Source organism: Lynx rufus, unplaced genomic scaffold (assembly GCF_022079265.1).
Source record: "Lynx rufus isolate CCGP_SWC_20201006 ecotype Redwood Valley unplaced genomic scaffold, mLynRuf1.p SCAF_53, whole genome shotgun sequence".
Lineage (NCBI taxonomy): Eukaryota > Metazoa > Chordata > Mammalia > Carnivora > Felidae > Lynx > Lynx rufus.
The window spans coordinates 688,560-751,234 of record NW_025814871.1 but is presented as its reverse complement, the minus strand read 5'-3'; the positions used below and the strand labels follow the sequence as shown (position 1 = coordinate 751,234).

The following is a 62,675-nucleotide window of genomic DNA, read 5'->3' as shown; positions in this document are numbered from 1 at the left end:
TGGGCTCCCCTATGGCCTGGGCCCTTCTGTAACCCCCCTGGCCCGGCCGCGCTTCTCTGCACACAGGTCATGTCACAGAGGGGTACATTCATGAGTCCTCTAGGTCAGAGGGCCCCCGCCCATGGTGGGACCAGCTCTCTGGTCTCAGTAGACTGTCCTTTGACCCCCATAATGCCCCCAGCACCATGGCCTGTGAAGGTTCCCCCAAAACACAGAGAGAGCCACTGCAGGGAGTGATGTCCTCCCCCAACGCGGTCTGTCTGTCCTCCCACATACTTGCTCTGCCCTTGAATCCTGCTCTGTCCTGTGGGTGCCACGAGGAAGGTTCAGAAACGGCTTCCCCAGCGTGGGTCTGCCTGTGGCCCCGCTGCCTGGGGGTGGGGAGGCGGGGCCACTGGTCACGTCCGTGGGGCCCCCCCACCCTGCCATCCAGACCAGGGTCTGGGCACAGCGGGAGATTCCTCTGCAACCTGCCGGCTCCCCTGGGCCACGTTTGTCCCCACGGGGGCTCAGTTGGGGACAGGGGACCCTCCAGGACACAGTGTCTGCAGCCCCTGGGGCCACTCCATTCGAGAGGCGATATCGGCCCTCGATGCCGACCCTGGGACGGTGCCCACGCAGGAGACCCGCGTCCCGCTCCCCCAGCCAAGGGCCACAGGTGGAGCAGAGACTTGAACGTTCCACGGGTGCATGATGGCCGTGTCCCCACCCGCCCGCCCCCTGCCTGGGTGACCAGGGCCACCTGGGGGGCCCGCAATGTGGGCGGGGAAGCAGACCTTGTGTGTTCAGCCTGATGGACAAAATGAACACGAGTTCCTCAAGAAGTTAAACACACAACAGCCATGTGACCCGGAGGTTCCACGTCTGGGCCTGTCCCCAAGAGAACGGGAACCAGGGACTTGAAGAGATACTGGCACCACCGAGGTCACGGAGGCACGAGTCACAACAGCGAAAGGGGAGCAGCCCAGGGTCCCTCCGTGGATGAAGGACAAACACAATGTGTCCATCCCCACGCTGGAATGTGACCCAGCCCCAGGAAGGAAGGACGTCCTCCCACCTGCCACCGCGTGGAGGGACCCGGAGGTCACTGTGCGCAGTGACAGGAGCCAGACACAGAAGGACACGTCCTGCGTGACCCCCCTCACGGGGGTCCCCAGAGGAGTCCCGTCACAGAGACAGAGTAGATGGTGGGAGCCGGGTGGGGGAGGGGGCAGGGAGTCCGTTGCTTCATGGAGACAGTCTCAGTCTGGGGAGATGGAAAGTTCTGGAGGCGGGTGGGGGGGCGGGTGCAGGACAGCGTGAGTGTGCTTGATGCCACTGAGCTGTGTGCTGGGAAAGGGTTAGAGTGATACATTTTGTGTTGTGTGCATTTTGCCAAGATCTTTAAAAAGCTAAAGGAAAAGTGTTCAGTCTCTTGAAAGCACACGGAGGCCCTTGGGACCCACCCAGAGGAGCCCACAACTTGCCAGCTTAAAATAACTAGAAATACCGGACGGCGAGCCGCGTCCTCCGAGACTCTGGGTGGCGCGGGTGTGGGCGGGACGTCCTGCGTCTGTGACTCCCTGTGTTTCATTCTTCATCCACGGCCGACCCCTCAGGAGGCGGGGAGGGAATTCGGTCCCCGGCCGGGTCTCCTGAGTCTCGGTGGGACCCCAAAGCGGGAGGGTCTGTCTGGGAGGCGACCTCACCGCTGGCGTCCCTGGCGGCCCCTCATTCTCTCGTGCGAGGGGACAGACGTTCTCCCACGTGTGTTATGATCCCGGAAGGGGGGGCCCTTAGGCTGGAACACAAACCACGTTTCCAACTAAAACGTGCTCCTCCCTCCAGCCGGCTTCTGAGCTGCCTCGGGGTGGGGGGGAGTCGGGAGCCGCTCTTACATAATCCACTCCAGTTTGCGCGCGCGGTGCGGACGCGGATCCCCCAGGTTTGCTCTGCAACAACCGTCCCAGCAGGTGGTGGCTCAGACTCCAGCTGCTCCCAGCGCTGGCGATTCCGGGGGGGGGGGGGGGGGGGGGGGGGAGAGGGGGGAGTGGGGGAGTGGCAGGGGGCGGGCTCATCCATGGGGGGAGGACGGGGGGGGGCTCAACAGGGAAGGGGGGGCAGGGGGCGGGCTCCAGCAGCTGTGGCGGGGGGGGGGGAGGGGCAGGGGGCGGGCTCATCCATGGGGGAGGACGGGGGGGGGGCTCAACAGGGAAGGGGGGGCAGGGGGCGGGCTCATCCATGGGGGGAGGACGGGGGGGGCTCAACAGGGAAGGGGGGGCAGGGGGCGGGCTCATCCATGGGGGAGGACGGGGGGGGCTCAACAGGGAAGGGGGGCAGGGGGCGGGCTCCAGCAGCTGTGGCGGGGGGGGGGAGGGGGGGAGGGGCAGGGGGCGGGCTCATCCATGGGGGAGGACGGGGGGGGCTCAACAGGGAAGGGGGGGCAGGGGGGGGGCTCAACAGGGAAGGGGGGGCAGGGGGCGGGCTCATCCATGGGGGGAGGACGGGGGGGGGGCTCAACAGGGAAGGGGGGGCAGGGGGCGGGCTCATCCATGGGGGGAGGACGGGGGGGGGGCTCAACAGGGAAGGGGGGGCAGGGGGCGGGCTCCAGCAGCTGTGGCGGGGGGGGAGGGGGGGAGGGGCAGGGGGCGGGCTCATCCATGGGGGGAGGACGGGGGGGGGGCTCAACAGGGAAGGGGGGCAGGGGGCGGGCTCAGCCAGGAGGTAGGGGGGCAGGGGAACGGGCTCATCCAGGAGTGGGGGCAGGGGGCGGGCTCATCCAGGAGGTGGGGGGGCAGCGGGGCGGACTCCTGCAGCCGTGACCAGCCCGGTGTGGGGGGTGGGGTGCAGGGGCCCCTCGCTCACGCAAGTGAAGCCAGGGCTCTGTTGGCGGGGGTGGCCGCCCGGCTGCGCTAAAATTCGGGACGCTCGGCTAAATTTGCATTTCGGGCCAACGGCGAATGGCATACTTGAAGTGTGCCCCGTGCCGTATTGGGGACATACTTGTGCTTCGGAAAATCGCTCATCGTTTACCCGAAGTTAAAACTTACTGGATGCCCTGTCCTTTTGTTTGCTAACTCTGGCCACCTCCTGGTTCCCCCGCGAGCCCTCGGAGAGGGCACCCCGGGTGCAGGCGCTTCAAACGCCCCTGCCCCGAGGCGGCACAGGGGACTGCGGAGCCGCCAGGCCCCAGCCGCGGGGCACGTGGGGCCGCCACGTCGTCCAGCCCCTGGGCGCGAAGGCACCCGCGGTTTGCGCGAGCAGGAGAAAAGGGGCGGAGCTCCCTGCTCGCCCAGGACCCGAGAAAGCACTGTCGCCAGAGCGGAGGGCACCCGCGTCTTGAAGACGGGCCTGGGGCCGCACGCACGAGTGAGCACAGCAGGGAGCGGGGGCAGGAGGGACGAACGGGGCTCATCGGGAAATTTCACCGCCGACCCTCAGGATGCGTCAGTGCAAAACGTAAAAGCTAGACACTGGTTATCGAGTTGACTGTGTCAGTTGGTAACGAATTAGCACACACTTAGCCGCTTACAACAACGCCCATTTCTCAGGGTCTGCGGGGGTCGGAAGTCCAGCACCGGGTGTCGGGGCCTCGGCTCAGGGCCCCACGGGGCTGCCTGCGCAGACAAAGGCTCCACTGGGGAAGGACCCGCTTCCCAGCTCCTTTGTTGCTGGAACTATCTCCTTACTCTGGTAGGGCCGAGGTCCCGGTCTTCTTGCTGGCCACCCCACGCACGTGCTTGTCCCAAGGCCCCTTCACAGACAGTTCACAACCTGACTGGTTGCTTCACTCTGGCCTTTCTAGGGCTCTCCTGATTAGGTCAGGCCCACCTGGCAGGATCTCCCTTTCGATGAACTCAAAAGTCAATTGATTCGGGGACCTTAATTACATGTGAAAAAGCCGCCCACTTTTACCAAATCCCACCCACACTCACGGAGTTACACAGGGTGTGTCACGGGGGGGCAGGGGTCTTGGGCCACCTCAGAATTCTGGTCATCCTGAGAAGACCTAAGGTGGGGTTTAGGGCGTGGGCTCTGTTGGCAGAGATTGGGCTCCAACCTCACCCCCTGCTGCTACTCACTGGGCTGCCATAAGTTAACCAGGCATTTTGTCTGTCCAAACCTCAGTTTCCCTGTCAGAAAAGGGGGGTAACTCTTCGCTCACAGGATTTATGGGCAGATGAAATGAAGTGAGCAGGAATGCCTCACCCCTGGGGTCCCACACTGGTGGCCGGAGGGCTGGATTGAGAACACAGGCTTCTCTTACGCGGCCATCAGTGTTTTACAATTTTAAGAGTCTTTCGGGGCGCCTGGGTGGCTCAGTTCAGCGTCCGACTTCAGCTCAGGTCATGATCTCATGGTTCGTGGGTTCGAGCCCCCGCGTCGGGCTCTGTGCAGACAGCTCGGAGCCCGGAGCCTGCTTCGGATTCTGTGTCTCCCGCTCTCTCTGCCCCTCCCCCCGCTTACGTTCTCTCTCTCCCTCTCTCAAAAATAATTAAAATCATTTAAAAAAACAAGAATTTCAAAGAATTTGCCAAATTTAAACATCAGGGCATTTTCACTAAAATCTGGTGTTCTCACGTGCCTGGAGAATTCCCTGTTCTCCCGCCAGGGTGGACTGGGTTTTTTTTTTTTTTTTTTTTTTAATTTTTTTTTTCAACGTTTATTTATTTTTGGGACAGAGAGAGACAGAGCATGAACGGGGGAGGGGCAGAGAGAGAGGGAGACACAGACTCGGAAACAGGCTCCAGGCTCCGAGCCATCAGCCCAGAGCCCGACGCGGGGCTCGAACTCCCGGACCGCGAGATCGTGACCTGGCTGAAGTCGGACGCTTAACCGACTGCGCCACCCAGGCGCCCCGGTGGACTGGGTTTTATGGAGCCACACCTGCCTCGGTCCCCGCGGCTCGCGGGGGGCACGCTGAAGGCCGCGGGGGCGTCACACCCCCTGAGCCTGTGCCCGGGCCGAGTCTCTCCAGCAGGACTCAATTCACAGTGAAAAGCAGGCCTCCCGTCTGAGGGTGTCCGCTCCCCACTCTGCGAAGGCGGCTGCTGTCACGGGTTAAACAGGGCCCCCCAAATTCGCGTCCCCCCCGAACCGCGGAACGTGACCTTCCACGGAAGCAGGGCGTTCGCGGAGCGACTGGCTGCGCTAAGCGAGGTCACGCTGAGCGGGCGGCCACCCGGGTCTCCGCTCCCTCGGCGTGCCGGTCTGCGACGTGGGCGGGTCCGGGGGGTTTGCGGCGCCTGCCACACGTCCCGCCGTGGAGCTGGCGTGGCCCGTGGCCGGGCGCGTGGCCGGTGGGTGCCGCTCCCCGGCGTCTCTCTGCTGCCTGGAGCGCTGCTGTGTGTGTCTCGGGGCCACCATGCGCGGGGCATCAGGACCTGTCCCCGTAGCCCTGGAGGCCGGACGCCATCACCGGGCTGGGGGCGCCAGCCCTCCCTGTACCGCCAGTCAGCGCCCGCCTGGGTCCTCCAGGAAAACGTGCCCACCTCAAGGCCCCCGGTCACGTCCGCAAAGACATGTCTTCTTTTTTTTTTTTTAATTTTTTTTTTAACGTTTATTTATTTTTGAGACAGAGAGAGAGAGACAGAGCATGAACGGGGGAGGGTCAGAGAGAGAGAGGGAGACACAGAATTGGAAGCAGGCTCCAGGCTCTGAGCGGTCAGCCCAGAGCCTGAGGCGGGGCTCGAACTCACGGACCTCGAGATCATGACCTGAGCCGAAGTTGGACAGTTAACCGACCGAGCCACCCAGGCGCCCCAAGACATGTCTTCTAAATAAAGTAACATTTGCAGTTTCCTGCGATTGGGATCTGGTATCGTTGGGGGCCGATCTCTGGCCCGTGACACTTGTGCGTGTGGAAAGGCCCCCAGACCACGCTGTGTGAGAACCCTCTCCACCCACACCACCACGGGAACGCTCTTCCAACACTCACGAGATGGGCCTTCCAAGTGATGGGAAAGCCCTGAGTCTCTAGAGCCTAAAATGTCGGTGGGCCCTACAATCGGTGACACTGCGGCTTTGGTGAAGGCCCACAGCTCATTTAATCCCACCTACACCTCCTGAGGCCACGAGAGATCAGAGGTCAAATAACTCCCAGAGGTCACACGACGGCCCAGCAGTGGCTGGGGTTGGTACTGAAACTGGTTTTGGCAGAGGCCCTGGGGGCTTTGGGTCACAAGAGAAAATGAAGCCAACTCAGGTCACAGGCTTTGACGAAACAAGAATTTAGCGGGTTGTATAACTGGAAAGTCAAAGTAGCACCGGCTTCAGGCTCAGCTGGTTCCAGGACCCAAACTGCGACTTCAGTTTCCCTTCACTGTTGAGAGCCCGCAGGTTCAAGTCCCAGCTCTGCCAGGAAACCTTCAGTGATCCTGCGCGCCCTCATGGGGGGGGGGGAGTGGTACATCTTGAGGGTTACCAGGCACCTGGCATACCGTCAATGCTGGAAAAATGTTGGCTCTTCACTCCTGTCGCTATTGACAAAGTAAATAAATGAATCCTCACCAGACAACCAGGGACTTAACGACCAGTTATCCTGGGTTGAGGCTGAGAGCAAATGCACACTGCCACCAGGGGGCGGCACAACATAAACATTGCTGCACCAGCTCTCCCCTCTCCCCAGGGAAACCCGCCTACTGCCTCCTTCAGGTTCCCGCTGCTCTAACTGGCAGGCATTTTCAGAGCCCCTTTAGGGCCCAGGTAGGGGTCAGGGTGGTCCCGGTCCCACAAAATGCCCCTAGGCTGGTGGAGATATCAAAGAGGGGAGTGGTGGTGGACAGAGACTTACCAAGCCATATTAGAGAAAAACATGCCCTTTATACATGTTTCTCTGTATTTGAAATCCCCTCAATTAATTTTTTCTAGAACACTGAAGTAGTTGGAAAAAATATCGCAAAATTGAAAAGTCGGTGTATTAAAACACACCGTCGTTTTAGTTACACACACACACACACAGCCACACACACGCACGCACACGCATTCTTTTGTCTAAATTTAAACGACAAAGAGAATGTATCATTCTGTCCCCAGTCCTGACTCTGCGAACTGTATTTCCTGCATTGGTTTCCTGCTGGGGATTTGCTGAGCTCTCCCTGGAGAGTTCATGTGGCAAAGAGCCTCTGGCAACATCGGAGAATTCTAGGGGCTCACTGCACGGAGTTCCGTGGGGTTAAGAGGGAGGCAGAGTGGAGCAGGGCCAGGGGGGCCCCCAGCCAGCCCCCCCCCCGCCACTGGACCCCCACGGCCCCACTGGACCGCACACGGGTCCGGGACCAGCCCCCTCCCCTGAGCCCCGCTCACGGTCTGTTTTCCCGCGGCCTCCAGAGGGCGCCGGTGAGCACCGGCTCGAGCAGGTGCCAGCTCTGCCCGCGGCCCTCGGGGGCTCCGCGGTGCCTCCCCCCGGGACCCTGCAGGCCCGCTCCCTCTCTCCCCATCGCTCGTTCGGTTCCACTCCACACGGGCCTCCTCGCTGCTCCTGCCGGACGCCCGGTGCACTCGAGGCTCAGGCCCTTTGTACCCGCGGTGCCCTCCCTCTAGTACACTTCCCCAAATGCCCCTTCAACTTGATCCCGCACCCCCTTCGAGGCTCCGCCCAACTCCCCCCTTATCACGTAGTAGCTGCTCAGTAACTTCTGGCTGAGTAAGTGCGACAGGCTCTCAGGTCACAGACCAAGACCCGCAGCCCCAGAGAGAGGCCACCTGCAGGACCCAGGCCACGCAGCTGCGCGGAGTGCCAGCAGGGGGAGGGGCCGGGGGAGGGGCCGCTGGGTTCAGGTCTCAGGCTGCCGCCAGGGGTGAGACCCTCAGGATCGGGCCTGCCTCTGCACTGACCTAACGCGAGGTCACCCAATGGAGCACCAGCCCAGGCCCGCACACAGTAGGTGCTAAATAAGTGTTTACTGGATGACGCAATGGAGGTGGAGAAGGGGTGGAGGGTGGGGGGTGCTGCAGTCTGCCTGACTTCTGTCCCTCCCTCCTGTCTGGGGTGGGGGAGCCATCGCGCTGTGACACGGTGACACTGACGACACTGACGATGCCTCTCCACCGAGGCTCCCCCCTGCTTTCTGGAGCGGCCACAATGACAATGGAGAGCATGGCCAGCCCCTGAGAAGGGCCCGCCTGGCCCCGTGCGTGACCGCGGGCAGCGTCCACCCTCGCACTCTGACAGCCGCTGGCAGCCACCTTCATTGTCCCACTTTTAAACATCGTGGCAAAATTCACATAACATAAAACTGACCGCTGGGCTTCTTAAAGTGTACGATTCAGGGGTTTCTCGTACATTCACAAGGTTGTGCAACCATCACCTCTATCAACTTCCAGAACATTCTGACTCCAAAAAGAAATCCGCCCCCATTAGCAGTCACCCCCCTCCTCAGCCCCAGGTAACCTGTATTTACTTGCTGTCTCTACGAATTTGCTTATTTTAGGGACCTCAGATAAATGGGATCACTCACATGTGGCCTCTCGTGTCTGGTTCCCTCCCTGAGCGTCGTGTGTTCAGGGTCCGTCCGCGGGGCGGTGGGTGTGGGCGTCTTGTTCCTGCTGGCGGCCGAGGGACGTGCGCGTGCGCGGTGGACACGGTCATCTGTTGACGTGCGCGTGCGCAGCGGGCCCGTCGTGTGTCCTTCCTTAACCTGATGGACGTTAGCATTATTCCCACGTTCTGGCTGCCGTGAACGCTATGTCCAGTGTTTACCGGGATGTGTGTGCACTTTCCTGGGGGTGGACACTCAGGAGTGGAGTCACTGGGTCATATGATGAGTCCGTGTTGAGCTTTTTGAGGACCCGCTGACCGTTGTCCACAGCAGCCCCCCATCTCACCTCCGTCCAGCTGTGGATGAGGGTCTGTCTCCCCACCGGGAGCTCTTTGCAGGAGGAAGGACCCGGCTGGGAGCGGAGTGGCTCGGGGGTGTCCTTGAGCTCCACAGGCTGACCAGGGGTCCTGGGGACTTTTCTCCCATACTTAGGTTCCTCGTTGGGACCACATAATCAGCCTGCAGGCCAAGTCCCCCGTGGACGAGGAATGCGTCACCAAGATGACGGAGGGGATCCTGAGGTCCCAGGTCTGGACTCAGCTGCGTGGCTCCTGGCTCCCGTGAGCTGCGGTCCCTCGTCTGTGAAGTGGGGACAACGGGAAATAGTCTGGAGTTTCCTCAAAAGTTATGAGTTGTCACGTGACCCACCACTTCCACTCGGAGGCCCCGAAGCATTGAACACATACCTTGAGACAAACCCTTGTGCGCCTGTGTTTGCTGCAGCAGGTGTCCAGGAGAACCCGGGCGTCCATCAGTACGGACCATCAAGTATGTGCTCATTGTCATTTGGGTGTCTGTCTTCAGGAACTTCCAGTTCAAATTTTTGGCCCGTTTTCTTAAATTAGGTTGTTTGAGTTTTGTCATTGATTTGTGAGCGTTCTTTACATATTCTAGACCGGAGTCCTTTTTTGGGTTACGTGTGCTGCAAGTATTTTCTCCCAGTCTGTGCTTTGCCTTCTGACTCCCCTAATGGTTTCTTTGAACAAACCAAGTCGTTTCAAATAAAATACTACACGTTTAATTAGAAATAAATTTTACAGGCCAGAAGGTTAACATGAATCGTTGAGGAGACAGTCCGCCAAAGTTGCTCCCGGTTTTCCACGGGAAGGCAGGGGGAATGAGCCTGGCTTCACTCACAGATAAAGTGATGAATGTTGCCCGAAGCACCCTGACGTGTTCAGGGTCACCTGGTGCGGCAGCCCCAGCTCTGCGCTCCTGACCCTGGTTTGGGGAGATGTCTGCCAGGGATGTTTCTGGAAGACGCATCCCTTGGCCCTCGTTAGGGTATTTCTGAGCAGATCTGCAGGGTTGGCAATATGCAGCTCTTCATTTGAAGTTACAAAACCTCATTTCCTGCCGAGGCGGATGGAAAAGACTGGGGACGGGGAGGTCTCTGTTTATGTCTTGTCCACTCCGGCTGGTCAGTCATTTGTGTGACCACATGGTGTGGAATGCGAGCTTGGCCACCCACAGGGCTCTCAGAGGACGTGTGTCCCCTGCCCAGGGCCCCCGGGTCCACCTCCGGGTCTTCTCAGATTTTCCCACGGGGACAGCGGGTGCTGGCAGGGGCCGGGCGAGCACAGCGGGCAATCACGGCCCAGGCTTTCTGGGCACAAATATTTGGAGCCTCAGAACCCTACTTGTAGGTACAAACCCCAAAGAACTAGAAATAGGTGTCAACACAAAAATGGGTGTAAATGGGTGTTCACAGCAGGGAAGGGGCTGGAAGCAAACTGTCCATCAGCGGACAGACGTGTCCACCGCGCATGCGCACGTTGGCAGGAACAGCAGCGAGGCGCCCACCCCCGCCACCCTGGGGACGGACCCTGAACACATGACACTCAGGGAGGGAACCAGACATGAGAGGCCACACGGGGTGTGAGTCCACGTGTGTGAAACGTCCAGATCATCCACGGAAGGGAAGGGGGCTCGTGGTGCTGGGGGAGGGGAGAGGGGGTGATGGGGACGGGGTCTCCTTTGGAGATGGAATGTTCTGGAACTAGAGACAGGACGGCTGCACAGCCTTGTGGATGCCACTTTAAAATGGTTAATTCTTTTTTTTTTTTAATTTTTTTTTTTTTAATTTTTTTCTTTTCAACGTTTATTTATTTTTGGGACAGAGAGAGACAGAGCATGAATGGGGGAGGGGCAGAGAGAGAGGGAGACACAGAATCGGAAACAGGCTCCAGGCTCCGAGCCATCAGCCCAGAGCCTGACGCGGGGCTCGAACTCACGAACCGCGAGATCGTGACCTGGCTGAAGTCGGACGCTTAACCGACTGCGCCACCCAGGCGCCCCTAAAATGGTTAATTCTATGTTACGTGGATTTTACCTCAATTAAAAGATAGGTTTAACATTTGCTGCTTCTCTCTGCAGACGCAGAGGCCCACGGACGGGCCTGGTCTCCGTCCGACGTGTCCCTGGGCGCACAGAGCTGCTGCTCTCCCCTTCGTTTCTTTCCTCTTTGTCTGTTCTTGGGCCCTGTCTTGAATCGGTGTGGCTGAGCCCCGGGCAGTTTTCCATGTGCGTGTGTCCCTGGGATACCGTGACCACAGCCGACAGACTGTGAAATGTGTCTTAGAATAAAAGCACTCACAGTGTGCAGAAAGGTGCCAGACGCAGAGTGGCCCGCCGGCCCAGGGTCCTCTGTCCAGAACCAGCATCTGACTTGACACAGAACCTTCCAGAGAAGATGGTATATCACGAGCTCGGGCCCCCGCCCCAGAGCCCTGCTCCGACCAGGCCACCGCCTGCCCTTCCCCGCGGACATCTGCACATGAGCCCTCGCATGACCACCTGCGTATGGTGGCAGGCGATGCCCTGACCCGGGTTGGCGGATGGGGGAAACCGAGGCTCAGGAGCTCACAGAGCCAGCTGGCTGCCGGGTCCCAGGCCGCCTTATTAGGGTGAAACCAAGGCCTTGGTTGTTTTGTTTTTAGGGACAGAAGGTATGTGTACGTTCTGTAAGAACCTTAAAGTAGGAGTCAGCAAACAGAATGTGTGGCTGGAGCTTGTCTGGGGTTCCTGACCCCCGCCTGGGCTCTCCGAGGGGCGGTGCCGGCCGCGGGACACGCCCCAGGGCTTCAAGGGACAAGCAGGGGCTGGCAGGGCCGCGTCCAGGGTCACCCAACAGCCATGGTCGGGCAGCAGAGGCCTGGGTGCCCCTGGTTCCAGAAACACCCCTTGGCAGCCTGCCCCTGGCCCGGGGACCCCAACAACCGTGTGGCTGTCACCTAGAGTCTGGGGGAAGGTGGGGACCCCAATCTGCCTGTACTCCTTTCCCCTAGATGAGGCCTCTTGTCCCTCTGCTGCCCAGGGGAAGAAGGGAAAGGGCGGTCTCTCCGGGCCTCAGTTTACCTCCCTGTAAAATGCGCCTGAGCAGTGGTCCCTGACTCAGGGAGCAAGAGGGAACTTGGGGAGGGAGGGGCCCGTGCGGCTGGAGAAACGGAGTCCCCACGGGCTCCCACCGACAGAGGCCAGAGTGTCGGGCCCAAGAGAACGGCCTCTCTGGTTATTACCACTACTTTGTCAGGGGACAGCCTGCGCTTTTACAAACCTTTTAAGGAGGCCGAGAGCATACATCTCGCGACTGAGGAGGTAGCCGGTGGGACACAGGCCCCCCATCCCTGGCCCCGTGAGGGTGGGGGTCTGAGGTCAGCCACACCTTCCCAGGAATGAAGACGCCCCCCCCCCCCCGCGTTGGGGGCCGAGACTGCAGGGCACCCCCCTGGAAGAAAGGGTGGGGTGGTGGGGGTCACAGACGCGAAGGCAGCCGGAAGCCCCCGCATTTGCCCCGAGGGCGGTAGCGGCCATCCCAGCCCCTCAAAGGGTCGTGAGCCAGGCGTGGCTGGCCGCTGGGCAGCAAGGTGGTCCTGACCACACTCGGGGACTGCAGATGCCACAGGAGGCAGCCGGCGTGGGGCGGCCTTGTCCCGGGCCCGGGGACCCCCCCCCCCCCCGCCGGCCCTGCAGCCCATCCTCTCACGCCAGCCCCATTTATAACGGGAACCGTGAACCGTGGAAAATTCTCCCGGCTCCACCGAGCTGCGCTCATCAATAAGTCACGGGCAGGACACGTCAGTCCCCCCCCCCCCCCCCCGGGAGCAGCCGAGAGGCAGCCGCGCCACGAGGGGCCTCGCTGGGCTGTTAACCGGTCGGCCCCTTCCTCGGAAGGTCAAACGTGGACTCCCCGTGGGACCCATCAACGTCCCCCCCTCCCGGCTGAAAGCGAATCAGAGCCCCGAACACCAAGCTCCGCACAAACCTGCACACGCGGGCTTGCGGTACGCAGGAGGTGGCCACACCCAGGCGCCCCCTGTGCACGCTCACGCCCCTCCGGCGTGTCCGCCGCGCACGCGCACGCCCACAGAAGAATGTGCCCACCGCGCACGCGCACGTCCACAGACGTCCGTGTCCCCCGCGCACGCGCACATCCCTCGGCCGCGCGCAGGAGCGAGGCGCCCGCCCCCGCCGCCCCGCGGATGGACCCTGAACGCGCGACGCTCACGGAGACAACCGGACACGAGAGGCCACGCGAGGGTGTGAGTCCACGTGTGTGAAACGTCCGGAGCAGGCTCATCCACGGACAGGAAGGGGGCTCGTGGCGGCCGGGGGAGGCGCTGGGACGCGTTGCTTTTTGGGCGACACGATGCTCTGAAAGTTATCAATAGTGATGGATGCCCAGCAATGAATGGGACCCTCTCTCAGCGACCGCCACGTGTGCCAGGCTGTGCGTTAGATCCTCAGAACCTTCTCACCTCGTAACTGGAAGTTTGTGCTTTGATGAATCTCCCTGTCCCCCTCGAGTCCCTGGAGGCCACACTTGCCGTCTCCGCTCCTGTGAGCTTGAGGTGGCAGTAAGATCTTACGGTGCTCGTGTTTTCGGTCCGGCTGGGCCCCTCAGCACAAGGCCCTCCGTGCCCCGCCACTCGTCACAAATGGCCCGATCGCCTTTTCTGAGGCTGGATGGGACTCCGTCGGGCGTACAGACAAGATGTGAGGTGCAGATACGTCTTCACGCGCTCATCCGCCGCGGGGCACGGGCCGCTGGTGTCTGGGCCGCTATGAGAAGCCCCCCGTGAGCGCGGAAGAGCAGAGATGCTTTCGCGCCAGAGCTTCCACTCCCTCTGGGAAAGTACCTAGTGGTGCATTTGCTGGACCCAAGGGTAGTATTTGTGCTCTCAGGACCCTCCACACTGTTCTCCAGAGCGGCTGCACTGGTTTGCACTCCCACCAGCAGTGCAAAAGGGTTCCCGTTTCTCGACGTCCTCGCCAACACGTGTTTCCTGAGCTGTGGATTTCAGCCGCTCCGAACTGCGGGAGGTGGGGACTCACTGTGGTTCTGACGTGCGTTTCCCTGATGCTGAGCGACGCTGAGCATCTTTTCGTGTGTCTGGTAGCCTTCCGGATGGCTTCTTCGGAGAAACAGCTGTTCAGATCCTCTGCTCGTTTTGTCATCGGTGTCACATCGGTGTTACAAGGACCCACGCCCTGCTTCTCAGTATCCTTGTTTAAAAAAAAAAAAAATAGGCTTTTTAAAAAATCAGTTTGAGGGTTACAAAAAACTGAGCAGGACCTGCATAGAGTTCCCTCCGTCTCCCTCACCGTGGTGTCTTTTCATCATTAGCAATGTGCATTGGTCTGGTACGTTAGTCACACGGGTGAGCCAGCTCTGAACATTACGAACCACGGTCCACAGTGGACACGAGGTCACTCCTGGTGCGGCACACCCCGTGGGTTCGGACGAATGTCACGGACACCTGCCCACCACCACGGTGTCGTCCGGAGTAGACCCACGGCCCCGAAATTCCTGTGCTCCCCCCATTCACCCTCCCCCACCCCGGCAGCCGTGCCTCCGTGGTCCTGCCTTGTCCAGAACATCCTGGACTTGGAACCACCCCGTGTGTCGCCTCCTCAGCCTGGCTTCTGTCACCGAGTGCTGTGCGTCTGAGGCTCCTCTGTGGCTCTGCGTGGCTCGATGGCTTGTTCTTAGTGCCGGATGGACCACAGTCTATCTGTCACCTGTTGAAGGAAGGGCAGCACACTTGCTCCCAAGTTTGGCCAATTATGAATGAAGCTGCTGTAAACACCGTGGGCTGTGTGTGGACATCATTTGCCTCCGCAGAGCTCAGGCCACTGTCTGTGAGACCATCACAGGAATCCACGGGACCAAGGCGGGTTGCCAGTGCCCGGACGGACCCTGAAGGTGGCTGGAAACCAGGATCAGCAGATGATGCTTCATATCCCCCACCTCTGGGAGGAGTGACCGACTGGGACTGCCTGAGCCTCAGTTTCCCGAGTTGCGATGAGGCCTGGAGGGGAGGGTAAAAGGCTGCCTGGGCTCCTGCAGGCTGGGGGGGGGAGGGGGGAGGGAATCCCTGCTCTGCCCTCCCCCTCCCCCCACTCCCCATGCCCCCACTTCAGGAAGAAAACGCTGGAAAGAAGCCACCAGGTGCAACTACAGACGAGCAAGCAGTCATGGCCCCTGGCGCCTCGCCTTGCCTCGCGGGGACACGAACCTCACGCTCAAGAAAGTGGTGCGGCAAACACTCGGGGCAGGTTTTACCAGCCCACGGAGTCCAAGGCGGCAGCGCAGCGTGGGGCTGCCCAAACTTGTCCAGCTTCCCAGCCCTCTCCGTGCACCCGGCTCTCGGATGATGAAAACGCACCACGTGGTCCGCGGTGCCTGGCGACAGCCTGAGTCCACCAGGCACCAAGGCCAGGGTCCGACCCCAGGATCCGCGCCGCGTCCACGCAGCGATGGGAAGACGGTAAAACGGGCCGGCCGCCGTGGAAGACAGCCAGGCAGAGACTCGCTGCCCGTGTGTGCACGTCGCAAACTGCACACGCGAGTGTGCCCACGATGCCCGCTCACAACTGTTCCCAGCAGCCAAAGATGCCCGCCCACTTGTGGAGGGACACACACGACGTGTCCACGGTGCACGCGCACGTCCACAGACCAACGCGTCCCCCGTGCATGCGCACATCACTGAGCCGCGAGCAGGAGTGACGGACCCGAACACACGACGCTCAGGGAGGGACCCGGACACGAGAGGCCACACGGGGTGTGAGTCCGCGTGTGTGAAACGTCCAGAACAGGCTCATCCACGGACGGGAAGGGGGCTCGTGGGGGCGGGGGGAGATGATGGCTGATGAGACGGGGGCTTCTTTTGGGGTGATGGAATGTGCTGGAACTAGATAGGGGTGATGGTGGCACAATATAACCAATGTACCAAATGCCCCTGAATTGTTCACTTAAAACTGGATAATTCTACATTATGTGAACTTACCCTCAATTTAGGAAAACAGGAATTCTGCTCCGAGCAACTCTCCATCCCTCCCACCCCAGGCGCTGGTGGCTCACTGGCCGGAACCCCTGCATGCAGCTCTGTGCTGGGCGGGCTGCCGCCGCGGGACCCCCAGCACCTACTTCGCGCCTGAGCCTGGCCCCGCATCTCCAGTTTCCCGAGAACAATCTCATCGCAAAAACCGTCCGGCTCACACGGGGGCCTGAGATGTTACCTCGTTTCTCCCCACTTTTCCTTCCAGAAGGAGGCCTGGTCGCACAGGGGGGCTCTGGGGCCTTCCCCGCCCCACACCAGCGCCCCTGAGGTCGCGGGCTCCCAGCTGACCTGACCTCTGAGCTCTGCAAGGCGTGCCCCCGGTGCCCCTAGCATAGACACCCTGTCAGGGTCCGGGCAGTGAAGCAGCCCGCTGTCCCCCCCCACCCCGAGGAGGTCACTCACTGCACACTGGGACACAGACACGGGGCTGCGGGCTCGGTGGAATCCCGCCAGGAACCCGAGGGCCTGCGTGGAGATCAAGATGGGGTGGCACACGTCAGGCAGGGACGCCAGCAGCCGAGGCCTAAGTCTGATTAAATCCCCTTAAAGGGGAGGATTCGCACAAACGTCAGACTCTCCAGACTGACCTCTGAACAAAACAGACTTTCTGCCGCTCGAACCCAGTAAGCAGCCTGTGCCCAAGCTGACCCAGCTCGACCTGACCCAGGCCTCCCGGCCTCGTGTGCCCGTGCATGAGAAGCCAAGTTCAACGCGTCGTGAAATGTCACTGAGTTCCGATCCCGAACCCGTCTCGCGATGACACTGACCTTGCTTTATGACAGAATAAAGCTGACTTCGTGGAAAGACAGGCCTGGCGTGTGCACCTCACAGCGAGCTGGGATTCCTCGCCAGGGAGGCCGGCCGCTGTCCACCGGCGTCCACGGTTGCGCCCCCTCCCCTGGACCCAGGCTCGGCGTCCACCGCAGCTCAGCCCGGCCAAGCGGCAGAAATCTGCTCTTTGCTGCCCTCGGCGGGGCCGTCCCCACCCCCCACCTCCCCGCAGGGTGGCGGTTCCGGTTCCGACGGGGGAGGCCCAGAGACACTGGGCGTGGGCTCTGCGTGGCCAGGGTGCACGTGCAGCCTAGATGCACACACTCCAAGGAAAAATAATCCTCGGTGTGGGTGTCTGGGTGGGGAGAGGGGGGTGTAGCCCGGAGGGTGCTGGGACGTTCCCTGCCTGGGCCAGGGGGTGGTTCTAGAACTTGCTAGAAGTCCCGGCAGAATCTGAAAGGAGAGAGGAACTCCTGCCGGCTGTAATTTAAAACAAACAAACAAACAATGTCGAAGCAGAGCAGGAATGCCAGGCACGTGGGCCGGTTTCCCCTCCCGGGGCCTCCAGGGCCCACCCAGGCTCCCTGCAGCCTCTCGGTGTCCTGGGGGAGGAACAAGGAAAATTATTAACGAAAAAGCAATCAAAGCTGCCCCAAACCCTCCCTCTGGCCCCCTTCCACTCCTGCTGGAAGTCCTTGATAGGAAAGCATCGGGGGCACTGCTGAGGTCCAGGCACGGTGGTGCTGCCTTGTGGGGGACTCGGGGTCTGGGTGGGAGGCCCTCACGGTTTGAATTCTGCGCGGTCTGGGGTGTAAATGCACCGCCACGGAAGGTTCCAGAGACCAAGGTTTCCCAGGAAGAAATAACCACAAACTGCCTCTAAAGCCTTGGCCCTGTTCTCTGTCGGCTGTGTCCACGCTGTCTGCCGGAACCCCACACAATATCTGGAAATGACACAAGAACATTCCGGAGGCCAGAGGCTGTGCTTTGGAGATAAACACGAGTATCTCAGTATGTTCGTTTTTATTCTTGGGACCGATTTTATCTTCAGCAAAAAGGAAGTCGCCAAGAAAACAAGAAGCCAACCAGGCCTGCTCTTCCCACCTGAGTTTAGAATTTTCCGCCAGGAGAATGTCTGGGAATGTTAAGCCCTGGTGGTCAGAGAAGCTTGGGGGGAGGGGCAAGACAAAACGTAGCTTGCTTTTGAAAAAAACAAGGACATCGGGGGCACCTGGGTGGCTCGGTCAGTTATGCGTCCAACTTCAGCTCAGGTTAATAGATCAGGGTTCGTGAGTCCGAGCCCCACATCGGGCTCAGTGCTGACAGTGTGGAGCCTGCTTGGGATTCTCTCTCTCTCTCTCTCTCTCTCTCTCTCTCTCTCTCTCCCTCTCTCTCTCAAAAATAAATAAACATTAAAGAAAAAAAAGGATATTGGACTTTAGGGAAAGAAAGACGGTCACCTCAGTCCCTCTGGGCTTTTCTTCTTGTTTGCTGAGCTTTGTGGTTCAGACGGGAAGGCTCTTGGCCATTGGGCTGGTTGAAGGGAGGGGCCGGTGGTCCCAGAACCAGACAGGACAGGCGGCAGGTCCCAGGCCAGCTGTGCTTGGGGAGGGTAACGGCCCCTGTCGAATGTGGGGCCGGGGCCAGCCAGAAACGTGTGTGTGCTGAGCAGCGCCTGGGTTCAGGGCTGACCGCGGCCTCTGGCCGCTAGTAAGTCGTCGGCGAGTGACGAGAAGCCAGGCCAGCCGGTGAGTGTGAGGGGCCAGGGCAAGAGGCGCCCCGCCAGCGGGACGAGGGCGGTGGCGGGCTCCCGTGCGGCAGGTAGACCAGGAGGAAGAGGTGCGACCATCAGAAGCCATGACCGGTGCGAGTTAAAGATGGTGTTTCCCTGGGGCGCCTGGCTGGCTCAGCTTAAACTGAGTCGGTTAAGCATCCGACTTCGGCTCAGGTCATGATCTCGTGGTTCGTGGGTTCGAGCCCCATGTCGGGCTCTGTGCTGACAGCTCAGAGCCTGGACCCTGCTTCGGATTCTGTGTCTTCCCCTCTCTCTGCTCCCTCCCCCACTCGTTCTGTCTCTTTCTCTCTCTCTCTTCTCTCTTCTCTTCTCTCTGAAAATGAATAAACATTGGGGCGCCTGGGTGGCTCAGTCGGCTAAGCATTCAACTTCGGCTCAGGTCCCGATCACACGGTTTGTGGGTTCAAGCCCCATGTCAGGCTCTGTGCTGACAGCTCAGAGCCTGGAGCCTGTTTCGGATTCTGTGTTTCCCTCTCTCTCTGCCCCTCCCCTGCTCATGCTCTCTCTCTCTCTTTCAAAAATAAACATTAAAAATAATTTTTTTAATGAATAAACATTAAAAAATAATTTTAAAAAAAGATGGTGTTTTTTCCAGAGCCCCAGTTTGGGGACATGGAAAGTTCTGGAGACAGATGGTGGGGATGGTTGCGGGACCGTGAGTGTCCTCAGTGCCGCTGAGCTGTGCACTTGGAAATTGTAAAAAGGATACATGTTGTGCATATGTGCATTTTGCCATAATACCCTTTAAAAAAGTGGTTTCAGGAGGAATTTTAGGATCATCCAGAAACCAAATGAAGGGAAGGGAGAAACGGGTTTCACTTTGGCCAAGACAGAATAAAGCTACAAAATACAATTTTTAAAACCTGCTCCATGTGATAACATCCAAACACCAGCAGCGGTCACCTCCAGGCTGACTGCCAGGATGCGCACCCCCTGCTCTGCGGCAGGTCGATGTTTGAGCATTTTCTACCTGAGCCTGGGGGCTGAGGTCGGTTTTATTATTTTTATTTATTTATTTACTTATTTATTTATTTATTTATTTAAAAAATTGTTTAATGTTTATTCATTTTTGAGAGAGAGAGAGAGTGCAAGTAGACGAGTGGCAGAGAGAGAGGGAGACACCGAATCCGAAGCAGGCTCCAGGCTCCGAGCTGTCAGCACGGAGCCTGACGCGGGGCTTGAGCCCCGGCACCGTGAGATCATGACGTGAGCCAACGTTGGACGCTAAACCCCCCCGGGTGGGCTTTAATGTGTCCAGGTAACATGGGCACAGAAGGCTGGAGGGCCACTTGAAACCCATGGACATGTAACGCTTGGGGGTGATGATGCGCCACCCTCAACCGTATGCAGTCGTTTTTGGCCAGCGCTCCGCACACACGGACTGGGATCCCCATTACGCGTGTGAATCAACACGCACGCGGCACACGGGACGGGCAGGTGAGGCGCACGCCTGCGTCTGCGTGTGCGCGCATCCCCCATTCGAGACGAGCAGATACAGGACTCGTTCTGGCCGGAAGGCCTCTGAGGCTAAAGGCAGGTCTCACTGGCTTGGGGGCTGTCACGGCTGGTTTCTCGTTTTCTTCTAGGCGGCTAATTGTGTACAGTGAGAATTTGACACGCATAAATTTTAAGTGCAGTAAGAAAAAACATGGACAAAAAGTCTCAGCGACGAGAAGAAGCCGCCGTCCCCAGCAGCCCCCTGCCCATCTGTGGATGAGCCTGTTCTGGAAGCTTCACACACGTGGACGCTCACGCCCTTTGTGTCTGGGGCGTTTGGTGACTCCAGGTTTACCTCTGGAGGAACAGCCACTGTTTTCCACGGTGGCCGCAGCGTTTCACTTCCCGCCAGGAGGGCTCCGGCCTCCACAGCCTGGCCCACACTCGTCCTCTGCCCTCGTGGGTCTGAGGGTCTGAGGCGCCAGCTCACTGTGGGTTCAGTTAGCATTTCCCTGACGGCTGAGCGCGTCTTCGTGTGCTTGTTGGTCATTCATCCAACTGCTGTGCAGAAACACGCATCAAAGCCGCTGAGGAATTTGGAGCCAGCGGCTGCCCCCACCCCCCCCACCCCCCCGGCCACCAGGCAGCCAGGAGCAGAAGCCCCTGCAGGTGCGTGACAGGCCTTCGCCCAAACCCCTCTGGTTGAGCACCCACGCAGCCCCCACACCTTGGCCCACCCAAACGGCAATAACAGGGGACACAGTGTCTCGAGGCCCGGAAGGGGTGGCCTCTGCATTGGCCACCTTCTAGTGCGTTCAGCCCAACGCGCGGACGGGCCTTGCCCTGGGCCCAGGGTGGGTTGTCAGGGGCCTCGCCCGGGCAGGTGGCCCTCAGGCCGCTGGAGCTGGTGCTGCCCACAGGGATCATGTATCTGTTTCCCACCATAAACTATTAATGCCGCGGTGCCTCCAGCAAGAGGCTCCCAGTCTGGGTTTCGCATGGTGCCTGTTATGAAACCTGAGGCTAGTCTGCCTTCTGTCCTGGAGTCCCAGCGTCCTCTGTGCCTGGATCCTTCCAGAACTGGCTTCCCATGTCTCCCAAAATGTGGAGGCCCAACCTCTGGGGAGCATGACTGCAGAGGACGCTGGGGGCAGGTCGTTCTCAGGGCGGGGGGGGGGGGGGCGTCTTGGGCACTGTGGGGCTGAGCGGTATCCACCCCTCCCCGCCAGGAGCTCCCAGGGTGACACCCACAGGCGTCCCCAACACCGGCCAGCTGACATCAGTTGGGCTCTTCTGGGTCTGCCACACGGCTGAGTCTGGGGGCCCCTCACTGGGGAGGGGGCGGTGGGGGCTGCGGTCCCCTCGTGCCCGTGACCCTGTGGACAGGCAGGTGGCAGGTGAACAGGTGGCCACGGGATCACTTACAGCCCGGCTCACGTTCCCTCCTCATAATCGAGACATCTTCCTGTTCATGAATTTTGCAGGACCGCGGAAGCGAGCTGCCCCATCACTTCACAGCCGTCACTCCGCCCGCCCAGCCCCCCAGGATCGCAGGCAAGACAGGTTTCCTGTGGCCGTGTCACCAAGGACCACAGTCGGTCCGGGTTTCCAGAGAACGACACTCAAGTATTCCCCCTGCGTGGGGCCTGGTGGGGTGGCTCCTTCTGGAGGCCGTGGGGGAGTCTGCCTGGTGTTGCCGGAGACCTTGGTGCCCCGGGGTTCGTGGCCACATTCCCCCCATCCCCCACCCGTCATCAGTCGTCACACAGCTTCTCCCTGCGTCCCTGCCCGCATTTCCCTCTTACAAGGACATGAGCCATTGCATCAGGGCCGCCCTGCTCCACCATGACCTCATTTCAACGTATCACGTCCGTGGAGACCCTACTTGCAAATACGGCTGCGTTCCTGGCTGCCAGAGGTCAGGATGTGGGCACACTGCTTGGGGACCACGATCTAACCCAACGCAGGCCTTTGGGGTTCCCTCCTGTGCACTCGTGGCCTGAGCCCCCAGACTAGATGTGGCCTCCCCTTCCTGCCTTTCTGTCTCCGGCAGCCACTTCCTGTGGGGGCCTGTCACAGCTGCCGATGTGTGCTGCCCTCGGTCTGTGTCTGTTGTCCACCTTCCTGAGGCCCAGTGCCCGGCAGAGGCCTGTGTCCCCACCGCCAGCACCTTGACAGAAGGGCCCCTGGCCTACCCTTCTGCGTGGGCTGCACACGGCGACCCCTGCCCACAAGGACCGTGTGGAGCCCGACCGGCACACCCGGCCGGAGACCAAGGTCAACGTCAGCGGTGAGGAACCTCGTGGGCAGCGGGGGCCCCAGGTGTGACGGCCTGAGCCAGACACTTCGCTCAGAGCCATCGTGGGACGAACCCGGGGGGGGGAGGGGAGGGGACATCCTGCAGGAAGCCTGTCCAGTCCTCCTGCTGACCGCCTGCCCGGGGCATCCACCGGAGAAGAGGTGGAGAAAGCGTCTCAGCCCAGTGGGGCCTAAGGAGAGGGAGAACCCGATTCACGCGGTGTCCCGGTGGGGTCGGGGACAGAACGAGGACACGGGAGGCCGAGGGATCGCAACAGTAAAGACGGTGTGGAGCATCTGTGGACGGACAGTGGCCTTTGACTGCAGTGGCGGGAACGCAGACGGGGCGGCCGAGCAGAAAGTCACCCCCAAAACAGGAATGCTGGGGGGACCAGATGGGACACAGGGTCTTTACACAGGTGATCGAGTTATGACAAGGTCACGAGGGTCACCCTGACCCTTACAGGGACACCCAGGGAAGATCCTGTGGGGACACAAGGAGGAGACTGCCAGTGCTGTGATCTCATACCTAACGCCTCTAAAGCCGGGACAGAAACAGCTTGTTTATGCTGCAGCCCCCCCGGGGAACGTGCAGAGCCCACGCGGGAGAGACGGGGGCGCACGTCCATGGCAGCCAAGGGTGGAAACTTCAGTGGGTGAGCGGACACACACGACATGTCCACACCCCTCGGCCACGAGCAGGAGCGAGGCGCTCACACCCGCCGCCCCGTGGACGCACCCTGAACACACGACACTGAGGGAGGGAACCAGACACGAGAGGGCACACGGGGTGTGAGTCCGCCTGCGTGAAACGTCCAGAACGGGCTCACCCACGGACGGGAAGGGGGCTCGTGGGGGCCAAGGGAGGGGCTGGGGGGTGGAGGTGATGGCTGATGGGGATGGCGATGGGGTTGCTTTTGGGGAGATGGAATGTTCTGGAATTGTAGGACCCTGTGAATGTACTAAAAACCACTGAGTGGTACAACATATGTCGGTGAATCATGGTATATAAATTACGTCACCAAAGCCACTACCGAGAAAACCGCCCAGAATGAGGAATCACAGGTCAGCGGCCCCTGGCAGCTTGCTGCACTTTCTCCACACACACCCCCCTCCCACCGATTCCCCGTGCTGCTGTGCGTTTTCCGGGCTCACCCTGCACATGACCTCCGGCGGCCGCCCGCCCCCAGCCAGGGGCGCGCTGCCTGCACCCCAGAGTCTTGCTGGCTAGGGTCTGCGTGCTTCCCTCCTTGTTGTGCGGCCGCCCACCCCGAACCCTGTCCAGCCCAGACCGCGCTTACCCTGTCCCTCAGACTGTCAGCCCAAGGTTGCTGTTCCCTCTGCCCCTGATGCTGTTCCTTGTAGTCACCCCTTTGGAACGACACCTAACACACTCCCAGCAGCGCTGCTCCTCAGCCCCGTCCACCCGCAGGGCCCGCTCTTCCCCTCCACGGGTCCCGACACACACACACACACACACACGCACGCACACCCATCTACCAGCAGTGGGATGCCCCCCTGTACCCAGCGCAGCCACACGCGCGGAGGCCCGAGAACACGCAGCGGGCAGGTGACGCGGGCAGGTGGGCCCCTGGTCCCGCAAATGGCCACGAACAGCTGTCCCTCAGCTCCCTGCGCGGGCACTTCCCACCACCGCGGACACGGCCTCCTCACCTTGCGACTGTGGAGCCGCCAGGTGCGCAGGGAGCGTGGTGGACTCGAAACCGTTCGTTTCACGTCTTCGTGATTAACGTAAACTTAGCCACGTGGGACCAGCGGCCACGTTATCGGGGGCGTAGATTCAAATTTTGCTAGATCCTTGCTATAAGAGTCTGGATTTACCAATTCACCTACTCGCTAACGTTTATTTGTCTTTGTTTGTAAACGTACGTGTAAAATCTCTCTGTGGATTTGTCAAATGTATCCTGAACTGACCCTCCCGGCGCTGTCGTGGCCCCTCGCGGGCACACCCAGGCCGGCAAAACCGCGGGTCTCGGACGGCAACACCCGGCCTTCCCGTTTCAGCTCTGCTCGGAGAGAAGCGCCCTTTCGGAGGCTTCTTTAGTGCGTGTGTTTTGCGTGTTGGTGCTTTTTCTGGGCGATTCAGCTTTAAACGGGCCCCCCGAGCGTTCCCGACCACCGGAAGGCTGTGACGTGCCTTTGGGAGAAGACGCGTGTGTCGAATGTGCTTTGTTCCATGGCGCTGTCGCCCGGGACGTGGATGTTAACGAATCGATATGGGCCAGGTAAGGGGTGTCTGAACCAGAACGCAGGAGACCGGGTAAGGTGCGGATGCGGCGAGGTGAGCGAGGCTCGGCCGCTTCAGAGCTCCGCACGCCAGGCCTTGTGAGCACGCTGCACGCCACTCGCGCGCCAATAATGACAACCAATAGTCTTCCCAAGTCGGATGTCCACGGAGCTATAACTTACAGACAGCGGCGTCCCCATCGCAAAGCCTTTTATGCCCTGCTCAGCCTGTGAGCCCCCCGAGGGCCCCAGCGGCCCCCCCCCCCCCGCTCAGCCCGGGAGCCCCCAGAGCGCCCCAGTCGCCAGGGAGTGACACCCCGGCCTGAACTTCACCCGCCTGCGATCACAGGCCCGCTCCCCAAAATGCCTGGGACAGCCTGGCGGCTCCGCGTCCCGGGGCGGTTCTGTAACACACCAGGAGGTCAAGCAGCGCCACCGCCCGCCGCGGGCCCGGCCCGTCCCAGGCCTGGCGAGCAACCTGCGTCCCTCCGGCGTCCCGGCGCCATTTCCGAAGAGCCGCTATGGAGACTCTCGTCAACGCTTCTGGGAACGACCTCTACGCCGCTCTCTTGGGTGAGCACGCGGGAGCACCTGCCCTTCCGGGAAGGCCCACAGGCAACTTTGTAAGAAGCCGCCAGGCCGTTTCCCAAAGTGGCCGCACCGCACCCCTCCGCCGGCGGCCGCTCGCGCTCTCCCCACCCAGCCCTCGCCGGCGGATGGCGCTGCCAGCTTCGTGGGAGTGAGTTCTTACAAGTGGCTTTATCTTTATTGGACGCGACTCACGCCCTTACCGCTCAGCCCTTACGAGCTGTGCAGCCAGCACCACAGCCAGTCTGAGAATATTTATTTCATCACCAGGACACAGGCCCCCTGCCCCTCATCCCCTTGCCTCCCCCCGCCCCCCTCCCGTCCGTGGATGGGCCTGTTCTGGACGTTTCACGCCGGCGGACTCACACCCCGCGTGGCTTCTCGTGGCCGCTTCCCTCCCTGAGCGTCGTGCGTTCGGGGTCCGTCCGCGGGGCGGCGGGGGGAGGCGCCTCGCTCCTGCTGGCGGCCGAGGGACGTGCGCGTGCGCGGCGGACACACCTGGGTAACGGGTGCGTGCGCCACGGACACGGTCATCTGCGGACGTGCACGTGCACGGTGGACACACGTTGTGTTAACCACTCCCGGCCGACGCTGGGTCCTTCCGCTTTGGGGCTGCTGTTGAGTCGTGGGGCCGAGGGCGAGTGGCGGGCGCGCGCGCGGCGACTGAGTCCGGGGCTAACTGCTCCCTGAGCCTCTGGAGGCCTGGCCTCACTGTCCACCCCTCTGCAGCAAGGTGGAGCGGCCTGGGTCAGGCGGGGTGGGTCCTCCTACGGGCCGAGAGGCTCAGGCAGCTCACTCCACCTCTATTTGGGGAAAGGAAATGAAAGTATTTCCTAGCGGACGATTAAAAAGTTACAACAGGGAAGTGTGCAGGGAGGTGGCCAATGCATGGTCAGGCTGCCTGGGGTGAAGAGACAGCTCCGGCTCAGGGCAGGCCCTGGGGAGACGCAGGGTTTCTCTGGCGGCTGCACCTGGGAAGGGGGGGAGGGGTCCGGGATGAGACGACCCTTGAGAGGTGACCGCGACAATTCAGGGGAAGGACCTTGCAGGGACAGGGTTTCCCCTAGGGGCTGGAGGCTGGGCAGGGCCTGGCAGGGGAAGGGGAGGAAGAGGCCTGCGGTTCCTCCCCTAACTAAAGAGGACGGTGGGCAAGAAGCCTTGGGGCTGGGGAGCGTGACCCCACCACAGGGCAGGAGGCACGCTCTGATGCGAGTATCATCAGGCCAGAGTAAGCCGTTTCAGTCCTGCCTCCGAGCTCCCTGTGGTCCGACCTCCCTGTGGGCCAGGCCAGGCTCCAGGCCACCCAGCTGGGGCAGGGGCGGGGCTCCAGCTCGGAGGGGCTGGGGGCGGCCTGTTGGATCGGTCCTCCGGTCCCAGCTCTAACAGACGTCTAGAGAATGGGTCAGAGAAGCTGGGAGGCCTATGCGGGATGAGACAGGGTGAATCCTGCAAGCCCACTCCCTCGACCCCTGCCCTGCCCCCCAGCCTACTGTTTTTGTAATCCAGGCATGAATAAACACACACATGAACAAATATTCCAAAACTATTAACCATTTCCGTTTGAAACACAGGGGAAAGCCCACAGGGAGGCAAGGGGGGACTGGCCTGGTCCTGTGTTTTCATTTTGACAAAAGAGTAAACAGGCACCGTATCAATAGCCCTCCCCACCCCCCCCCCCCTCGCAAGCTGATCTGAAATGAGGAAGGGGGCCCCAGCAGGCCAGTCCCCTCCACCCGTCTGGCTTCTCCCTCCCTTGCTCCTGCCACTGAGAAGATCATGTTTTCAAAACTCTCAAACAGATACAAGGTGATCACACACCCACTCTCACCCTAAATCATTAATGAGGAGACAGCTGGCAGGCAAGGCTGGGATGGGATAAAGGGCAGCAAATGTAAAAGAAAAAGACTGACCTGCTCCCACGTACATACGTGCTGGGGCACCCCCAGAGCCTCCCCTGAGGCCCTGGCCCAGTCACGAAACATCTAATTCATACACGCTGGGGCTTCTGGAGTCGGGAATGCACGTGTGTTGTAGGCCTCCCCGCTTGTGGATTGTCCAAGTGTGGTGATCAGTGTGGGTTCTCATCGGAGCCCCTGCCCCCATCCCCTTCACACGTGCCCTCTCCCCTTCCAGCAATCAGCAGGACTCAGGGGCTGGCCTGAGACACTGGGGGCCTCATCTCAGCCACGGACACCTCCCTCGGTGCCCTTTTGGCCACCTTGCCAGTGTTTTCTATCTAACACTGGATTTTCTACCTAATATGAATTCTAATTTACTTCAAGGAGCTCCAATGCACTGTGGAAATGAGGGATGTTACCCTCAACCTTCCCAGAAGAAGACATTGGGGAAGCTGTTCTAATGAGGGGCCTTGGCAAAGGCCCTGGGGCAGGGGTGTGAAGGAGAGAGTAGTGTCGTTTGGGGAGGAGTCTCCAGAAGGGACGAGCCAAATACTGGAGGCCTGTGTAAATTAGGCCAGAACCAGACAGGTGGCCGGCCGTGTGGGGCCCGCTGGACTGGGCTGGGGCTTTCACCCTGAGCAAGGCAGGACCCCTGGGAGGGCTGTGATTGGAAGTGGGTTTTAACACAATTCTGACAGTGTAGACACTCCAGCAGCGTCAGCTGCCCTCTTCTCCCCCTGGGCTGTGACACTCCGGCGTCTCCCTCCCTCCCCGCTGCCGTCAAGGAGGGGCCACCCTTGGCACCCCTCCCGAGAGAAGGAAGATGAGCAGCTAGCTCTGCGGTACCCAGAGCACAGCTCAAATGGCAGCTCCGGACGAGCAAATCCACGGGAATGTGTCAGAGATTCTCCTAAATCCACCGGGACATTCCTGATTAGCGATTCTGGGGCTACAGATGGCCTTGCGTGCGGGAGGACGGAGGCCCCCGTGGAAATGCGCGGCAGCTCTCTGGCACTGGCGTCGGGTGGGCTGCGGCCCTGGAGCTGGCGCTGTCCCCCGACTCCCAGCACTGCTGCTTGCTGGCCAGACCCAACGAATGTCATTCTCATTTTCTCTTTCTCTCTCTCTCTCTCTCTCTCTCTCTCTCTCTCTCGTCACCCGCCACTCCGAAGGCCCCTTTCTCAGCATACACAGATAGCAGTCACACCGGTGTCCTTCACCTACTGAGCATCAACTCAGCGGCGAGTACTGCGCCAAGCCCACCATGCGCAGGGTCTCCTGAGTGCTTCCCTCTCTGGTCCCGTGCGCCCCCCACCCCGCTGACCTAAGGGTTACCCCTGTCACGCACAACCATGTACAACTCTTGCCATCATCTCTCAGAAAAATGTTTAGGATGTTCTTTGGCTGCTGAGATGGAGATGCGTCCCTGCCTGGATGCCCCATGACAGCGAGACTGTGCTGTGTGCGTCCGGGGCTCAGTTCCCCGGTGGGCAGGGGCCGCCTTGCTCCACGGACCTCAGTTTCCCCCATCCCTGCAGCCGGGGCACAGGGCTGCGGTCGGGCTTGGCTGCTCTGGGGGTGAACAAAGGACGCCCGCACGCTCGGAGGTCAGCAGTGGACACGGAGTCCTAGCTAGTCTGGGACGCGTTAAGCGGCCTCTAGTTCCCCGCGTGCTAACCTAAAAATGAGGTCTCCTTTTGAATCAGGCTTTTCGGCCACGTGCCCAAAAGCAAGATGGAGCCCCGTAGGTTCTCTGCCCGACCCAAAGATGGCGACACAGCTCCCTCTACCCTCAGGCCCAGGGACGGCCGCTGCCCGTTTGCAAGATGGCGGCAGCCTGGTAGAAAGCACGCTTCCCGCGGCCGGACTCGCCACGTACCCACTCTCAAGATGGCTTCTCCCGCAAAGCCCCACGCAGGAGCGCAGCTAGCTTACTGGCTCAAGCTCCGTGACGTGATCCCGCCTTTTCTCCCCTCCCCCCGTCTCCACGGGTCGTTTCCGTCTCGAGCCCCGACGGACGGCCGCCTTCTCCAATGGTCGCCTGCCATCCCTCTTGGCTCCACCCCTCGAGCGACCTCCTAGCCATTGGGAGGCGCTGGCAGGGCCCCGCGGCGCCCGCCCCGCCCCCTCTCCGTGGCGGGAGCCAATGGGCAGAGCGCGCGGGGGACGTGTTCGGGCGTCTCCGCCATTTTGTGAGTCTATAACTCGGAGCCGTTGGGTCGGTTCCTGCTATTCCGGCGCCTCCACTCCGTCCCCTGCGGGTCTCCTCTGTGTGCAATGGACGGGTAAGTATTGCTTCTCCGCGGTTTCCGACGACCTCCCGGCGATCCAGCTTTCCCCTCGCCGCCGCCCGGGTCTCCTCGGGGCCGTGGCCCGCGCGTCGCTCCTCCTCCGCCCGAGTTCGCGGGCGCCTCCGGGGTCCCTCCCTTCCCTGAGCCTGGGGTGCGTGCGCGGGGCAGGCTGCCGGAGGCGGCGGGGGGGGGGGGGAGGGAAGCGCCAGGCGGGCAGTGCCCCCTGGGCTTAGAAGAGTGGTGCAGGCCGAGCCCTCGAGCCCTGCTCGTTTCCGGCCTCCGCGCGCCTCAACCCGAACGCACGCGGCAGTCGTGAGGCCCTTCCCGCTTCCCGTCCATGTCCCGCGCGCACGCGCCAGTGTTCGCGCGCCCCGTGTGAGCCTTCCAGCTCCCCGTACCCCCCCGCTGCGCGTGCCCTGTGTGGCCCTTCCCGTTCCCCGTCGAGCCCCCGCGCTTGCGTGCGCAGCTCTTCGCGCCCCTGTCGGGCTTTGCGCGTGCGCGGTCTTTCCCGCCGCGCGGACTCTGCCCTCGCCCCCCTTCAGCTCCCCCCCCCCAGCCCGCCGCGGGCCCAGGCGCGGCCCGGAGACGCCGCCCTCCTGCCCGGAAGGGCGCGGGCCCTCCTCCGCCCCCGCCGGCCGCCCGGCCCCTCCCCGGCTACCCACAAAGGATGGCCGCGCGCCCGAGCCGGGGGCCGGGGAGGGGCCCGTCCGCCCCCCTTTGTTCCCGCCTGCGGGGCGCCCCGGGCCGGCGGTTCCCCGAGCCGGAGCCGACCGCGGAGACCGGGCCTGCCCGCGGCGCCGAGAACTGTTCTCAGATGTTAGGTTTCTGGTCTTGGGGGAGAAATGCCAGGACCTGCGGAAAATGAAGTTCGCTTCAAAGTGTGACTTCCATCCCGCGTGTCCGGGGGACCGTTTGTCGTATCCCCGTGGGCGAGGGGGAGGTGCCACTTCTATTAAAGTTTGAGGCTTCCCAAGAGTTCTGCTTAACTTTGTTTGATAGCGGGCTTCGAGCCCTCCTTCCTCCCCGTCTGGCCCTCGGGGCGGGGCGAGCTGGTTAAAATGCCTGGAGGGTCACGTGCCTGGTGTGCCTCGGGCCTGAAATGATAGGTTTCGGGCGGAATCTAATCCAGCCCCTTAGGAAGATTGCTGCGGCGTGGTGGGCATGATCTCGCGGTCCGTCCTCCATGTTGCCTGGGATGGACCTCCCCCTGGGACCCCCTCCCCAGCGAGCCAGCTGGGGGGGACGTGTTCCCCGGGCGGGGGTCGCGGTCTGGAGTCTCGGGAAACGGCGCTCCGAGGCCGCGTGCCGGTTCGGCGGGCCGCCAGGGCTCGGATCCCGCGTGAGGAAAGGCCGGCCTCCGTGAAACACTTCCTGTGGGAGCGTCCCCCCCCCCCCCCCCCCCGGGGGGGACTAGGAGGCCGCGAGTCGCCCTGGGTTAGTGGCCGGGAAGCTGCATGCTTTTCATTCTTTCGGTTTTTCTGGGAAGTTTTTTCTTGGCTCACTAGGGTTTTTAAGAACGTGTTGCTGTCGGGGTGTGAGGTGTTTTTTGTTCTTTTTTTTTTTTAACGGTGAGGAGGCAAAGGCCCTGCCTCGAGGGGAATGATGGCAAGACAGCAGGCCACAGCTGCAGGCAGCAGGACTAGGCCAGTGCTTTGGGGTCCTGACACCCCAGGGTTTGGGTCCTGGGAGTTGCCTCCCGGAGGGCAGGAACCAGGGGCTCCCGGCTGGACAGGGAAGCTGGCCTTTGTGCAGGGAGGGGGGTGCGCGTGGCTGCCCCAGGGCCTGCCGCGGGGTCTGGGACCACCTGCCCTCGGCCAGGTGACGGGGGCCATCGTGTGCTGAGGCGGGTGGCTCCATCCACCGGGCAGGCGGGTGGCCCGGTGGGGGGCGTTGCTGACTCAGTTCCCTTTCTGGACGGATGCTCCGTGAGTCACTTAGGACCTCGCTGGTTCACGGTTGCCGCGCACCAGCCCTTGGAGAGGGTGTCGCCGTGCTGTTCTAGGAGCTGGCGCGCAGCTGAGGCGCACGGGGCTGCGGGGACCCTCAGGTAGCCTTGCTTCCGTCCAGCCCCCGAGGCGGGAGAAAGTCCGGTCACGCGGAGCCAGGTTGATAAGTAACCTGTGTTAATGTTATCTGTTCACTGGAGCCGAGCTGCCACCTTCCCGGGAACCTTCCATGCGTGGGACGTGGAGTCCCCTGTCTTCCCCTTGGAGCCAAAGCTCTGACCTGGGGCCTGAGAGCTGCCTTTTCTGTGGCCCCGTCCCTGCTCAGAAATGTTCCTAAGCGCTTCCAGTGTTTAGAAAGCAGACAACAGCACTTGAACCTCAGTAACAACGTCAAGGGTCCCTCCTGGGGCTTTTGAAGGGGGCAGCTTTGTCCTCGGACAGGTCCAGAGGCGGGGCCTGGGGTCCTGCTGGGAGGGAGGGGGCTGGAAGACAATGGTGGCTCCTTTTCAAGTTGAGATTAGTTGGACGACGGCTCACTTCCCTGCCTGAAGGGTTCTAGTGGGGGTGGGGGTGTGCAGTCAGCAGCGAGCCACGCTGGTGGCCATGGGGAACTCCCGACACCCTAGTGGCAGGGGCTGTGGGCTTTCCCCACCCCTGGGACAGTGGGGACACCCACCGGCAGTGCACCTGGCTAACAGCTTTCTTCTTTCTCTCTCTGCAGCATCGTCCCAGACATAGCAGTTGGTACAAAGGTAGGTACTTCCGGCTCAGCCTGAGTTTGTGCTCGTGGCCTGGGCCCATCTGCCCGCGCCACTTCTGACTCCGGAGCTCCCGAGGCATCCAGGCTGCGGGCCCTGTCCTCTGCCCAGTGGGCTCACTAGCTCCTCAGAAGAAAAGGCACCTGCCCTGAAATTCAGAGCCCATGAGAGTCCTGCTTTACGGCTCACGGGTTAGGAGCGATGTGTGCAGTGGGGTTGACGGGGGCGTCTGCCCCAGAAAGTTCTGAGTGCCCTTGGTTTGATGTGGGAAAAGTCAAGATCTGGTTATGCTCCAAGCCCTTTGAGGAGTGGGGGGTGAGATTGGAGGGGGTATGGGGGCTCTGGGGCAGTTTGGGGCTACTTCTGATGGCGTCGTGGTTTGGGTAGTTGTTTTGAGAAATTCTGGCGTTTGTGAGCTGCGGGACACCGAGAGCGCTGTGTCCCTTCTGTGCGGAAGGTGTTAGTTCTCAACGCCGGTGGCAAGAAAGGTAGACGAAGGAACACAGAGCGGTCCCCACGGGAAGTTGGGGGGCCACGTGCTTCTCCCTCCCGGTTGCAGGCCAGGCATGTGCACGCGCAGGGACGTGGCCTCCGGGGGAACCCTGGGCCCGGTGATCAGTAAGCACTGCCGGTCAGTTGGTCACCTCCTGGGCTCCGTGCTGGGAGGTGGGGGAGTCTCCTCGGGCCGTGGCTCCTGGGCTCCCTGCAGGTGGCTCAGGTGACCTGAGCAGGCAGCCAGCTGGTTTCTGGTCAGTCGGCAGCCGTGCCTGGGCTGGGTTTCACTTTTCCCAAGTGGATTCTTGTCTTCACACGCTGCCTGTCCTGATCTTCCTGCAGATAAAACCTGTTTGTCAGGCGGTGAGAGGGGAGAGGGACTGTCGTCTGAGGGGGTTGTAACGATCCCAGAAAACGCCTGGGTTGCGGACTGTCCTCCCCTTACTGTGGGAGCCGCTTTCCAGCCGGAACAGCTCTAGCACGGCTGTTGTCGGAACGGTCTCCTTCTGGCCATCCTGTTCCCAGGAGACCTGTGCTTCCAGAATCCCACCTGCACAGACAGAAGCTCCTGGGGGGTGCGGGCAGGAGCTTCCTGCCAGTACAGCCCCCCTGAACCTGCACCCTCGGCCCACTGGGAGGGCAGTGTGGTTCTTCCTGGGTTTAGAAGCGGCCATGCGGGGAGTGAGTGGCGTCCAGGTGTCAGGGATACTTGGTGTTCGGGGGAAGGAAAGGTTGTCCTGTCGTGTGCTGTCCCGCGCTGTGTCCAGTGGCAAGTACATGCTTGAGGGTTGGTTTCTCTCGAAGCTTAGTTGACTCGAGGGCTGATGCCCAGTGGCCTCCCCGAGCGTGGGGTGGGAAGAACTCTGCTGGAGGCAGTTGGGTGGTCCCTGGGCCTGGCCCAGCTGTGCCCCAGTCACAAGGCCTGTGGTGTTCTGGTGCCTGAGGTTCTGCCCTGCGAAACATCCGCGCCTCTTGAGCTGGGGGTCCGTGCGTGTCCCCGCGCTGTGTGTGTGGGGGGGGGGGGGTCTGTGTCCTGGGAGAGGAGCAGAGTTGTAAGTAGGCGAGGGAGCACGATGCCCACAGAGGCGCGGATGCAGCCGCTCATGGGAGTCCCCGGTCCCACCTATTGCTGGTCCTCGGCAGGGGCCGAGATGCCCTTGTGAGGGTTGTGTGGCCGGCAGATGGGGGGCAGGTCAGGGCCCGGGCCCTGGGTCCCGAGGCAGGAAGGGGCTGTCCTGTGGCTCTGACAGGTAGGATGTGGACAGGCCTGCTGGGGTCCCTGCCGGCTTTTCTCTTGGCCTCCGTGACTCGGGAGGCTTGGGGGGTGATAGGCGGCAGCTGGCTGGTGGTTAACACTTCCCTCTACCGTGCCAGACCTCAGGCTGGAAGGGAGCCTGACTGTCCTCTTCCTGAGCCACGGCGGGTCCTCCCTCGGATCTGTGGACGCTGGGCTGTGGGGGAGCTGTGTGGGTTCCTGCCTGTCCAGGGGTTTGGGTTTAGGGACAGGCCCACATTAGCCGTCTCAGTGGCTGGGGCAGCCGGTTCCCGGTCCTTGTCCCAAAGGGCAGTTTGTAAACCCCTAGCTTCCTTCGGCCGCTGTCATCAGCTGCTGGGCTGGGAGGTTCTGGAGGGTTTGGGGCACCGGGTGCTGTGCGCTCACGTTTGCAGGCAGCTCAGCAGAGGAGCGAAGATACGGTGTCCTTGAGGAGGGGAAGCACGTGGAGGAGGGGGAGGCCCGGGGGCCCAGGTGGGCTGCTCTTTCCCCTTCTGCCAGGGCAGCCAAGGCCCCGAGACCCTCTCTGGCTGCCAGTTTTGAATGCAGGGAATCTGAGGGGTTACTTGTGGTTCCTGGTGGCGCGGTCCTAAAGCCCGTGAGCCTCGAGCGGCGGGAGTGTGCGGCCGTGTGTGGCCGGAGCTGGGTCCTTGGGCCCGCGGGGCCCCCGACTGAGGAGTGCTGGTCCCCTGCGGTTCCTCACCTTGTGTAGGCTGGTTCTGCCCTCGGGCCTCACCTGGCAGCAGGGACGCCTCGTGGTGTCTGGACCCAGGGTCGGTCTCACGTGGTGATGGGGGGTTGACTCCAGCACATGGAGCCCAGCACGTGGCAAGACAGAGGGGCAGGTCACAAGTCCCAGGGGGAGCTGGGGGTCCCCGCCCCTCACTGCACAGCGCCGCCCACAGCACGGAGGGAGAGCAGGTAGTATTTCCGTCCGACAGCGACTAGAGCAAGGCTCAGGTTTCCTTAGACGCCTGGAAAATAGGGCAGGGCCCTGTGGCTGAGCAGGTGGCTGCGGTTGCGACAAGGGGGCTTTGTTCCTCGAGTCTGCCAGCGGCCCCGTGGTCATCGAAGACGGTCCCACGGTCTCGACGTGGGCAGGGCTACAGCCGAGCTCTCTAGGACAGCCGGGCCGGGCTCAGCCCCGTTGTGGCTATTGGCGCGAGGCCCTGTGTGCGCAGGAAGGTCCTGCAGAGCGTGGGGGTGGACGTGACGCGTGAACGCGCGCCATAGGCGTTGGGCCCCCCGCCCCTGCTTTGTCGAGGAGCAGTGTGTCTTGGGATTAGGATTGCGAGGATGTCGCGGGGGAGAAATGGTCAGTTTGGGGTGCGGTCTTTTCTCAAGAGCAGGTCTCACAGGAGAGGTGGACACGGGTGTTGGGGAGGGTACCTGGTCTTCTGCTCTGCTCCACACACCCCCTGTTTCTTCCAGCGGGGATCCGACGAGCTCTTCTCTGCCTGTGTCACTAACGGACCCTTTATCATGAGCAGCAACTCGGCTTCTGCAGGTAACTCTGCGCGCAGTCCCCGGTCCCCTGGCTGTGGGTGGGCAGGGGACATCGGCTGGCGGCCTCCTGGAGTCGCGGAGGAAGCTGGTTCCGGGCACAGGGTTTTTCGAGTCTGGACGGCGCTTTATGCCTTACACACCGCTTTTCCGTCAGCAAATGGGAACGACAGTAAGAAGTTCAAGGGTGACAACAGGAGTGCAGGTGTGCCCTCCAGAGTGATCCACATCCGGAAGCTTCCCAGTGACGTCACCGAGGGCGAGGTCATTTCTCTGGGGCTGCCCTTCGGGGAAGGTCACCAATCTCCTGATGCTGAAAGGGAAAAATCAGGTATCTGCTGATAGCCAGGCAAGTGCCCTTCCTGGGAAGGCTCAGGAATCCGGGCCTGGCTCACGCTCCTGTCCTGCCAGGCTTTCATCGAGATGAACACAGAGGAGGCCGCCAACACCATGGTGAACTACTACACGTCTGTGACCCCTGTGCTGCGCGGCCAGCCCATCTACATCCAGTTCTCCAACCACAAGGAGCTCAAGACGGACAGCTCACCCAACCAGGCGGTGCGTTGCCGGGCCTGGGGCACGGTGGGGTGGAGTTGGGGAGAAAGTAGCAGGCCATAACTCCCCCCCCTCCCCCCTCCCCCCACAGCGGGCCCAGGCGGCGCTGCAGGCGGTGAACTCGGTGCAGTCGGGAAACTTGGCCCTGGCCGCCTCGGCTGCCGCGGTGGACGCGGGGATGGCCATGGCTGGCCAGAGCCCGGTGCTCCGGATCATCGTGGAGAACCTCTTCTACCCAGTGACCTTGGACGTGCTCCACCAGGTGAGGTGGCTGGGGGCGTGCGGCCGCCCCCGGTCCTGTTGCCGACCGTGGGGTTCCCTGGGCGGAGGTCGGGACCACTCTTTTTTCTTGCAGATCTTCTCCAAGTTTGGCACGGTTCTGAAAATCATCACGTTTACCAAGAACAACCAGTTTCAAGCCCTGCTGCAGTACGCCGACCCTGTGAGCGCGCAGCACGCCAAGCTGGTGAGTAGGGTCCCCGGGATGCCTCCCTGGCCGGCCCCCCCGGCCCCCAGCGCCTCACAGCTTGTCTCCCTGCAGTCGCTAGACGGGCAGAACATCTACAATGCTTGCTGTACCCTCCGTATCGACTTCTCCAAGCTCACCAGCCTCAACGTCAAGTACAACAACGACAAGAGTCGTGACTACACACGCCCTGACCTGCCCTCCGGGGACAGCCAGCCTTCGCTAGACCAGACCATGGCTGCTGCCTTCGGTAAGACGCCCGGCAAGGTGCCCAGGACCACCGTGTGCCGTGGGAGGCGAGGATGTGTACGTAGCTCAGTGTCCGTGCCCCAGGCACCCCGTGACGCCGACTCTGTGCCCAGGGAGGTTGGTGCCTGTTGCTCCTTAGATGGCCAGCACGGCACCCGGCCCAGACTGCCCACTGGGTGTGGGGTCACGCACACACACAGCCCTTGCTCGCGGCGGAGGTGGTGGGTGCGATGATTAGTGTCTCATTTGTTTCTAGGTGCGCCTGGTATAATGTCAGCCTCTCCGTATGCAGGAGCTGGTTTCCCTCCCACCTTTGCAATTCCTCAAGCTGCAGGTACTCAAACACTTGACCTTGGTCCCCACCGTCGATCGTGCATGCCCACACACCTTTCCAGTAGCTGTGCTTCCACGGGCAGCTGACGTGGGCTCGGTCTCGGGGGGAGCCCGCCTCCCTGGGTGCGGGTCTCTGGGTTCCCTGAGGAGCCTGGACAGGGCAGTCTTAGGACAGGGCTGTGCAGAGAATCCGCTAACCCCAGAGTCTCTGGTCTGGTTCCCTTAAAGCACCTCCCGGGCGAGGACGAGCGCGCACGGTGGTTGGAGGGATGTGTCCCTAGTAGATGAATTTAAGTGGCCCGGTAAGCAGAGCGGCATGAACCGGGGCGGGGGCACACCTGAGCGTCCCTCCCAGGGGGCCAGCCTGCCCTCCTGTGACAGGCACGGGCCTGCTGCGTCCCGCCCGGGTGTCGTCTGCATGGTGACGGGCGCCTGCATGCGCGCACGGCCGAGGCCCGTCCGGGGCTCCATTGTGCATCCACCGAGTGGAGCTTCTGTACTGTTGGGCGCATGTAGATGGGGCCAAACGTGGCAGGCACGGTCTGTGCCACGAGGAGAGGCGGGAGGAGCCGGCAGGCCGCACAAGTGGGCACCGGGCCGAGCACGGCCGCGGCCGCCTCCCGTGTTTCCTCCTGCGTGAAGACGGGCAGGACCTGCACTCGCCTCCCAGCAGAACCCCCGGCCCTGCTGCTCACATCCCGACCGCCCTTCCCTTTCCAGGCCTCTCTGTTCCTAACGTGCACGGGGCCCTGGCTCCTCTGGCCATCCCCTCGGCGGCGGCGGCGGCAGCGGCGGCGGGCCGGATCGCCATCCCCGGCCTGGCAGGGGCAGGAAACTCTGTCCTGCTGGTCAGCAACCTCAACCCCGAGGTACGTGCCTCTTCCCTCCAGGCTGTCGTTCCCAGCAGCACAAGCAGGGGTGTTACGCTAGTGGGTCTTAGTGCAGAGGGGAGCGGGCTGAGCTCCTGTTGGCCCCAGGCGCCGGGGTCCCGCCGGTCGCGGCACCCCTCTGTGCCGGTCCGCTCGCTGCCGCCGCCTCAGCGCTCAGTGTTCTCGCGTTTTCCTTTACACCTCGGCTTACGTCTCCGATTCCGTAAGACGCAGGGTCGAGATACGCTTTGATACGTGAAAGCAGTCCTTAAAATTTCCAGCCAGACACGACGCGGTCTGGACGCCCGCCGGGCGCCTCTGTCGGGGGGACGCTGCCCTGCAGCTGAGGTCCCCAGGATGGCGAAACCCGTGCCCGTCCCAGTGGCAGAGTTTGGCTCAGAGAGAGCTCGGGTGAGCGGAGAAGGGCTCACGGTCCCTCACTCTGGCAAGATGGGACCGCCTTTAAGGAGCGTTTCAGACTGTCTCTCATCTGTCTGCCCCTCCTGTGACTTCCTGGCCCGGGGGCGGCCGGACCCTAGCGAAGCCTCCACTAACAGACTCGCTCCGCCTCGTGCTTGTGTGAGCGTTGTTCGGAGGCCCGCCCGCCGCAGCGAGCAGGAGGCCAGGGCCCCTGGGAGCCGGGCTGCCGCCTGGGGGTCCCGGCCGCGCCCTCCTGCTGCTCGCTGCGGGGAGGGGGCGCTTTCCTGCCTGTGTTTGCGAGGCGGACCTGTGACTTGTAATGTGTGTAGATCTGGACTGATGGAGCACTCGTGTTTCTTATGTATTTACTGACCTGTGTTTTTTTGCTACTTTTTTTCTTTTCTCCCCTTCCCCTTTCCCAATTTTTTTTCTTGCCCTGATCCGGAATTTCTTTGCCAACTGACTGCACGGCACTTCTGCTTCCTGTTGTTGCTTGAAACAAAACAAAACATAAACAAATAAAAACAAAATTCCCCCTCAAACCCTGCTCTCCGGAAACCAACCTGCCCTTGAATATTAACATCCTGACAACTTCATCATCCATCAACCTGCACGCCTGTGGGGCTGCCTCCTCGTGGTGGACGATTGGCAACTCGCCCCCTGACCTCTCCCTTTCCCTGTCCCTCGCTGCCTTGCTCTGCTGTCCTCTAAAGAGAGTCACACCCCAAAGCCTCTTTATTCTTTTCGGTATGTTATCATTCACACTTTTATTACCTTGTTTTCATTTAATGGAGGTTATTTTTTACGCCCTAAGATGTACTATGAGTTTGCAGTCGGGCATTCTGCCTCGTTACGTGGCTTGCCTTCGGTTTGCGTATTTATTCTGACTCGGTAGACGCATGGTTTATTGCCCTGCATGCTTTTCGAAGAGTTAAACGTGTTGGTAGCATGCTAAAGTGCCGGTTCTTGGCCGTGGACCTTTCCTGGAGTTTACGACCTCTCTGCTGAAGGTAGTTTTCTGGTACCGTCCCTGTGACTAGACGCAGGTGCGAGAGGCAGAATAAGCAAACCTTCGGGGACAGCCAGCCCTGCGAGGGGTGTGCGGGGCGTGGGGGCTGGCGGGGGAGGTGGCGGCGGGGCCGCAGGCGGCTCAGCGCCCCTGTCCCCGCGCTCTCGAAGGCGTGTACGGCGACGTGCAGCGGGTGAAGATCTTGTTCAACAAGAAGGAGAACGCGCTGGTGCAGATGGCGGACGGGAGCCAGGCGCAGCTGGGTAAGCGGCAGGGGCCTGCGGGGCGGGCGGGCACTGCCGGGCGTGGGCGTGGGGCCCGGGGTCACGAGCGTACCCCCTCCGCAGCCATGAGCCACCTCAACGGCCACAAGCTGCACGGGAAGCCGGTGCGCATCACGCTGTCCAAGCACCAGAACGTGCAGCTGCCCCGCGAGGGCCAGGAGGACCAGGGCCTGACCAAGGACTACGGCAACTCCCCCCTGCACCGCTTCAAGAAGCCCGGCTCCAAGAACTTCCAGAACATCTTCCCGCCCTCGGCCACCCTGCACCTCTCCAACATCCCGTACGTGCAGGGTGTGGGCTGCGGCCTCCCCGGGGCCCCCCCGGGCCCTCCCCGAGAACCAGCGTCCGACCCCTCGACCCCTCTTCTCCCCGCAGGCCCTCTGTGTCTGAGGACGATCTGAAGATCCTCTTTTCCAGCAACGGCGGGATCGTCAAGGGGTTCAAGTTCTTCCAGTGAGTGCCGCCCCACCCCCACAGCTCCTTGCCCTGCCCGATGCCCCGACCCACCCCCCCAATGCCCCTGGCCCTGTCTGTCCCTCAGGAAGGACCGCAAGATGGCCCTGATCCAGATGGGCTCGGTGGAGGAGGCCATCCAGGCGCTCATTGACCTTCACAACCACGACCTGGGCGAGAACCACCACCTGCGGGTGTCCTTCTCCAAGTCCACCATCTAGGGCCGCCAGGGACCGGCCTGCTGGCGCCTGGCCACAACTTCCATCATTCCAGAGAAAAGCCACTTTAAAAAGCAGCTGAAGTGACCTTAAAAGACCAGAGATTTTATTTTTTTAAAAGAGAAATCAGTTTACCTGTTTTTAAAAAAATTAAATCTGATCGACCCTGCTCACCCTGGGGAGATGGGGTGCCGGCCTCAGGCTCCTGGTGACGAGTGGACAGTGCGCCCCCCGCCCTCTCCCCGGCCCCCCAAGCCCGTGCCTTCTGCAGCCCCTGTGGGGTGGGCGCTCCCAAACCTCGACTCGGCTTTCTCGTGCCTTAAAACCAGCTGCTCTGGCGGGGCCCTCGCGGGGGGGGGGGGGGGGGGCGTGGGGGCTGGTGGGTCGGCCTCCCGCGTGGGATCGTGTGCCTGGCGCGGCAGGACGCTGCGAGCTGCAGGGACCGGCCGGCACCCCCTGATCTGTTTGTTTAATCAAGTGTGCGATTCTCCCCACCCCCGGACCCCAACTTGGGGCAAGACCCCGAGGGCACCGGCCCCGTCCTCCTTCAGCTCGGAGCTCTGTCTTCACCGTGATCTCTGTATTATGCTTTGATGCAGTTGCAGACGTCTGTGCCTAGCAATATTTCCAGTTGACCAAATATTCTAATCTTTTTTCATTTATATGCAAAAGAAATAGTTTTAAGTAACTTTTTATATAGCAAGATGATAAAAATGGTATGAGTGTAATCTCCATTTCCTCCTTGTGGTATGACCTTACATACTGTCCTTTTTTATCTTATTCCTTGTAATGAAGTCGCAGGGCAGGATCTAGTTTCCAGGGCAGACCCGCTGGGGCCCCGGCCCTTCCCGCGAGGCCCCGGGCCGGCCCTGCCCACCACCTCCAGATGCCTTACTCACACCTAACCTGTTCCCTGTCCAGGGGAAAAGCGCTCTTCAACTCGTAAACTTTCAGGGTTTCCTTTCTCCTGCAAATTTTGGACCAAAGTTTTGTTTGTTTTTTTGTCTGCCTCTAATGCTGGGGCCCCAGAAGGTGGGACGGCGGCCCCTGAGTCTTAACTGTCTCCCACACGTCGTCCTGCACTCACGGGTCCAAGGGGCTCCCCTGCGAGCAGACCCCGTGCTGGCCAGCCCCCTCCCTCGGGCCTGGACCCTCGAGTTTCCGTGTTGGGTTGGAACAAGGGTGTAAATATTTATAATTTTTTATACCTGTTGTAAAACGAGGGGCAGCAAACGTGGTTTTTTATAAAGGTGACGCAGATGTATATTTTGATAACCGCAGTTACAGGCTCAGTATTGTGCCGGGAGCGAGGCACTCCACTGCCCGCCCCGACGGCTTGTAATGCAGAGAGAACCGAATTAAAGCGATTTTACAACTCCTACCTTTTCTGTAGGCTCTTTCTTCCTGTTCACGTTGTAGAGGGCGGCTGGCCAGTCTGTCTGCTGGACTTTGAATAAATGTCTCTGCATCCTGCACTCGATTCCCTTTTTATTCGCCTCGGTCTTCACTGCTGTTTCCTCCTCTGTGAATTTAGCCTTCTCATTTCTGACGGGGATGGGGTTTGGGGGAGCTGATGAGGTGTGGGGGGGGGGGGCAAGGGTCTCCTCCCAGGGGTGAAGGCTGCACACCACTGCCCACCCCCGCCCAGCCCAGGGAAATGTGGTGTTGCCGGACCCACCCCCCACTCCACGTGCATGAGCCTCAGTCCACGAGTGGGAGATCTGTGTCCCGTCCCCCGTCCCCCCCCCCCCCCCCCGCCCAGCCCTCATGTGCGTGGGGGCCCTGGGCCACAGTGACTCAGCCGGGACTCCAGTGGGTGTTGACATTTTATTGTCTGGTCACGAAGTGCTTTTCCCCCCACCCCCGCCCGCCCAGCGGCCCCCACCTGCGCCCCATGCGGCACCCCACCCCTCCCCCTCAGTCCTTGAACCTGCGGGCCGCCTGCATCTTGCGATAGTAGCCCTCGGCCTCCGCCTCACCCGTGGCCTCCCGCTCCCCCAGCACCAGGCCGCCAGCTTTGCGCCTCAGCGTGGACTCCCGGCTGCCCGGGCCCAGGGCCCCGTCAGCCATGCCCGGTGGGGGCAGCCCCTCGCCCGTGGCCAGGTTGACCGTGGCCACGGCCCCGAATCGCGGCTCCTCTTGGTCCACGTCGCTGATGGACGAGCCGGGGGACACGCCTGGCGGCTTGGGCCCACCGCGGAAGCCACGGGCCAGGTCCCCCAGCTCGTAGCCACCCTCGCCCTCTGCCCCCTTGGCCGTGCCCCCCGCCGTCTTCCACTCCCAGGGCCCGTTACCCGAGGACAGGTGGACCACGGGGTGGTGGGGCGCGTGCGCGTCGATGGTGACGATGCTGGCCGAGTCGCGGTCCGAGGGCGATCTGTACTGCGAGGAGTCGGAGCTGGCGCTGGAGGACGAGGCGGTCTCCGCCACCTTGGGGCCCGGCCCGCCCGGCGCCTTGGACATGGCGATCACCTGCAGCAGCCGCGGCGGGTTGGCCACGCGGGGCTGGGCCGAGGCCACGGCCACAGCGGCCCCGCTCTTCTCCGCCATCATGAGCCACTTGGCCCGCACGGCGGCGCTGCTCTTGGGAGACAGGCCGCCGGCCGCCTGTGCCCCCTCCTCGGGGATGTGCACCAGCGGCTGCGGCCCGGCCCGCGGCGGCAGGAGGACCCGAGGCCCGAGCCCCGGCCGGGCCTGCACCGTGGGGTAGAGTGAGGGCGGGGCCGGCCCCCCTTCCTCACCCTCCTCCTCCTCCTCCTCCTCCTCCTCTTCCTCCTCCTCCTCTTCCTCCTCCTCCTCTTCCTCCTCCGCCATGGGCTCCGCGGGCGCCCGCAGGTGCCCGGGGCTGGCCTCATCGGGCAGCCCCAGGCCACGGCCCTCCAGCGACTTCTGCTTCCACTCGCTGATGAGCTGCTTGGAGCGAGAAGCGTCGAGAGGCACGTGGATGGTCATGTGGCGGCGAGCAGGGTCGTCGAGCGAGGGCGTGCTGACGCGGGGCAGCGTGTGGCTGAAGGTGACCATGTTCTCCTTGCCCATGGGGCTGCGTGGGGCCAGCAGGTCCACGTCCACGCTGGCCCGCTTCAGGCTGCCCAGCGAGGCCTTCTCTCGGGCTACGGGCCGGGGCACGCCGTCCAGCCGCCCTGGCGGCCCCAGCTCGTCGGTGCTCACGGACTTGTTCTGCTGGTACACCGAGTCGTGGCCCCGCTGGGTCAGGGCCCGCAGCGCATCCTTGGCGGGGGCCGGCGCCATCCGCTTCTCCGCCGTCGGGGCCTGGAAGTTGCCGACCGCGTGGCAGGCCTGAGGGCGAGGCGAGGGCTGAAGACCAGGGTTCTCCCCGGGCGGCAGGCTTGCGAGGTGGTCCGAGCGGGAAGCCTGGCCTCCCCGTGCGGTCAGAGCGGGGGGAGTCCCGCTCCCTTCCCGCGGGGGCAGATTCCGGTCAGGCCGCTCCCGCTCTGCGCACTCGGCAGGTCTGAGCCCCTGAGATTCTGACTCCGGCGTTCCGAGGGAGGAGACTCCTCAGAGTCCCCAGGGCGGGGCCAGGTCTCCCCCTTCGGAGCCCCCCACCCCCGACCTCGCCCGGGGCCGGCCTTCCCTGCGAGACCTCCTCACCGCACCCCACCCCCACCCCCGTCCAGCCTCCCCCTTCACACCTCTTCCCCCTATCGCCACCCCGTGCCCCCCCCCCAGAACCTCCCCATGGGGGCAACCCCGCTCCCTCAGAGCTGCCCCCACCCCCGGGGCCTCCCCCGGCCCCTCACCAGGTAGGCCGCGATGCCAGCGCCGATGAGGAAGCCCGCGTACACGTCCACGGGGTGGCTGCGGTACTGCGTGATCTGGGTGAGGCCGCAGACGCCCGCTGCGATGGCAAAGCCGAACACCAGGATGGGCTTGAGCAGCTTGGTGGTGTCCGAGATGACGGAGTTGAAGTACATCTGGGGGGGGGGGAGGGGGGGGCGGGTCAGAGCCGAGCGGCGGGCTCCCCGCAGGCGGCAGGCTCGGGGCGGGCGGGCCAGGACTCACCGACACGTAGACCGCAGCGAAGGCGGACAGCGTGGCGTGCTGCGACGGGAAGGTCTTCCTGCAAGAGGCCACAGGTGAGCCCCGCCGGCCCGGCCCGGCCCCGCGCGCCTCGTGGACCCCGCCATCTGCCGGGGGGGGGGGGGGGCAGCTCACCGCGCAGACAGGATGGCGTGCGCGTCGCGGCCGGAGCAGATGTCCTGTGTGACGTAAGGGTTGGCCTCACACGACGTGCCCAGCAGCGTGTAGTTGGGTTTGCAGACCGTCAGGAAGAAGGGCGCGTGGTAGCCCGTGGCCAGCTGGATGACGTCGGTCACCAGCGCCGTGGCACACAGGCCGAACACGTGGACGCCTGCGGGGCGGCGGGGTCAGGGCGGGGAGCTGGCGGGGGCCCCCCCGGGGTCCCCCCCCCCCCCCCCGCCCCGCCCGACCGCCGCGTGCAGACCGCGGGCCTCTACTCACCCACAAAGCGCACAGTGCGCCGCAGGAAGGAGTTGAAGTTGCAGCCGCCAGCGTTGATGCTGCCCTCGGCGCCGCCCGGGCCCCCGCCGCGGCCCCACAGCCGGGACTGCACGCAGTACAGCATGCCCTCGCCGACCATGATCTGCCCGACAGGGAGGCAGGCGCTCAGCCCCGCGCCCCGCAGGGCGGTGCCCGCAGGCCGGCCCGCGCCGGGCGCCGGGGACTCACCGAGGCCGCAGGGGCGGCGAAGGCCAAGCTGAGGAGCATGAGCAGGGGGATGAGCTCCTCGTTGGTCTCCACGTAGGGCATGGAGAGCGTCCGGTCGTAGCACTGGAATCCCACCTTGGCCGGCTTGAAGAGGTCGGTCAGCTCCAGGAAGTACAGGGACACGACGGAGGACGCCACGATGGGGAGCTGCGGGGCACGGAGGCCGGCGTCACCCCAGCCCTGCTCACCACGTGAGCTCGGTCCCGTCCGCCACCCATGCTGCCGTCCGTCCGTCCGCCGGGCCGTCCAGCCACCTGCCCACCCCGCGCGCCGTCCGGGCACCCATCACAGCCTGCCTCCGGCTCACTGGGGCCACGAGCAGCTACGGGGCTCAGATCTGGGCGGAGCCGACTCCCAGTGGCCTGCACCTTCCCTCCTCCGCTCCAAGGGTCTCAAACCCAAACACCCGCAGGGTCCGGGCTGGGGCAGGCGCCTGGGGGGGGGGGCCTGGCTGCCGCAGGGGATGCCGGTCTCCATTTGATGGACGAGGAGACAGACAGGGGTGGGGCCCACAAGAGGCCTCCGCGTTAACTCCTGCCTTGGACGGCACCTCGGCCTCTGTCCAGCCCTGGCCGGGGGGTCCCCAGAGGGAAACTGCCGAAGCTGGGTCCGCGGGAGCTGGGCTCTAGTCCAGAGAGCACTTACTGAGTGCCTGCTGCATGCAGGAATGTGCCCCAAGGCAGCGGAGTGGAGGGGTTCACAGCCACCTGCCCAGGCTTGAATCCTGGCTCCACTGCTTCCCTGTGCCTCAGTTTCCCCGGCTGGTAACGGAATGACGGGGTCACCACCTTCCAGGTTCGACGGAGGACCGGGTGAGTAAGTACACGGACAGTACCAGCCTTTACTCAACGCTAGCTCGTGATTCCCTCCCCCGTGGCCGTTAGCGCAACTGGGCCGCGGGGGGCAGGGCACTCCAGGCTGCGGGCAGGGGTCTGCGTGGGGCCCGGGCACATCAAATCAACTCCTTCGGCAAGAGGGTCCTTCAAACTGTGATTCTGACGATGCCCCCGTGGCACTCCGAGCTCCCAAGCGGCGTGGCCACGGCTGTGACGCCGGCCTGGCTCCCCAATTCGGCCCTCGGCCCCATCTCCTCCCCGCTGGGCCACGCCGGAGGCGGAACCAGCCCCAGAGGGTCTCTGTGTGCCACCCCCCTTGTCCTTGCATCTGGAGACAGACCCTCACCCAGGCACGGGAACACTGACAGCGTATCAGGCCCAGAGGAAAACGATCCACGAGCACGTCCTGCCCACGGACTTAACGCGTGTGTGCGTGTGCGTAAACACGCTTAAGACTCACGATAAGGCAAAGGCGGATGAGAGCAGGCACACACACAGCTCTGCGTCCCACGGGCCGGCCAGGCTCCAAACACCGCTAACACAGTGCTGGCACAGACGGTAAGGAAGACACCGTGGCCTCGAAGGTGGCGGGGGGGGGTGGAGGGGGGAATTTGGGGCGCTTCCTGAGCCACCAAGCGTGCTCCCCAGGGATGGTATCTGCAGATAAGCTCACTCTTGGTTCGAGGTGAAACAGACCAAAGGGCTTTCCTTACGGGGACGTGTGTGACACGAGCAAAGGCCAGGCAGCCCCTGAAGGCCCAGCTCCGTGGGGACGGTGACTCGGGGCTCGACTACTACACGGCAGTGAAAAGGGACGGAGTCAGCCGTGAGCAAAGATTTCCACTAGAAAAAAGCCAAGAGCAGAAACCTGTCTTAAAAGGGGAGGGGATACAGATCTAACAGACTTGAGTGGGTGTGGGGCACTTTTTGGAAGGACCCAGGTGACAGCAGGGGGTTGAGGAGGACGCAGGGAGGGAGCTGCTTTGCAAGGACGTTGACACCCTGAGAAGGTATAAGCTACCGTAACGGGGATTTAAATACAAATTTGACAAACAGCTTTTCTGCCTGTGCGCAGGGACCCACTGGCCGGGGGGTGAGCCACTGGCTTTGTGACTTGCGTGGAGGGCTGTCTGCTCGGGACTGGGGACCCCACTCCTCCACCCACGCCCTGCCTGGACCGCTCAACAGACTGGGGTTTCCCTGGCAGGTCAAGTGGGGAAGACTATGGCTACAGGAACGTCCTAGTAGGTGCTGAAGGATCTGTCCCAGGATGGGTAAATGTCACCCTGTGCCATCATCAGCACTTAGTATGTGCCGGGTGACTGCGTTTGTTACATTTTATTTTTCTGAACATTCACAGAGCCCTCACTGCGTGCCAGGCCTGTTCTGTGAGCGCGCTTATGGGAAGGGCACCGGCTCCTTAACAGAGGAGGGATTTGAACTTGCAGCCTCAGGCTGCAAAGCCCACGTGCTGCATGAAGAGCCGGCATGCCCCCGCCCCTTCATGGACGCCCCCCACCCCCGCGCCTTGCTCCAGCTCCTCCAGGTGAGCCACTGACCCCCACCTCAGTCTGGAGGTCCCACTCCCCAGCATTTGCCCCGGCTGCTGCTTTGGGTGTGCCTCTGGAACTCCTACTCATCCTGCAGAACCCGAGTCCCCCCAGCCCCCCTCACCAGGCACCCTCGCCGCGCCCACCCGTGTCCTTCAGGGTGGTGGTCCCCGATGGCGTGTGCCACAGAGACCTCTGCCCCGCCCCCATCAGTGCGGACCCCCCGCCCCCCCTCACCTCCACGAAGTAGAAGCAGGGCAGAAGCGTCATGCTGTCCTTTGGGGTTTTATTCTTCTCCTTGGTCGCGATCATGGTGCCGCGGGCTCCACAGGCCGTGGTTGGAGGGGACAAAGACGCGCTGGAGGAGGGGAGGCGCAGTCTGAGCCCTGGGGGGACCCGGTGCCCAGCGCCTGCGGGGGAGGGGCGGGCGAAGATGCGCCGAACCGCCCAGGGAAACTGAGGCTGGGGGAGTGGGGTGTCCCCGCGGCCTCCCCTCCGCGCACTGCGGCCCTGCCCAACAACCCCGCTGCCCGGCACCCCTACACCCCAGATCGGGGGTCGGGAGGGGCCCGGCAGAGGGCGGGGCCGGCCTGGTTTAGGAGTCCCCGGACGGGGGCCGTTCCCCGGCGTCCGGACGGTGGGGAGGCCCGCGGCGGGGGGCGGGGAGGGAAGGGAGGGTCCCGGCGGCCGGAAGAGGGGTGCGGCCCCGGCCTTCGGCCCGCAGGCCCCTCACCTGGCGCGCGGGCGCTCGGAGGGCGGAGCCGGCGGGCGCGCGGGGCGGGGGCTGCGGCGCGGCGAGCACAAAGCGCGGCCCCTCCCCCGCGGGGGCGGGGGGGAGCGGCGAGCGGGAGCGCAGGGAGGGGAGGGGAGGGGAGGGGAGGGGGCCCCGCCCGGCCCGAGACCCCGCGCCCGCCACGGCCTGCGTGCGGCGCGAGGGGCGGGGGCTCTTTGTCTCGGCGCGTCCGGGGCGCCGCGCGCGTTCCTCGTCCGGCCGGTCCCCCGGCGTGCGCTCGCCGCGCGCGGGGCTCCCGCTCCCTCGGCCCCGGGGAGTCGGGGGGTCTCGGGCCCCCGTAGGGGCGGGCTGGGACCGGAGTCTGCGCCGCCCCCCTCCCCTCCCGGCTCGGCCTCGGGAGCCCCGTGGACGGCGGGGGCGGGGGCTGGGCGTCCGGACCCCTGGGGCCCCGGCTATCCTCGTGTCTCCCCGGGTCTCCCCCCGTGTCGTCCCCTTCCCGGGGCCCGCCGCTCCCCGGCGCGCGTTTCCATGGCGAGGGCGCCGAGCGCCGGCGCAGTCCGGAGACAAAAGAGCCCGGGGTGGGGGGTGGGGTGCTTTCCCTACCGTCCCCGCCCCCCCCCTCCTCCGCCCTCGGCCCCCTCACCCTCGGCCCGGGCGCCCCCGCCGGGTCCGCTCTGCGGGCCTCCAGGACCCTCGCCAGGCTCCCAGGGCGCGCGGCGGGATGCCCCGGGGCGCGGGGGTGGCGGGTACGGCCCGCCGCGCATCGACGCCGTAGACAGGTGTTTCCTCCGTAACACACACAACCACGTAGGCTAGGGACTGGCTGAGCCTTGGTGTTATGAATGGGGAAACTGAGGCCCTGGGAACTTCGTTCACCGTCCAAGGTCGCCAGGCCCCAAACGACAGGATTGTATTTGGCTGGTGTATTCACCATTTCCTGAGCACCCACTGTGTACTTGACCCTGAACAGTCACCGGGGAGCCACTGGGAAGCCGGGCAGACCCTATCAATCCTGAAGTAAGCGTCTCATTAGAGTAGGGGTGAGACTGCATTAATTGAGCACCTACAGTTTGTCGCCTTGCCCCTTCTTGTTTTGCAAGCGACAGCTCCAGGGCGCCAGGCTGGCTCAGAAGAGCATGTATCCCACTTGACGCGGGGGGGGGGGGGGGGGGGGGGAGGGGGGGTCGTGAGTTCGTGCCCCATGTTGGGTGTAGAGATTACTTACAATACGTAAATTGAGAAAGAAAGAGCTCCATGGGTTTTGAAAGGCGATTCTATGTGTGGTGAAGAGTGGGACCCAGAAGGTTCGGACCCCACTGGGGCCTCCGCTTCCTCTGCCCTGAGCCCGCTGGCTGTTCCCCCTTCCCAGGACCTCGAGGTGGGCCTCAGTTTGCTCTCCAGGGGCGGAGCCAGGGCAGCGGTTGGGAGTCCTGGTGTTGACAGTTGTCCACAAACAGCAAGAGAAGGAGAAAATGGGGCAATCGCTCCTGGGTGCTTTCTGGGGGCAGAAGCGGGAAGCGTTGTCTCGGGGGACCCTCCTGATGTCTCGGGGGTCTGGGAGAGGGTGTCAGGGAATCTAAGGATCAGGGGTGGGGGGTCCTTGTCCCGTCGGAGCCCCCGGTGGTGATGGGGCAAGGCTCGGCTGTGGTGGCACACTGCCCAGCTGCGGAGTCTGGACTTGAGTCTGGGACACGAGGGAGCCATGGGAGAGTTTAGAGGGAGAAAGAGGGGTTGAGCGCACCAGATGCTGCTCAGAAACTTGCCCAAGTTAAGCTCTTGGGCGGCGGGGGGCTGCCTGTTCATGTCCCCGTTGCATAGATGAGGCAGCAGGTCTGCTGAGAGGGAACACTGAGGTCACCCAAGGGAAGGGATGGTGTGGTCTCCGGAGCCAGTCCTGTCTCCCGCTGTGCTCTGGCCACCCAGGTGGGCAGGCGGGAGCGGGGGAGCGGGAAGCAGGCCTGAGGGACGTGCAGGGGACACTTAGGCAGCTGCGCCGTGTGGCTTGGTGAGGACCAAGGTGGGGCCTAAGCCCCCAGGACCCCAACATCCTACCCTGACTCCCAAGCCCCAAACCACCCCACATCTGCCTTTGGGAGCAAAACCAGCCTGGAAGAGCCTTCCACAGCCCCAGACGCAAAGTGGCAACCCCGAGGCGCGGGTGGCCACCACCCTTGTCAAACTCTGAGTCTCACCTTGGAAACAAATGCCGCTTTTAAAAAGTTGGGCTGGGGCGCCTGGGTGGCGCAGTCGGTTAAGCGTCCGACTTCAGCCAGGTCACGATCTCGCGGTCCGTGAGTTCGAGTCCCGCGTCGGGCTCTGGGCTGATGGCTCAGAGCCTGGAGCCTGTTTCCGATTCTGTGTCTCCCTCTCTCTCTGCCCCTCCCCCCCTCCCCCCGTTCATGCTCTGTCTCTCTCTGTCCCAAAAATAAATAAACGTTGAAAAAAAAAATTTAAAAAGTTGGGCTGGCATTTGATTAACAAAGTTAGCTGCCTTACACTGTAGCATGCAAAGGTATTGTTAGCATCTTCACGAGATGTGCAACCACCACCCTTGTCTCATTCCAGAACATTCCATCACACCAGAAAGTAACCCCCGTCTCATCAGCCATCACCCCCGCCACCCAGCTCCCGCAAGCCCCCTTCCCGTCCGTGGATGGGCCTATTCTGGACGTTCACACACGTGGACTCACACCCCGCGGGGCCTCTCGTGTCGGGTTCCCTCCCTGAGCGTCACGTGTTCAGGGTCCGTCCGCGGGGCGGCGGGGGTGGGCGCCTCGCTCCTGCTCGCGGCCGAGGGATGTGCGCGTGCGCGGGGGACACGGTCGTCTGTGGACGTGCGCGTGCGTGGTGGACGCACCTGAGGGGCGTGCGCGTGCGCGGTGGACCCGGTCTTCTGTGGACGTGCGCGTGCGCAGAAGACGTGTGCTGGGTATACGTTCACATGTCGATGGACGTTTGCGTCTCGGTTGCTGTGCCTCAGGCTGCTGTGAACGTCGTGCGTGCTTATCGGGGCCCCCCGCGCCCCCTCCTCGCGCTCTTTCGGACACGCGCCTAGAAATGGTTGCTGCGTGGAACTTTCTGAGGAACCGCCACCAGACTGTTCTCCGCAGCGGCTGCCCCATCTCAGGGGTTCCCGATTGGCCCACATCCTGGATGACACTTGGTATTTTCTGTCCTTCAGTCGAGCTGTCCTGGTGGGTATGCAGTGGTGTCTCATTGTGGCTTTGGTTTGCGTTTCCCTGATGACTGATAACTCTGTGCATCTTTTCACGGCTCCTTGGCCTTTGGTTACTTTCTAGGGGAAGTGTCTGTTCACCTTCTTTGCCCGTGTCTAAACCGGGCTGTTGTTCTGCTGACCTGTAAGACTTCTGTGTGCATTCTGCAACCCAGCCTCGTCCTTCCCTGTCCGTGGTCCCTCTCTCTTGCCCCCGTCCTGGGTGTCACGGCTCGGAAGGCCCTGCTCCAAAGATGGGACGGCGAGGCCACTTCTCCAGCGCCACCCAGCTCGGCGGCCCCACGGCCACTCGCACCCACTTGACAGATGCCCAGACTGCGGGCAGGTGAGCGACCCACCCAGGTTCTCACAGGTTAAAAAGTGAAAAGCTGGTCACGAAAAGCTGATCACACAGCGTGTATGATCCCCCGTGTGTGAAACATCCGGAAGGGGCTCATCCACAGACGAGCCACAGAGGCTCGTGGGGCTGGGGGCTGGGGATGATCACTAGTGGTCGGCAGGGGTTGGGGGGGGGTGTTCTTTTTGGGATGATGGGTTGTTTTACCCCTAATCGTGGGGGGCGGGGGTGCACGCCTCTGTGAAGACACTAAAAGCCGTTGAAGTGTGCGCTTTAAATGGGCGAACTGAATGACGTGTGAATGAGATCCCAGTGGGACTCTTGGGAAAGCAGAAGTATTGAAACATACTCCCCGAAGCCAGCAGGACCCAGTCCCCGGTCTGCTGCCTGCACAGGCCCAGCCGGCACGTTGGGTTCTCCAGCACTCAGGCTGGGGAAACTGAGGCCTAAGCCCGCGTCGCGAGTGGTGTTTGCCATTTTGTTACCATGCTGGGTGTCTGCTTCAGGCGTGCCACGCGCTGGGTCCCAGCAACGGTTAGTTAACATCACCCTCACCCAAACCTGGAGCTGTGGCTCGCTTTGCGGAGGGGGAAACTGAGGCACAGAACGGGGCCGTTGCCGGAGTCCAGGCAGGCCCTGGGAGCAGTTGGTGGTGGAGGCCTTGGGCAACTTCCTGTTTCCTGCTGGGAGGGGCTGGCCCCCTGCAGGGGGTGGGGGGGGTGCCTGGGTCCCGCTGCCCTCCCCGGCCACCCCCAGCCCACCCTGCGCTGCCTGCGACCTGGAGGGCGAGCGGGTGTCCCCCTGGGGCCGGTTTTCCTGCCTGCCCTGCAAGCCTCTTCCCAGGGTGGGGGCTGAGGTCGAGGCCCCCAGCCTGGTGTCTCCACTTTGCCCCGAAGCCTTCAGGTCCTGGCCCTGCTGCTGGGGGGGCCACGAGGTGTGGCGGTGGTCCCCAGGCAGAGGTGGGAAGGGCAGTGAAGAGGGGAGGCAGGGCAGGGCGGGGGAGGGGGGTGGAGGGGGGAGAGGGGTCAGTGGTAGGGGGGGCCAGGGACCGATGCTGGGGGCGCCATGGGGAGGTGCAGGGGGAGGGGGGATCGGGGCCTGGGGGACAGGGCTGAGAGAGACAGGCGCCCCTGTGTGGGGCCCACCGTCCGGGGCCTGCTCACACGGTCCAGTTATCCAGCCTTCTGCCGGCAGACACGTTTCCAGATGTTTTGTCACGACGAGCTGTTTTGTGCGTGTTTCCCTGCAGAAGCCTCTCCGGGGCGGTCACAGCAGCCGGGCCAACCTGCCCTCCCCTCCCGCAGAACTGAGCACTGCCCATGTCCCCACATCTTTCCTGACACTGGCATTTTCTGCCACTTGTTATGCGGGAAGGGTATTCCGCTTTTATCTGTGTTTCCCGGGCAAGCCCGGGGCCTTCCGTGCCTTGGTTTACCCTCAGGACCACCTTCGTGGATCCGTCAGCGCCCCACGGGTGGACTTGCTCCCAGCGTGTGCATCCCGCTTGCCGCCCGAAGCCCAAGGTCTGTGGCAGAACTAACCCCTTTCCCTTGAGATTTGCGGACGACCGGCCTCGAGGACAGAAGGCCAGGCTTTCCCAGAAGATAAGGCCTGATGGCCCTTGGAGACACCCGTCTCACTCAGATGCCAGCAAGCCTGTTCAGGGTCTGCTGACCCCGCGGGGCACCGGCTCCCCTCGCTCGCAGCGCCCCCTTCGCCCAGATGGGAAAGTGGTCTCTGGGACGTCTGTCCACCCTCCTCCCAGGTCACCCGCTTCCTGGAGAAAGCACCCTGCTCTCTCCCACCGTCACAGACCCACTGGGTTTGGAACCGACTGACTCTTCGTTTTCTGTGGCAGAGGGACCGAGGTGCAGAGCTGAAGTGACTTGGCCATGATCCCGCGGCAGGTTACTACTACTGAGAGCTGGGATTTGAACCCGAATCAGTGTACAGACCAAAACGTGTGCTGTGGCCGCACTGGCCCCGGCTGGGCCCCTTCGGGCCCTGGTCCGCAGTTCTCCCCTCTCCTCACTTCGTGTCCAGTCGGCCTCACGAAGGCCCCCGCAGACCGCCTGGGGGGAAGCCGGCAGCAGGGCGGGGGACATCCAGGACGAGGCCCCAGGACCGAGTGTGGAACTGGAATTGGATGTCTCAAATATCTGAGCATCTTAACAGTGTGGGAAACAGCATTCATTAAACACCACGTGCCAAGCCCCGTGGGTGGGGCTGGAGACGACGAGGGACAAGACAGAGAAGGACCTGCCCTGTGGTGCTCCCAGACCCTGTGGGCGGGGGGGGGGCAGACGTGTGAAGATAGGGGTGTGCCAGGGGTTGTGGGTTTGTGCCCACCTGGGGTGCCAAACAAACAAAAAGTAACAAAAAAAAAAATAGAGATGTGCACAGGACGTCGTGATTCTCTTTGGGGGCATGCCTCCTGACCCGGCCCACGAGCATCAGGAAATTCCTGGAGGCATCTGGGACCCGAACGTCAAGTAGGAGTTCATCAGGAAAAGAGGGGGGAGAAGCATGCAGAGATGGAACAGCATGTGCAAAGGCCCTGGGGTTGGAACAAGATTGGTGGGTTGCAGGAGAAAGGCTCAAGTGGTCAGAGCAGCTGCCAGGTGGGTAGTTCTGAGGTGGAGCCAGCGGGCTGGCCTGAGTCTCCTGCTACCCGTCCAGGGAGATGGGGGGTGGGGATCTTGTCTGGAACGGCCTGGCACATGGCACAGCCTCTTTCTCCCTGGGGCCTTGTGGCAGGAGCCCTGATGTCTTCGCCGGAGTGGTCTCTTCCCAGGCTAGATTCTGTTCTCAGCCCCCATCACAGCCGACAAGCCTGGGGGTGCTGTGACCGCCTCTGGGGCCCAGCTGACCATCACTGGCCCCACCTCCCACACTGTGCCTATATCCTTGGCCCCTCGTGTGCCCAGCACACCACTGGGCCTCCCTGCCCTTGACCCCGTGGCTGTGACCCTAATAAGTGATTCCCGAGGCGCCTGGGGGCTCGGTCAGTTAAGCGTCGCGGCTCAGGTCAGGATCTCACAGTCTGTGGGCTTGAGACCCGTGTCGGGGTCTGTGCCGACAGCTCGGAGCCTGGAGCCTGCTTCCGACTCTGTGTCCCTCTCTCTGTCCTCCCCTGCTCATGCTCTCTCTCGCTCTCCCTCAAAAAATAACTAATAAACATTAAGAAGCGACGCCCATCCTCTTCTCGACACCGATTTCTGCTTTGCTGGGTGGGCGGGGCTGGCAGCAGGAGTTCATGGGCGCTAACTGGCAATGTGGTCTCCACCCCGAGGGGCCTGTGTTCACTGAATTCTCTCGCAGTCCTGAGAGGCGGGGGCTGTTCTCTCCAGCAGACAGAGGGAGGGGCCGCCACGGCTCAGAGAGGTTGGGTAACTCGCCTGCAGACACACAGCCGGTGTGAGCCTTGATCCCAAGTCAGATTCCCCTGGACCACCTCTCGTTTGTGCGGAGAATATATTGTACAGCAAGGTCAAAAGACACACGAGAAACTGGTGACAGACTCTTTGCCACTTGAGTCACAGGAGGCTAATGTGCGCCACGTAGAAAGACCTAAAGTATAAATATTACTCATATTAAAATAATATGCTAATGTGACAATAATTATATACTATGTATTATAGTTTCTTAAGCTAAATAAAATTCTATTGAAATAGATCATACATATTTATTGTAAATCACTATATGTCTACATGTATACTTCATAACATATAATAAAATATGACAGTGAAGCTCACATATAAAGAGTGCCTAAAGCCAATAACAACAGCCCGGTCGATCATACAGGTAGAGGCTGTAAGCAGACCGTTCAGAGCAGAGAAACACAAAAGCCTCTTGACGATGTGGGGACAGCCTCACCCTCACTGGTTTGCACGAGAGACTGAGCAACCTCCCCGGAGACCCTGTCTTTTGACGAGGACACAGACACAAAGCTGCTGAGAACAGTGCGGGCGTCCCCCTCGGCGGGCGGGCGACGAGGCATCTTCCCGCTGCAAACAATCCGTGTTCCCAGCAGGAGGCCACCAGGGGAGTCACAGCCGTGTGGAAGGTACAGAGTCCTCGGGTCACTGCCCTGAGGGGTCTTCATGGGACAGCGGAGAGCAGTGTGTGTGGCGGGGGGACACCTGTCGCCGGCTGCTCGAAGCACCAACCAGGAAGCCCGCGAACATGCGGGGTGAGGTGGGCAGAGGGGCGCGGATTGCACAGCGACCCCCATCTTTCCAGCAGGGACTGTTTACGCATTTTTTAGACCGTTGAACCTTACGAGGGTGGAAGTAAAATTTAAAAATTAAGAATAAAGAGCAGCAACGCACCGGCGTGCGCCCGGCGGGGCCAGGACTTGGGTGATGCTGTGTCCAGACAACTGTCAGCGCTGCCGACCTGAGGTCACCAGAGATCACCTGGGGTCCGAGGCAAACACGGGCCTCAAACCCCGGGGCTCTGCCCTCTCCCAGCAGCTGCGTGGGGGCTCCGTGCTTATTCTCCAACTCGATCGTGAGGAAAGCGGCCCGCGGGGGCCAGCCCTCTGCCCGGAGCGGTCTCCCGGCCCCCAGCCCTGACCCCGGGTGTCCCAATGCCGCCCAGCACCCCCAGAAGCCCCCAGTGCTCACCCAGACTGGCCACCAAGGTTAGTCGAGTTGCCATTAACCCACTTGGCAGATGGAGAGGCTGAGGCCCAGAGAGCAACGTCAGGGTGCATGAACCTAGATTGGTTCAGGGGCCCCGCCTGGACCCAAAAGAGGTCATTCGCTGCCCGCTCATTGTTCAGAAGGGGAACCGAGGCTGGGGGGGGGGGGCCCACACGGACACACTCGGGAGGGAAGACAGAGGGACACAGAGACACTCCAGGCTGAGCCTCCCGCACTTTCCCTCGGGTCCCGCCGGCCCCCACCGGCCACCCGGCCCAGCCCTCGGCCGTTGCCTGTTGCGTCACCCACAGTTGGAGCCGGAGGGGCCGAGGCCGCAGCTTCCAGGCCCCACTTCCCCTCCGCCCGCCCAGCCCCTTGGAGGAGCCCCCAGGGCTCCACACCGCCTCACACCACGCCTCCGCCTCCAGGCAGCCCCTGGCCCTGCGGTCGCCTGCCTGCCCCCCAGGTCTCCGTGCGCTGCACACCCAGAGCAGAGCACTTGCAGGGGGTCATGAGGGCCAGGGGTCATGACCCGCCCGCTTTCCGGCAGGTCTCCGTCTTTTTTTTTTTTTCTTAAGTTTTATTTAATTGCACTTCACGTTCCGTAGAGCTGATCCATTTAACGATTCCGTGGCATACGGCACATTCACAAAGTTGTGCAACCACCACCTCTGATTCCAGAACATTCCACCACCCCCGCCAAAAGGAAGCCCCATCTCCGCCAGCAGTCACAGCCCCCTCCGCCAGCCCCATCAGCCATCACCTCCCCCAGCAAACCCCCCGCAGCCCCTGCCCCCGCGAGCCCCCTTCCCGTCCCTGGACGAGCCCGTTCTGGACGTTTCGCGCACGCGGACTCACACGCCGCGTGGCCTCCCGTGTCGGGTTCCCTCCCTGAGCGTCGCGTGTCCGGGGTCCGTCCGCGGGGCGGCGGGGGCGGGCGCCTCGCTCCTGCTCGCGGCCGAGGGACGTGCGGGTGCTCGGGGACGCGGTCATCAGTGCGCGTGCGCGTGCGCGTGCACGGTGGATGCACCTGAGGGACGTGCGCGTGCGCGGCGGACACGTTGTGTTTGTCCCTCATCCCTGTTACACTCCTGTTTGTATTGGGTAATTGAAGCCCTGTGGGGGAGGGCTGTTCTCATCGTTCCCACTTAGCAGGTGGGGAAACTGAGGCTCAAGAGGCGGTATTTCCAGCCCAGAATCACAAAGCCCAGCAGAATTTGAACCCAGGCAGCAGGTGCAAGTCTACTCCCAGAAGAGCCTGGGAATGAGGAGGGGCCGTGTGACCTGCCGGGAAGGGAGGGGACGGTGGGGGTGGTGGTGACGGTGACAGGTGGTGACAGTGATGGCGACAGGTGTCGGTGGTGGTGACGGTGACAGGCAGCGCCCCCGCTTCCCTCACCCTCCCCGTGGGCGGAGCACTTTCCAAACAACCAGCCCATCCCTGCCCACTTCACGGGTGGGGTGGAGGACCCAGGCGGCTGGCCGGCGGGCCCGGGGGCACACGGGGCACATACTGGTGAGGGGGGCGCCCCGAGGTGGCTGGACTGATGTAAGGGTTCAGCCAATGTCTGCAGGAGGACAGGAGGAGGGGAACCAGCCCTGCTTGCTGTGGGCAGCAGACCCGGGGGCGAACATTCCAGAAACAGGCTGCATGCGTTCCGAGGGGAAAGCCCCCAGGTCAGTACCGTCAGCAGTAAGTTGATGGTCGCCCGGGGCGGGGAGGTGGTGCCCGGGAGGACGCGGCCACCCGCCCATGGGACTCCTGACGCATCACAAGGGACAGGAAAGGCTGTGGGCCGTCCCGCGCGGAGGAGACACCAGGGCCAGACGGGGACCGGTGCCCGAGCTGCAGGAGATGCACGAGGAGCCGATCGGAACCAGCCTTCACTCCGGCCGCGTTTCCAGGGAAGCTGGGGTGGCAAACCTGGGAATTCTGGGGACTTCTGTGAGCTTGAAACCATTTCAAAATGAAACGTTAAAAAGCATTTTTTTGGTCCCCAAGTTTGGTGAGCTCTTCTCTCTCTGTTTCTGTATGTTTGTGCTTTTCATGATAATGAATATTTATAAATAAGCCCTAATATCTCCTTGTTGCCTGGCTTCTCCCTCTGGGCCCTGCAGCCCCTGGAGTGTTCTCTGTGGGGGCGTCCTGGACGCTGTAGGGGTGCAACGGAATCCCTGAACCCCACCCCCTCGATGCCAGGAGTCCCCCCGACCCCCGTGGTAACCACAGACATTGCCCAGGGGTCCCCTGGGGCAGAATCACCCCAGGAAAAAGCCCCTGCCTGAGAAGGCAAAGTGAAACTGTAATGGGTAAGGTGGCAGAGGTGTTTCTGTGGGTCTCAGGAGGGCACACGGCTCTGTGGCCCCCGGCACCCACCTGAGTGGGGCCCACCCCAGTCCCTAGACGTGCAGGCCACATTCTGCCTTGCTGGGGCCGCAGGGACCCTGAGAGGGAAGGGGTGCAGGGCGTCTGAGAGATGCCCCTTGGAGTCAGGACCCCTGGGCCCAGCCCCTGCATGCTCCGCGGACTGTGCTTCTGACCCCAGGCTCCCTGTGGCCCCAAAGACGCAAGGAGGACGTGAGGACAGCAGCCCAGGTGTGGGACCGCCCCAACGGCCTCCCCAGCTGGGGAGGGGGCAGAAAGGGTGGCAGGCGGGGTGACCCTGGAGCCCCTGCCCAACCACGACCTACAGCCACCTACTCGGTGGCTCTGCCCTCGCACCCGTCTCACTGGCAGTGTGTCGGGCCACACGTCCATCTGTCTGGGCGCTGCTGATTCTGGGGGAGTGTCCACTCAAGCCAGCCAGTGAAATGGGGACACTGAGGCGGGACCAGGCCAGGACTCTGTCTGCCCCTTGGGATGCGTGCCCCAGGGGGAGGGGAAGAAGAGAGAATGGGGGGTCTCTGGGCCGTTCGACTGTTTCCCCACCTGTAAAACGGGCAAGTTACAAGCAAGCCATGAGCTCCTGAGCCTTGGCCGGCACAGCAAGTGCTCAGTGAGTGTGTGTGGGTCTGGGGGGGGGGACGCGTGGGGGCAGGTGAATGATGTAAGTGCCAGAGGAGGGGCAGGAGCCAGAGGCCCTCCAGAGCCCTCATCCTGATGAAGACGTTCCATGACTCAGTTTGTTCATCTGCAAAATGGGTCGCCTCACCGGCTTCCCCCCAACCCCATCCTTCTTAGAAACCTCCCTGGCCTTCCAGACCGGGTGCCACCGTCCCCAGGGAACCTTCTGAAACAGCAAGGATCCCAGCTGCCGGGCTCTCTGGCCCCAGCAGTGGCTGCCTGCCAGGCCCGGCCCCCTTCCACCAGCAGACCGCAGCCCCCTGTGCTGTAAGCCACGGGACACCCCTTGTGCAGATGGGGACACAGACTCGGAGAGGCCATGCGCCAGGGTCGAGGTCGCACCGTGGCTCTGCCCGCCCCGCCCCCCAGAGACCATGGGTGGGCACAAAGCTGAGCCCCACTCACGGCCCTCCTTGGCGGGCATCCACCCAAGCTCCGCGCTGCCCACTGCCCACTGCCTGGGGACCCATGAGTGCGCACAGGCAGCCCTGCCCTGGGTCACCCCATTCCAAACTGGGCGATGCACTTCCCCTGTTCTGCAGCCTGAGCCGCTCCTCCCCCTGGTATCGGGACAAGGCCCCGGGAGGGCTGGGCTCACAGGTGTCCTGACCTCAGGCCCCAGCGTCCCTCTTGTTGGCAACTCAGGGCCAAGGGTGCTGTCAGGACGTCCTGGGGAGGCTGTGGGGGGGTCACCGAGGGGGCTGTGCTTTGGGTCTCACAGGGCAGGGGGCACCAGTGAGGGGGGGGCAAGGGATGGGCACCCCAGTCCCTCAGAAACTCCATCCTGGTGAGTGCGGTGCCGGGCCCTCCACCTACAGACCCCCAGCCCATCCGGCCAAGGTCAGCGTCACTCACCTGTTTGAAATCAACTACAGTCCAGGACCCAGAGCAGAAGCTCAAAGACATTCCCCTCCTATAGGCGGGTGGGCAGAGCCAGCAGGCCCGTGGGATCTCTGTCATTCATCCTGCAGTAAACATTTATGGAGCGCCTACTGTATACAAAGCCCTGTGCAGATGCGGGGACACAGCCTGGCATACAGCAGGCTTGGCGGGGAGAGAGCCACCCAGGGGAGCCCAGAATTGCCCTTTGGGCACATGGGACCCCGCCCCCCCGCCCCACCTCCCAGCCCTGCCCAGGCCGCCCCCGGAGACCTCACCCAAGTCTTGGTGTCACCCTCACTCTATTTGGTGCGACTCCGCCCTCCTCTGGGTTACGTTGACCATCAGGCCATACTTCCTTCAACTATACCTTCCTTCCACCTCCTCCCGGCCCTGCCACCCTGAAAATCAGGCGCCTGGGCAGAGGCAGGACCCCAGGGCCAGCACGGGACAAAGAATACGGTTGGTTTTGTAAGTGAATTAGTGTGCCAGTGACAAATGTTACAAAGAGGGGCTCCACGTGGCAGGGTCCCTGGAGGAGGTACTTCCTGCCAGCACTCGGCCCCAGCTGGACCTCCAGCCACCCTCCATGCCCAGGTCGTGGGGGCCCATGGCACCCGGCGCCTGGCCGTGGTGGGGGGTTCTGGCACCTTGCTCAGGTTGTACAGGAGCCCAAAGGCACTGTGGCCACGGAACGCGTGCGTGTCACAGCTCCGGCATCTGCTGTGGCCATGCCCACCTGCCTCTCAGCACCTGGGGCCTCGGTCCCATGGCCGGAGGAACTCACGAGAGGCCCAGGGGAAGGGGGGGGGGCTTCAGCGGGCTGACGTGTGGAGCGGCCTCACCCCCACAGCCTTCGTGGGTCTGGGGGCTCTCCCACCTCGGGGGCAGGTGTGGGTGACCAGTCCAGTGTTTTCTGGCAGCCACACCCAGAATCCAGGGGTCCAGGTATACAGTAGGAGGCCAGTAAACACCTGCTCCCCTCTGGCGTGGCCCTATCTCTTTCCTTGTCCACGTGTCCTAAAGAAAATTCCAGACTCAACACATTTCACCCCTAAGTGGCGCAAGACCACTCCCAGCCCCCTTTCCCTGACGTAGTCACATCCTGGCCACCTCGCCCAGCCTGGGTGACTGACCGACCGGTTCCCTCCCCGCCTGGGGGACTCAGCAGCCGCTACCCTCCGTGGTCCAGGAATGAACTTCCCAGGAGCGCTCCAACTTCTTTGCTCCCGCCTCCCATACGTACGGGGGCTACACTGGGGCTGTGCCGAGCAGTGCAGGGGGGAGGGCCGCCCCCTCCCACGGGGGCCCCAAGCATGAGGCCAGCGAGCCCTGAGGTGGGAGCTTGGACACAGGGTGGCCTCAGAAAGGGACTTCTTCCACGCCTGGGCCCACAGACGGCCCTTTGCACCGCCCACCCCTACGGGGCTCTCAGGAGCCCCGGGTTCCTGTCTGTCCTTCCCACGTGGGGAGAGGGCCGAGGGCTGCTCGTCTGAGCCCCAAACTCGGGCTGGGGGGCTGGGGAGAGGCCTGGAGATCAGTAGAGGGCCCAGGTCACAGCGGTCTCACTGCCTGGACGCACACAGATGGGGGTTTTAATCCAGCCCTGCCCGGGCGACCCTGGTTAAGTCGCTGCCCATCTCTGTGCCTCAGTTTCCTTGTCTGGAGTCACCCCAGGCATTTCCCAGAACTGTCCAAGGAGCCCCACCCTGGCCCTCAGGGACGGTGACACTGTGCCCACCCCTGCGTCCGTCTCCCAGCTCGGGGACTGCTTGAGGACCGGGCCGCGATGACATGGAGTGCCCGGGGCCTGGGGGGCTCTTGATCCAAGCGGGGACGGCACAGGGGTTATTAGGGAAGCTTCCTGGAGGAGGTGGTGATGCCTGGGCTGAGTGCCCCGCACGAACAGGACTCTCGGGAGGGTTGCCAGGCTGTTCGGTGCGGCTGGAAGGCAGCAAGGCAGGGGGGCAGAGGAGGAGAGCGGGTCGGGGAGGGGGCGGCATGCGGGGCCACGGAGAGGAAGTAGGGTGGGCCTGGAGGGGAGGTCTGAGGCAGGAAGAGGTGAAGGTCATCGGCCAGCTGTGGAGGAGACTGGTCGTAGCGATGAGGCCATTAAGGCGCAGAGAGGGGCCGACCCGCTGAGGGGACACAGAATTGGAAGGCAGCCCTTTCCTTATTGATTTACTCTGCTGCCACCTGGTGGCAGCATGCAAATTCAAGCAAGAGCGAGAGCTCTGGGCCGGCCCTCTCTCCAACCACCCCAGGGGAGGAGCTGCTACGGTTCACAGGCGCGGTGCCGGGAACAAATCGTGGCCAAACCCCAGGAAATGTATGCTGGTGAGCGTCGGAGGAGGCCAGGAATTTCCCGAATTTCCCAGGAGCCCAAGGCAGGGGAAGCGGTTCCTATAAAAAGCCCGGAGGGGCCTTTGGTGCCCAGAGATGGGGGTGAACGAGGCTTGTTGGAGGGGATGTCGACTGAGCTCATTGCTGGGAACAGAAAGACCCAGAAAATGCGGCCCCCGGTGTTTCCCATGGGCTCAGGCGTGTGAAGCTGGCCAGGATCGGTCTGCACAAGGCAAAGACGAGAGCCCGGCGGGGAGGCGAGGACCGGGGCTTCGGGTGGATTTGCCA

The 62,675-nt window shown here is 62.5% G+C and overlaps 2 protein-coding genes and 2 long non-coding RNA genes across 7 annotated transcripts; 2 read left to right on the top strand and 2 right to left on the bottom strand.

The window, feature by feature from the left end:
- The first annotated feature begins 7,498 nt into the window (after positions 1-7,498).
- On the top strand, positions 7,499-11,877 carry LOC124527667 (uncharacterized). 2 transcript variants are annotated; one of them, XR_006965937.1, is made up of 4 exons: positions 7,499-7,861; positions 8,034-8,366; positions 8,952-9,287; positions 10,896-11,877. It is a non-coding gene; the product is annotated as an uncharacterized LOC124527667 (long non-coding RNA). The 2 variants fall into 2 exon arrangements; XR_006965936.1 differs by lacking the exon at positions 8,034-8,366.
- Positions 11,878-14,030: 2,153 nt separating this feature from the next.
- On the bottom strand, positions 14,031-17,600 carry LOC124527666 (uncharacterized). Of its 3 annotated transcripts, XR_006965933.1 has the most exons (4): positions 16,630-17,600; positions 16,265-16,327; positions 15,038-15,712; positions 14,031-14,830 (listed from the first exon to the last, which is right to left on the bottom strand). It is a non-coding gene; the product is annotated as an uncharacterized LOC124527666 (long non-coding RNA). The 3 variants fall into 3 exon arrangements; XR_006965934.1 differs by lacking the exon at positions 15,038-15,712; XR_006965935.1 differs by lacking the exons at positions 16,265-16,327; positions 16,630-17,600 and adding an exon at positions 16,041-16,253.
- An 11,504-nt stretch (positions 17,601-29,104) lies between these two features.
- Positions 29,105-41,493, top strand: PTBP1 (polypyrimidine tract binding protein 1). The gene is given in 16 exon segments (XM_047100774.1): positions 29,105-29,181; positions 31,855-31,885; positions 35,091-35,166; positions 35,320-35,450; positions 35,452-35,493; positions 35,574-35,720; positions 35,809-35,979; positions 36,073-36,183; positions 36,259-36,433; positions 36,689-36,766; positions 37,486-37,634; positions 38,768-38,801; positions 39,234-39,326; positions 39,411-39,627; positions 39,723-39,800; positions 39,889-41,493. Coding segments are annotated over 16 exon segments (1,674 nt in total). The 5' UTR covers positions 29,105-29,173; the 3' UTR covers positions 40,022-41,493.
- A 442-nt stretch (positions 41,494-41,935) lies between these two features.
- On the bottom strand, positions 41,936-47,462 carry PLPPR3 (phospholipid phosphatase related 3). The gene is made up of 7 exons (XM_047100772.1): positions 47,388-47,462; positions 44,726-44,911; positions 44,498-44,639; positions 44,192-44,387; positions 44,039-44,096; positions 43,777-43,950; positions 41,936-43,315 (listed from the first exon to the last, which is right to left on the bottom strand). Exons 1-7 carry the CDS (start codon positions 47,460-47,462, stop codon positions 41,936-41,938), a joined length of 2,211 nt encoding a protein of 736 aa, XP_046956728.1.
- Between the last annotated feature and the right edge of the window lie 15,213 nt (positions 47,463-62,675).

What these genes read in the sequence shown, in the direction of transcription:
- PLPPR3 (XM_047100772.1), bottom strand. Translation starts at nt 47,462, where the DNA reads ATGATCGCGACCAAGGAGAAGAATAAAACCCCAAAGGACAGCATGACG. An exon ending in CCTGCTTCTACTTCGTGGAG is followed by an intron (nt 44,912 to 47,387) that starts GTGAGGGGGGGC and finishes CGTGCCCCGCAG; the next exon opens with CTCCCCATCGTGGCGTCCTC. An exon ending in TCGCCGCCCCTGCGGCCTCG is followed by an intron (nt 44,640 to 44,725) that starts GTGAGTCCCCGG and finishes CCTGTCGGGCAG; the next exon opens with ATCATGGTCGGCGAGGGCAT.